The sequence below is a fragment of the Phyllostomus hastatus genome, unplaced genomic scaffold (genome assembly GCF_019186645.2).
Source record: "Phyllostomus hastatus isolate PE091 unplaced genomic scaffold, TTU_PhHast_1.1 phas_contig_86, whole genome shotgun sequence".
Classification (NCBI taxonomy): Eukaryota; Metazoa; Chordata; class Mammalia; order Chiroptera; family Phyllostomidae; genus Phyllostomus; species Phyllostomus hastatus.
In genome coordinates this window covers 89,609,369-89,681,457 of record NW_025333977.1, presented here as the reverse complement: position 1 = coordinate 89,681,457, position 72,089 = coordinate 89,609,369, and the positions used below count along the sequence as shown (strand labels likewise).

Genomic DNA, 72,089 nt, shown 5'->3' with positions numbered 1-72,089 from the left:
AATATAACTTCCTTTTCTGCTGTAAGGTACACTAACAGCTTTTACAGGGTTTTCATGATTAGTTTAGGCCTACCACCATCATCTTCCTTTTGGTAAACTCGGCATCAGTTGACTATAACCTTAATTACATCTGCAAATCCCTTTGCCAGGTAATGTGACATCACAGATGTAATGTCTCACATTCACTGTGTGAGGCGTTAGACTAGGGTATCTTGTAGAGCCATTTTAGAATTTTGCCTATCAGGATTTAAACAAGTCACCTGAAGAGTTCTGGTCAAGATGGCAGGATAGGTAAAAATGATATTTGCCTCCTCTCATAATCATATCAGAATTACAACTAAACTATACAACAACCATTATTCAAAAACACCCAAAATGGCGCTGAATGGAAGTCCTATAAATACAGAATTAAAGAAGAAAGCACACTGAGGCTGGTAGTAGGGCCAGAGATGTGGAACGGGCTGGTCCCACACCCACTTGTAGCAGCTAAAAATCAGGAGGGATATCTCAGCTGTGGAGGTCCCCCCTGAGGAGTGAGGGATCCCAGCTCCTCTGGTCCAGGGTTCTAGTACCAGGAATAGAAGTCCCCATAAAATGAGTAGAGATTGAGTCTGAAGAAGATGGAAGAAGATTCTGGAGTCCCAGGCAGTTCCTCTTAAAGGATCTCAATATGGACTTACTCAGACTCACTCCTGAACTCCAGGGCATTGGCAGCAGGTTGGAATGCACCAGAGACTTAAAAGCAGGAAATGAATTATTTGGCATCTGGGCAAGAGCTAGAAGGGTAGCTTTCTCCCAGACAAAAGTGCTGGCAGAGTGCATTATTCCTTCATTGAGACCTCCAGCCAACAGAACCAGAAGGTAGATGCCACGTCTGTGTCTCCATTACCTGGATCACACTATTAGTCCTACCCTGATGATTCCCTAAAGTCCCACCCCACCCAACTTTTGGACCCAACCAAAATGTTTCCATATGAATGGCTTGTGGCTCATGAGTTAGATCTCTAAATCCTCTCAAGAAACCAGCATCAGTTCTCGGCAAGTCCTGTACCTTTAACTAAGTGGCCCCAGGCCTGGCACTAGCAGCAGCTGGCCTTGGTTCATAGCTTGCCTTGCCTGGTCACTTCCAAACCCTGCACAAGTAGCAGCCATCTGCAGATCACTTTGTAGCTTATGCCAGGTGACCCTTGGCAGAACACAGGTGGTTGCTGACACTGGCCTGCACCTCCTGAGAGGCCTCAGAACACACCCAGTGGACAGCTTTAGACCACATTGAAGCACCACTACCCAACCAATTCCACAAGCAACACACTGAAAAGGAGAACTCAGCAGGCACCAGAGTCCTGCTGAAGTAAGTCCTGTTCTGTAGGGTGGGCCCCTGCACATCTGATACTCCATGTTGGAAGTAGCTTGGTGTTTGGTAGTCACAGCCAGTTCTTGCAGCTGATTGGCCTGGGTAGATCCTTCCCATTGATGTGTGAATAGTAATCATGGCTTAACTGCAAGAGGAGGGTGGACATAGTTCACACAGGGGGGCACACCTCAAGTACCCAGCTTGGGTGATCAGGGAAGCTGTGCCCCTGGACCCTACAGTACACCTACTACTCTAGGCCACTCTGCAAAGTGTGGGGGACACAGCAGCCCTACTGAATGCATAGAAACAAACATAGGTTGCCAAAGTTAGGAGACAAAGAAACATGAGCCAAGTGAAAGAACAAAACTCTGGAAAAAGAACTAAACAAGATGGAGACAAGCAATCTGCTAGATGCAGAGTTCAAAGCACTGAATACAGAGATGCTTAATGAACATGGTGAGAACTTCAACAGCATCAAAGAGAACCAATCAGGGACTTCCAGGCAAGATGGAGGCATACATAGATACAGTTGGCCTCCTTGAACAACCAAAAGAAGGATAAAAAAAAAATTTAAAAACAAAAAGTAACCAGAACTCCCAGAAAGTTGAAGCATATAGAAGTCTGACAACCAAGGACTTAAAAAAGAAACATCCATTCAGACCAGAAGGAGTAGAGACGGGTAACCGGGGTAGAGAGGACTCCCAGCAAGGCAGCAGCTGGAGGACTGCGTGGGCAATGTGGTGGTTTGTGGAGTGGGCAGTCCTACAACTTGTCAGGATAGGCAGGGTAGGACAATTGGGAACCTACTTACAATTAGCATTTTGGACTACAAATATGGCTACCGTTTGGACTACAAGTAATATGGCAACTGAACTCTGACCTGGAGGAGGTGGTGACATCAGACCAGGAGCCACCAATGCTATGTTGCTTCTTTGTTCACCAAGAACCAATCCTTGGCTCCTGTGTGAAGTCAAGCCATATAAAACTCCCACCCTTTCCCTCCTCTCGCGTGGTCTTTTCTTAGCTCTTTCTCCGGGTGGAGAAAACGTCGCCCTGGAGCACAAACTTCCAAAATAAAACTTATCTGCCTGTTTCTATGCCTAATTGGTTGTTTATTTCCTCGGCAGGGTCTAAGGAAACCTTACACATTTGTGTGCAGATAGATCAGGAGGAACAACTGGGGAGTGACAAAGACCACAAAACCCAGGGCTCCAGCATGGGTGAAATAAAGCCTCAAAAACCTCTGGTTGAAAAAATCTGTGGGGGTGGTGGCGGTGGGAGAAACTCTCAGCCTCACAGGAAAGTTCATTGGAGAGACCCACAGGGGCCGAGAATGTACACAAACCCACCCACCCGGGAATCAGCACCAGAAAGACCCAATTTGCTTGTGGGTGGAGAAGAAAGTGACTGAACACCAACTGAGAGCTGAGTAAGTGGCACTGTTCCCTCTAGGACCCCTCCCCTACATAGAGTGCCACAATGCAGTGACATGGATTACCCCACCCATAAGACAATGCCTCTTACTAAGAAACACGTGCCAAGACAAAAAATAATGGCCCAAATGAAAGAACAGATCAAAGTTTCAGGAAAAAAATATAACTAAGTGATAACAAGATAGTCACCCTGTCAGATGCACAGTTGAAAACACTGGTAATCAGGATGCTCATACAATTGGTTGAGTATGGTTGAGAAATAGAGGAAAAAGTGAAGGCTATGCAAAGTGAGATAAAGGAAAGTGTACAGGGAACCAAAAGTGAAAGAAAGGAAACAGGGACTCAAATCAATGGTTTGAAGCAGAAGGAAGAAATAAACATTCAATTGGAACAGAATAAAGAAACAAGAATTTAAAAAACAAAAACAAAAACAGAGAGTTTTAGAAACCTCTGGGACAACTTTAAATGTTCCAACATCTGAATCATAGGGGTGCCAAAAAAAGAAGAGGAAAAGCAAGAAGTTGATAACTTATTTGAAAACATAATGAAGGAGAACTTCCCTAATCTGGCAAAGGAAATAGGCTTCCATGAAGTCCAGGAACCTCTGAGAGTACTAAAGAAGTTGGACCTGAAGAGGAACACACCAAGGCACATCATCATTACATTACCCAAGATTAAAGATAAGGAGAGAATCTTAAAAGCAGCAAGAGAAGGAAACAGTTACCTACAAAGGAGTTCCCATCAGACTATCAGCTGATTTCTCAAAAGAAACCTTGCAGGTAAGAAGGGGCTGGAACGAAGTATTCAAACTTGTGGAAGTCAAGGACCTACATCCAAGATTACTCTATCCAGCAAAGCTATCATTTAGAATGGAAGGTCAGATAAATGCTTCTCAGATAAGGTAAAGCTAAAAGAGTTCATTATTACCAAGCCCTTATTATATGAAATGTTAAAGGGACTTATATAAGAAAAAGAAGATAATTGAAAATATCTACAATAAAATAACAAACTCACAACTATCAACAACCAGACCTAAAACAAAACAAAACAAAACAAAAAATGAACTAAGCAAACAACTAGAACAGGAATAGATTCACAGAAATAGAGATTACATGGAAGGTTATCAGTGAGGAGGGAGAGGGGAGAATAGGAGGAAAGGGGATAAGAAGCATAAACGGTAGGTACAAAATAGCCAGGGGGAGGTTAAGAATAGTATGGGAAATGGAGAAGCCAAAGAACTTCTATGTATGACCCATGAACATGAACTAAGGTGTGGGAATGATGGTGGGAGGGGGAATATAGGGCAGAGGGGAATAAAGGGGAGAAAAAAATGGGACAACTGTAATAGCATAATCAATAAAACATGTATTTTTAAGAGCCAGTCAGAATTGAGTGAAACACTAAGATGAAGATAATTTATAGGGTGGGTGAAGTTAAGAATCAAACCAGAAATTGGGAAAAGAAGAGGAGTTCTGGCCAAGATGAAAGTGTAGGTAGAAATCCTTTGCTTCCTCACCCAACCAAAAGGAGAAAAGCAACCAATCTAAAGTCAATAAACAACCAGAAGTGCCAGAAAGTCAAACAGCATGGAACACTGATGACCATGGAATGAAAGAAACAGTCAAAATGAACAGTCAGTTAAGGTAGTGAACAGAGAGAAACTGCAGTGAGGTGATGGACTGTGGGAGCAGGACTGGCTGTGGTGCTGTGGCAGGCTGTGCGGGAGGGGCTGACTTAAGGGGAAACAGACTCAGAGGTGGTTGTGGACAACGGCAGTTCCCACGGTAGAAGAAACTTCCAGACTCAACACAAGACTGCACTGAAAAGTGCGCTAGAGAGGAACAGACCAGCTGCATTGTTCCCTCTCTGGCCCCTCCCCCACAGGCAGCTCTGCAGTGCAGCAAGGAGTGTTGCCCTGCCCTGATGAATACCTAAGGCCCTATCCCCTTACAACTGATCAGGGGTCCCAAACAAAGAAATAGGGCTACAATGAAAGAACAGTGCCAAACCTCAGAAAGAGACCTAAGTGAGAAGGATATAGCCAACCTATCTGATAGAGAATTGAAAGCCCTGGTGATCAAAATGCTCACAGAACTAATTGAGCTTGGTCAAAAAATGAAAGATATCCAAAATGAAGTAAAGCAAAATATTCAGGGAACCAACAGTGACAGGAAGGAAACCAGGACTCAAAGCAATGATTTAGAACAAAAGGAAGAAATAAACAACCAATCAGATCTGAATGAAGAAACAAGAATCCAAAAAAATGAAGAGAGGCTGAGGAATCTATGGGACAATCTGAAATGTTCCAATATCGGAATTATAGGAGTGCCAGAAGGAGAAGAAGAAAAACAAGAAATTGAAAACTTATTTGAACAAATAATGAAGGAAAACTTCCCCAATCTGGCAAAGGAAATAGACTTCCAGGAAGTTTAGGAAGCCCAGAGAGTCCCAAAGAAGTTGGACCCAAAGAGGAACACACCAAGGCACATCATCATTAAGTTATCCAAGATTAAAGACAAAGAGACAATCTTTTTTTAAGTTTTTATTTATTTATTTTTAGAGAGGGAAGGGAGGGGGAGAGAGAGAGAGAGAGAGGGAGAGAGAGAGAGAGAGAAACACCAATGTGCGGTTGCTGGGGGTCATGGCCTGCAACCCAGGCATATACCCTGACTGGGAATCGAACCTGGGACACTTTCGTTCGCAGCCCACGCTCAATCCACTGAGCTATGCTAGCCAGGGCTCAAAGAGACAATCTTAAAAGCAGCAAGGGGGAAGGAAAGAGTTACATACAAAGGAGTTCCCATAAGGGTATCAACTGATTTCTCAAAAGAAATCTTATAGGCAAGAAGGGGCTGGAAAGTATTTGAACTCATGAAAGGCAAGGACCTACATCCAAGATTACTCTGTCCACTAAAGTTATCATTTAGAATGGAAGAGCAGATAAAGTGCTTCTCAGGTAAGGTCAAGTTAAAGGAGTTCATCATCACCAAGCCCTTATTATATGAAATGTTAAAGGGATTCATCTACAAAAAAGAAGATAAAAAATATGTACAGAAAAATGACAGCAAACTCACAGTTATTAACAACCACACCTAAAACAAAAACAAACTAAGCAAACAACTAGAACCAGGAACAGAAACACAGAAATGGAGATCACATGGAGTGTTTTATCAACAGAGGAGTGGGAGAGGGGGGGAAAGGTACAGAGAATATGCAGCATAAATGGTAGGTAAAAAATAGGCAGGGGAAGGTAAGAACAGTATGGGAAATGTAGAAGCCAAAGTACTTATATGTATGACTCATAGACATGAGCTAAAGGGGGTGGAATGTTGGTGGGAGGGGGTGTGCAGCATGGAGGGGAGTGAAGGGGGTAAAATGGGACAACTGTAATAGCACAATCAATAAAATATATTGAAAAATAAAAAAAAAGAAATCAGGTGATGATCTAATTTTTGCTCCATTGTGGGTAACTACCTGCTTTTCTCTTGCAGCTTTTAGGATTCTCTCTTTGTCTTTAACCTTTGCTATTTTAAGTATGATGTGTCTTGGTGTAGGCTTCTTTGGGTCTATCTTGTTGGGGACACTGTGTACTTCCTTGCATTGTATATCTTTTTCTTTGTCCAGGCTAGGGAAGTTTTCAGTCATTATTTCTTCAAATAGGTTCTCAGTGGTTATTCTTGCTCACTCTCTTCTCCTTCTGGCATTCCCATGATACAGATGTTAGGCCTAAGCCACTGGCTAAAAGATAATACCACCATACCACCATCACCATCCCCACTGTAGGCAGGCCGCACGATGGGCCATCAGTGACCTGTGGTTGCTGAGTGTCCGACATTCCATCTCCATTCTCACATTTCAAATTTAAATCAGTTATTTTACAAAGCATATTTCTATTTTGAAACAATCTCAAACTTACAGATAAGTTGTAAAAAAAACTTTTTCTGGTCATTAGAGAGTAAGTTATTTAGAATGATATCCCATCAGCAACAACTACTTTATTTTGCATTTCCTACAAACAAGTATAATGTTCTGAGTAACTGAAATACAACCATGAAAATCACAAAATTATCATTGATATATTTGTTTGCATCTAATCATTTTCCAGATAACATTCAAATTTCCATAGTCATCCCAAGCATATCTTCTATTGCAAGAAGATCTAATTCAAAATCATGAGTTCTACTGAATTGCCATTTTGCTCTTTTTTAATACCTCTACTGAGATATAATTTACATTCCATGCAATTCACTTAATGAAAGTATACAATTTAATGATTTTTAGTATATAAAGAAATGTGTGCAACAATCACTACAGCCAATTTTTGGACATTTTCATCACCTCAAAAAGAAACTCCATACCCATTAGCAATAATTTCCCATCTCCCTCCATGCCCTCACCTCTAAGCAACCACCAATTTACTTACTTTCCTTCTCTATAGATTTGCCTAATCTAGACATTTCATATATATGGAATCACAAAATATTTGGTCTTTTGTAACTGGCTTGTTTTACTTAGCATAATGTTTTCAGGTTCATCCATATATACCAAAAGTTTATATTGTTTTATGGCCAAATAATATTCCAGTTCATGGATATACTACATTTTGTTTATCCATTCATCAGTTGATTAATATTTGAGTTGCTTTGACCTTTTGGCTATATATTTATATAGTTAAATATATGTATTTATATGACAAACTCACTGCCAGACTCATATTCAACAGGCAAAAACTACAAGTGTTCTCCTTAAGATCAGGAAAAGGGCCCTGGCTAGTGTGGCTCAGTGGATTGAGCATGAGCTGCTAACCAAAGGGTTGCCAGTTTGATTCCCAGTCAGCACACATGCCTGGGTTGCGGGCCAGGTCCCCAGTGGGGGCCATGTGAGAGGTAACCACACATTTTCCTGGCTGGTATGGCTCAGTGGATTGAGTGCCGGCCTACAAACCAAAAAGTCACTGGTTCAATTCCCAGTCAGGGCACATCCCTGGGTTTCAGGCCAGGTCCCCAGTTCAGAGTGTGTGAGAGGTAACTAATTGATGTATCTCTCGCACATTGATGTTTCTCTCCCTCCCTTTCTCCCTCCCTTCCCCTCTCTCTAAAAATAAATAAATAAAATCTAAAAAAAAATCAGGAAAAAGAGAGGGATGTCTGCTTTCACCTTTCTTATTCAACATAGTATTGAAATTCTTAGCCATAGCAATCAGATAAGAAGGAGAAATAAAAAGTATCCAAATTGGAAAGGAAGAAGTAAAACTGTCTTTGTTTGCAGATGACATGATACTGTACATAGAGACCCCTAAAGATTCCACCAAGAAACTAATAGAACTGATCAATGAATTCAGTGAAGTAGCAGGATACAAAACTAATATCCAGAAATCAATTGCATTTTTATGTGCAATAATGAACTAACAGGAAGGGAAATTAAGAAAACAATCACATTCACAATTTCTTCAAAAGGAATAAAGTACCTAGGAATAAACCTAATCAAGGATGTAAAAGTTCTGTGCTAGGAAAATTATAAGACACTGAAGAAAGAAATTGAAGAAGAAACAAATAAATGGAGGCACACACTGTGTTCATGGATAGGAAGAACTGACATCATTAAAATGTCCATACTTCCCAAAGCAATCTATGGATGCAAAGCAATTCCTATTAAGATTCCAATGTCATATTTCACAGAATTAGAACAAATATTTCAAAAATTTATTTGGGACCACAGAAGACCCCACATAACAACAGCAATCTTGAGAGAGAAGAACTAAGTTAGAGGAATCCTGGTACTTAATATCAAACTATACTATAAGGCCATAGTTATCAAAACAGCCTGGTTCTAGCATAAAAACAGGCAAATACATCAATAGAACAGAATACAGAGCCCAGAAATAAACCCATATCTTTATAGTCAATTAGTACTTGACAGTGGAAGCAAGCACATACAATTGACTGAAGATAGGTTACTCAGTAAGTGGTGTTGGGAAAATTGGACAGATATGTGCAGGAAAATGAAACTAGACCACCTTCTTATGCCACATACAAAAATAAATTCAAAATGGATTAAAGACAAATATAAACCCCGAACCATAAAAATCCCAGAAGAAAATATAGACAGTAAAATCTCAGCCATTGCTAGTAGTGATATTTTATCTGCTCTATCTTCCCAGGCAAGGGAAACAAAAGAAAAAAGTAAACAAATGAGACTATATCAAACTAAAAAGTTTTTTAATGGTAAAAGAAAACATCAACAAAATGAAAACACAACCCACTGAATGGGAGAACATATTTGCTAATACATCTGATAAAGGGTTAATATTCAAAATTTAAAAGGAACTTATAAAACTAAACACCAAAAAACAAAACAAAACAATCCAATTAAGAAGTGGGCAAATGTCCTGAATAGACACTTCTCTAAGGAGGACATGCAGATGTCCAGTAGATATAGGAAAAGATACTCAACATCACTAATCATCAGAGAAATGCAAATTAAAATCACAGTAAGGTATCATCTTACACCTGTTTGAATAGCTGTCATTAATAAATCAAAAAACAAGTGTTGGTGAGGATGTGGAAAAAGGGGAGCGAACACTTTTGTACTGTTGGTGGGAATGTAGATTGGTGCAGCCACTGTGGAAAGCAGTATGGAGATAGCTCAAAACAATTAAAAATGGGTCTTCCTTTTGACCCAGTGATCCCACTTCTGGGAATATATTTGAAGGAATCCAAAACACTAATTCAAAGGAACATAAGCACCCCTGTGTTCATTGCAGTGTTATTTACGATCACCAAGGTTTGGAAACAGCCCAAGTGTCCATCAGTAGATGAATGGATAAAACAACTATGGGACATTTATACAATGAAATACTACTCAGCCATAAAAAAGAAGAAAATTTTACCCTTTGTGACAGTATGGATGGAACTGGAGAATATTATGCTTAGTGAAATAAGCCAGTTAGAGAAAGACAAATCCCATATAATTTAACTCCTATGTGGAATCTAATGAACAAACTGAACTAACAAGAAAATAGAGACAGGCTTATAGAGAGCAGGTTGATAGATATTGGGGGGTGGGGTGTTTAGGGAGTGGAGGGATTGAGCAAAAAGGAAAAATGACTCATGGACAAGGACAATGGTGTAGTGATTGCTGGGGGAAGGGGAATATAATGGGCTTAAATGCTAATGAAAAAATACAATAAAATTTTTTTAAAGAGCCCTGTCTTGTATGGCTCAGTGAACTGAGTGCCAGCCTATGAACCAAAGGGTCACTGTTGGATTCCCAGCCAAGGTACATGCCTGGGTTGCAGCCCAGATCCCCAGTAGGGGATGCTTGAGAGGTAACCACATATTGATGTTTCTCTCCCTCCCTTCCTCTCTCTAAAAATAAATAAACAAAGCCTTTATAAAAGTTAAGAAAAATAAAAAGGATAGTTCCTTTATTTATAGTTGCATTTATTAGCAAGGATCATTAATCAACAGCCAGTGAAAGGAATAAGACCACTTTTGGAATGTGACACTGAAATCCCGTCAGTTCAGTTCACCATATTTGCTTTGGTATGTCTTGTAATCAAGTGGCTTCAAAGACTGGTGTCATTGACACAGAGGTCTGAATACAGTAACATGAATATAATGATCGTGAGCCACCTGCACTTGAAAGACAAAAATAGGGGAGAAAAGGAGGTTCATTTGCCACATGATTTTAGAAGGGAGAAGAAATGCAGAACTGTCCTAGAAAATTTGAGATTTGTGGTTTCCCTACCTATACTAGAATCTACTTTATAAATGCCCACTGGTAGGACCCAACAGGGCCCAGGGGGTGGATAGTCTGGTCTCCCTTATAAAGTGAAGGGATCTTGCTGGGAGGTTATTGGTATGAAGATTGAAATGGTAGTTTGGGTAAGAATTTCTCCTTTTGATCTTGGCTGAGACAAAATGTTTTGCTTAGAATAATATTTAGTGTGTTCCGATGCCCTTTCCTTCCTAATTTTAACAAATACCATATATCAAATGTTTCTTCTGTGTCAGACACTATGATGAGCATTTTATGTATATGATTCTATTTCCTTCTTATTTTTAAAAAAAAATTTTAAAATCATTGTTCAAGTACAGTTTTCTCCCTTTTACTCCCATTCCAGCCCACCCACCCAACTCTCCCCACTTCCCTCCCATTACCACCCTCCTCCTAGCTTTTGACGATGTGTCCTTTAAATTTGTTCCTGTAAACCCTTCCCATTCTCCCTTGAAATTCCCTCTTCTCTCCCCTCTGGTCACTGTCAGTCTGTCCCCTATTTCAGTGTCTTTGGTTATATTTTGCTTGTTTCTTTGTTTTGTTGTTTAGGTTCCTGTTAAAGGTGAGATCATATGGTATTTGTCTTTCACTGCCTGGCTTGTTTCGCTTAGCATAATGCTTTCCAGCTCCATCCAAGCTGTTGCAAAGGGTAGGAGCTCCCTCTTTCTTCCTGCTGCATAGAATTCCATTGTGTAAATGTACCATAGTTTTTTGATCCATTCATTTACTGATGGGCATCTAGGTTGCTTCCAGCACCTAGCTATTGTAAATTGTGCTGCTATGAACATCGGGTGCAAAGGTTCTTTTGTATTGGTGTTTTAGTGTTCTTAGGATATAGTCCCAGCAGTGGAATTGCTGGGTCAAAAGGCAGATCCATTTTTAGTTTTCTGAGGACGTTCCATACTGCTCTCCATAGTGGTTGTACCAGTCTGCAGTCCCACCAACAGTGCACTAGGGTCCCCTTTTCTCCACAACCTCTTCAACACTTGTTTGTTGCTTTGTTTATGATGGCCATTCTGACTGGTGTGAAGTGGTATCTCATTGTGATTTTAATTTGCATCTCTCTGATAACTAGCGATATTGAACATCATTTCATGTGTTTTTGGATCCTCTGTATGTCCTCCTTGGAGAAGTGTCTGTTCAAGTCCTTTGCCCATTTTTTAATTGGGTTGCTTGTGTTCTTAGAGTGCAGTCATGTAAGTTCTTTATATATTTTGAAGATTAAACCCTTGTCTGAAGTATCATTGGCAAATATGTTTTCCCATACAGTTGGTTTTCTTTTCATTTTGATACTGTTTTCTTTAGCTGTGCAGAAGCTTTTAATTTTGATGAGGTCCCATTTGTTTATTCTTTCCTTTATGTCCCTTGCTCTAGGGGACTCTATTTACTTCTTATTATGGGCCTGAAAAATGTGGAACAATGATGACTTTATAGATGCTGAAGCAGATTCAGAGACATTAAGGACAATAATTTTCCATAAATCTCTCAGGTAATAAGGAACAGAGCCAAAACTCAAATTCAGACCTCAACACTTATGTTCTTTTCACTCTATGATGCAACCTATCAAAAGCATTCTTTCCATGCTTGGAACAGGGCACCACCCTTTGCATACATTATTAGAGCTAGTAGTTAAGCATCAGACTCTCTGGTTTCTGCTTTTATAGTTGTCTGATCTCTGTTACTGATGGGATAAAGGGACATTGTGAATCTTCCCTGTTTATGCCTGAGCCATGACCTTTATTGTAAGAATTAAATATAGTCATGCCCTCTCCTAGGGAGAACTGGCCTTTCTCCCTGGGAGTTTAGTACTTTTAATATTTAACTCTTTCTCAGGGAGAACTAGCCCTTCTCCCAGAGAAACCTGTTGGCTAGCCAAATGATGCAAGGCCCTAGGTTTGTAGCCACTTTTGTCTAAAACATATTTAAACATAGCCCCCAAAGTGGGACTTTGGAATCTCACCCAAGAGGAGGACGCTTCGCTTGGACCTTTTCCCAGTTGGATCTTGATGTTGTCTCCAGGTTTCCCCAGTATATATGTTTTGGTGCTGGTGAATTCCTGTCTTGTGATGTATGATCTTGATTCTTGCTTTTGCTTTGCTCTTACTTAATAAAGTGCTTAGTCATTCATATTTGACTTGGGTTTTTTATTATCTGCGAATCTGAACTTCCAAATTAAGCGACCATGATCTTGGACACGCCCCTTAACAGCAAGTTACTTCACTTTCCCAGGGGTCAGTTGTCTCACCAGTAACACAAGAAAAAGAATCATACTTATCCAACAGATTTGTGGAGGATTAAATAAGATAATACACACCCAACTCTTAGAACAGTGCCTGGTATATTCTGCGCACTCAGGAAATTTTGGCCTCCTTTGTTCCACACAACACCATGTAAAGTAGGTTATTGTCTGCCTTGTGTGGATGAAGCAATGATGGCTCAGAGGAGATGAGGAGCTGCAGTCACACAGGTTTGGACTAGTAGAACAAGTCAAACAAAGGTTCAAAGCCAGGACCAAAGTTTACAATCCTCCCATTTTACCACCTGCCTGTTGATAGGCCCTTGAGAAGGAGCAGAGAGGGTCACGTTACCAGCCACACCTTCCATCTAGAGTGACTCAGAGCAAAGGGACTAACAGCTAGGCTGATAGGAAGTATGAGGGAACTGGAGTCAGTGGCTATAGTCCAGTAGGAGACATTTGTAACAGAAGGAAGGAGAAGGGAGGGAAAGCAGGTAGGGGAGAAAAGGGTAGGGGAGAAAAGGAAAGGGAAGAGGAGTGGCTGTGGTTAAGACTGGGCAGGTGATCTTTAGGGAAGACATTCTCAAGATAGTTTTCTGATGCATTTTTAAAGAAACTTATGAGCTAATCAATATGTGAAAGTTACACACTTAGATTAATTGTAAATTATTAAAATAATGACCCTAATTTTGATGGAATGCTTGTTACTGAACAAAATCATGTTTTATTTGGAAGGAGTTCTTTTCCAGCTGTGAAGAGAGCAGGCTGCTTTCTGAGCACGAGGAGGCTCTCACGTCCCAGGGCCCCACACCCTGCACACACCCCAGGACCGGGCATATTTCACAGCTCCACTTGGTAGAACTGGGTCCATCCACTTGCATAACTCGGTATTGTGATTTTCTCATGCTGAGCTGGTTAGCACCACTTATTTTATCTTCTTTGTTAAAAACTGTTTAGAAAATTTTTATATCTTAAATAATTTTTTCTTAAAAAGAAGTAAGCCTGATAGTGCCCCTTTCAAGTAATTTAGTAAAGAGTATGTAAATGCTTTTGAATATCTGTTAATATTTTTTTTTAAATTATCATCCTCTCAGTACAAAAGGACAAAACTGACTCCCAAATATCTAGAGTTGACTTGTTGAATTTGTTCTCTCTCAATAAGTACATAAGTTTTTTCTTTAGTTGGAACTGGGTAACAATACATCTTTTCATTTTTGATATAGATATAAAATTAATTTTTAAAGTATTTTAAATGTTCCACTGTTTTAAACCAAGTATTTTGAACATTTTGCATCTCCTGGTACAAATAAACTAACTACTCAAATTCTGTGGCACACCAAAAAATATACTTTTGCCAGTCTGGCAAAAAAAAAAAATAGGTATAATTTTGATTCATTCAAACTGGACAGCTATTGTTGTGCTGGCTGTTGCATTTTTTAAAAATATATTTTATTGATTATGCTATTACAGTTGTCCCATTTCTCCCTTCACTGCCCTCCACCCTGCCCACCCCCTCCCACCCACATTCCCCCCCTTTAGTTCATGTCCATGTGTCATAAGTTCTTTAGCTTCTACATTTCCCACACTATTCCTGCCCTCCCCCTGTGGATTTTCTACCTATTGTCTATGCTACTTATTCTCTATATCTTTTCCTCCTCTTTCCTCCTCCCACTTCACTGTTGCTAACCCTCCATGTGATCTGCATTTCTGTGGTTCTGCTCCTGTTCTATTTGTTTGCTTAGTTTGCTTTTGTTTTAGGTATGGTTGTTAATAATGTGAGTTCGATGTCTTTTTTTACTGTTCATATTTTTTATATTATTTTTCTTAGATAAGTCCCTTTAACATTTCATATAATAAGGGCTTGGTGATGATGAACTTTAACTTGACCTTATCTGAGAAGCACTCTATCTGCCCTTCTATGTGGGGGATACCGGCCAGCAGTATCCATCTCGGCTGCAGATGTTCGTCGAAACATGCTAAAAACATGCACAGGGACAACCAGGTCCTGTGGGGGAATAGGAACAGAAGGGCCACTCCTCACATGGGGAGCGCCTTGGCCACCCACTCTCCTGGAGGGCGCCATGGCCACTCCTCTCATGAGGAGTGTCTCTTCTGTTCCTATTCCCCCACAGGACCTGGTTGTCTCTGTGCATGTTTTTAGCATGTTTCGACAAACATCCGCAGCCGAGATGGATACTGCTGGCTGGTATCCCCCACAGCTGGTGCCCCTCGTTGGGCGCCAGCTGACACGTGCTCACCTGCGTGCAGTGAGCAAGGAATGCTGCGGATGATTCATCGAAGCACGAGAAAAAACATACACAGAAACAACCAGGTCCTGTGGGGGAATTGGGACAGAATGGCCACTCTTCACGTGGGGAGCGCCCCGTGTCCATACCCAAGCAGATTTTTATTGAGAAAACAGACTTAGTTTGTGGATTCACAGTCTGTCAGAAAAGATTAAAAGATGTAAACAACTTACAAAGGTGGGGACAGGACTCCTGCTGAGAATTTGGGCAAGGTTTGTGGTCTTTAACATATGAAAGGGCTACAGGTTCCAAAAGTTTCCTGCCTGTGCTTTTAAATTCCAAGATAATAACATCCTCCAGTAAACAGATCTCACAGGATTTTGCATATTCTATGTCCCAGGCCTGATTACCCTGAGGGTCCACCGTTTCTGGCCTGGGCTGTTTTGCCCTTGCAGGCCTGAGTTAACAGAGAAGACAAAGGCAGCCAGGAGACTTGGGTTTCTCACATTGAAGAGCAAAGACTCAGGCTTTGACAAAGCCAAAGGGGGCAGGGGTTGATGTTGATCATCCCTTCATTTCCACAGCCCTGCGAGTGTTGTCCTTGACATTCCTTCGTGAATGCATCTGTCTTAGATTCATTCTCCATCCAAGAGAATTGTTACCCGTCATTGACTGCCATTCAAGCCAGGGAAATAGGTTTTGTCTCCTTAGTGGCTCCTGGTCTGGAGGTCTTTCACTCAGTCTAAGTCACAGGGAGTTACAGCTTTCTGAAACCAGGCAGGGTGGCCCACAACACTTCCATTCTAAATGAAAGCTTTGCTGGATAGACCAATCTTGGATGTAAGTCCTTGCCTTTCATGACTTGGAATACTTCTTTCCTTGCCTGCAAGGTCTCTTTTGAGAAATCAGCTGACATTGTGATGGGAACTCCTTTGTAGGTAACTGTCCCCTCATCTCTTGCCACTTCTAGAATTCTCTCCTTCATTTTTATCTTGGGTAATGTAATTATGATGTATCTTGGTGGGTTCCTTCTTGGGTCCAACTTCTTTGGGACTCTCTGAGTTTCCTGGACTACCTGGAAGTCTATTTCCCTTGCCATATTAGGGAAGTTCTCCTTTATTATTTGTTCAAATAACTTTTCCACTTGTTGCTCTTCCTCTTCCCCTTCTGGTACCCTATAATTCGAATGTTGGAACGTTTAAAGATGTCCTGGAGGTCTCTAAGCCTCTCCTCATTTTTTTGAATTCTTGTTTCTTCATTCTTTTCTGTTTGGTTGTTCCTTTCCTCCTCGTCCCTTCCATTGGTTTGAAACCCAGTTTTCTTTCCATCACTATTGGTTCCCTGTGCATCTTCCTTCATTTCTCTTATTGTAGTCTGCATTTGTTCATCTAATTTACAACCAAAGTCCACCAATTCTGTAAGCATCCTGATCACCAGTGCTTTGAACTGTGCATCTGATAGGTTGGCTATTTCTCGGTTGCTTAAAAATATTGGCTCTGAAGCTTTTAATTCTGTTTGAGCCATCTTTTTTATTTTTATTTTTTTTCCTTTGGTCTGGTTGCGCCTGTTACGTATGAAGGGAGGAGCCGTAGGTGTTCACCAGGGCGGGGCACCTCAGTCACTGGGTTGTGACGTTGTATGTGGGGGCGGGGTCCGAGAGGGAACAATGGCGCCTGCCCCGCTCTCTCTAGGACTTCAGTCACCTTTGCCACTTCCCACAAGCAAACTGGGCCCTTCTGGTGCTGGCTCCCGGGCGGGTGGGTTTGTATACTTTCTCGGACTCTGTGGGTTTCTCCAAAGAGCCTCGTGTAAGGCTGAGAGAATCTCCAGGCCTCAAGTCCCACAGGTGTTTTCAGCCGGTGCCTTTAGGCTTTGTTTCCTGGCGCTGGGTCCCTGCATTGCGAGGTCTGTGTTGCTGCCCGTTTTTGCTTAGTTTGTCTGCGAGTGAGGGTGTGGCTGCCGACAGCCAGCTGCCTTGCATGCCTCCCTGGATCTGCTCGTTGCCTCCCACGCCCAGGGTCTGCCACCGGTTCGACAGCTGCCCCTGCACTTCTGGGGTCCACTAACTGCTGTCTGTGCCCTGTGAGCCTGCGTCTGCCAGCCACCGCTTTTTCCTGCCAGTACCCCTCGACCCCTCTGTGTAGGCCTCCGATTCCACCCCTCCTTACTGGACTGGATGTATGGTATTCAGACTTTCATTTAGTTCATTTCTCTCTGTTCTGGTGTTTTTTTGTTTGTAAATTCTTATTGTCCTTAGTTTTGGTTGCGCGAGGAGGTACAGTGCAACCACCTATGCCTCCATCTTGGCTGGAACTTTTTTTTAATTTGACAATCTAAGGGAAAAGTGGTCAGTGCCCCTCCCTGATTAGTCAGGTACTGCATGTTTTAAAAATTCTTGTAGCACACCAGTTGAAAATTACTGCTTTAAACTATACTTTAAGTGCCACAAGTTGAATCTATTTGAGTTGCAAAAATGTTTAAATTATATTAATCAAAATGAAAATGGGCAAAAGAGGTTTAAATTATTTTCCCAGTCAATGATTGAAGTTATTCCTTACATCCACTCATTTAGACTCATAGAAGCACAATGCTTCGAGGTGAGATAAGCTTCCAGAGAACTTCTGGGCCAGCCCAGGCCTTCAGGCTCCCAGTTCACATGCGAAGTAGCCATAGCCACAGGCTAAACATGATCTGAACTTCTGTGAAATCGTTTTCTATAAAATTTCTGGAAATTAAGTTAAGAATCAATATAAGAAGGCTTTCTAAGTTAACAAGAGAAAGGTGACATAAATACACTGACACCTACTAAATTTGAGTTTACTACTTGGGAGGTATGCTAGGTGGGCATCTTGATTGAGGACAAGGTAAAGGAAGAAATTGTATGGTAGAGGTGACAGGGAGCATCACATAAAGTGAGAAATACAGCCTCTTAGTGCCAAAGTGGATGCTGAAGTCTAACCTTAATGTAGTAATTTATTCCAGCAACCACTTGAGTTTTGTATTCTACAGCTTCAAATTCATTTGTTTTTTCTTTAAGCTGTGGTTTAACCTTAAGAAAAGAATAAACACATTATCAAAAATATTTTGGATTCCATTTATGTGACTTACACATGCAGGACCTCATGTTCTTAAATGATGATAATGAGATCTAAGCCATTTTCATATTTCAAAGAAAGAAAACACCTATCTTTAATAAGATTACATGGGCTAACTCAAAGGTTTTGTTGCTTTAGACTGAATTTACATAAACTCCACATGGAGATGTGGTAATTTGGTTATAATGGTAATGTTTTAACTGGCAAAACTCTAAGGCTTATGTTGAGGCAGGATAGTAAGAAGCTAGGAGAATTTCTGGGCAAGTGGAATGGGGAAACTGAGACAAGAAAATTAAGGCCAAACAGAGCAATTTCTAGCCAGTTGGTGAACTGCAAGAACTTATCTCCCCTAACCAAGGACTCTTGAGAGTGAATGCTTTGTACAACTCCTCCCTAACCAGAGAATATGTAAGTCTGGGAGATAAGAGAGACCTAATTAATGTCATTGGTACCAGCTAAACCCAAGGACAGATGAAGCCAGGTGAACAAATAAATGTTATTGAAAGCCAGACAGATTCATGCCCTGGCTGGTGTGGTTCAGTGGACTGAGTGTCAACCTGTGAACCAAAAGGTCCCTCATTTGATTCCCAGTCAGGGCACAAGACTGGGTTGCGGGCTAGGTCCCCAGTGAGGTTACATGAAAGGCAACCACACATTGATGTTTTTCTCCCTCTGTTTCTCCCTCCCCCTCTAAAAATAAATAAATAAAATAAAATAAAATAAAAGAAAAAAAGCAGGCAGACTCAAGAGAAAGGTAAAACAGTATAACAGACCCAAGGATATTCCCAACCCTGTCCCCCACCATGTACACTCATTTTGACACATCAGCATATTTAAAATGCACCCAGAAAGATAATGAATATTCTGCTAAAACCCTCCCCTAACGCTCTCACCCTCAGCAGGAAGATAAAAGGAAAAGCCCTCAGGACAAAGGTGCAGTATTGTCTTGCTCTAGAGCACCCCCATGTTCCTTCCTGGGTATAAATCTTTACATCCTCCTAAATTTAACAGTTTCCAGAAGAGTTGCAGCTGAGGGACCAGTGGGCAGTGGCAGCTTGACCTGGGCTTACACCCTGATCCAGTCTCCAGGGCCCTTCTTTTCTGTGACTTCCCGGTGAGCTAGAAGCAGTCCCACCTTGGCTCATTTCTTTCCTATAAGTTTGGTAGGGAGCCAAAGCAGAGCACTGCCTATGTTCTCTCCTGTTACTTTTTCTACCCAAGGTCCTCCCTTTGTTTCACTGTCGTAGTCTCAGTAAACAAAATCCTGGAGTCATGTGATGAAATCTTTTCTACACGAAGTCCGGAGCCCACACACTACAGGCTGGCCAGGGGCAGACCCGCTCAAAGCTGGCTCCTGTCCGGTAACAATATATGTCTTTGATTATTTTTTTTTAAAGGGGAAAGGCAGTAATTACTCCAATACAAATTAAAAAAAAAACAATTCCTGACTCAAAATTGCAAAAATAGTACCGAATATCTCAAGATCCTTAATTTAATCTCATCTGCAAGTCCCTTTGCTGTGTAAGGTGACATTTTCACAGAATCCAGGAGTCTGGATAGCCATCATTAGTAGTAATTAAATTATTTAAATATCTAGCTATTTTGAAATAACATTATACAGAAATACTGATCTGAGTTTGCCTATTTTGGCGTCTTATTACGATGAAGCTAGAAAACAGATTTGGATCCGTTAATGAATATATCTCATACTTTGAAGTATGTCTCTTGAAAACGTGTTTGCCAATGAAAGAACGTGTTTCTAGAAGTTATGCAATGTGTTCATAAAAGCATCAATCTAAAGAATGTTAATTACTTAGACTGTCACTAAAAATCAAGGCTTCTAAGAATTAAGAATTATAGCTAAATTGGAAAGAAATGGTATGGTTTGGTAACAGAAGGTACAAGGTGTGAAAACACTTGTGGAGGAGAACAACTGTGAGTTGAAGAGGGTTTGTGTAGGTAGCACAGGGTCTGTGCAAGTGGAAGAAGGTTTGTGAAGAGGGATCTTGAGAGGAAATTATAGGTAAGCTGAATAATAAACTAGATGAATGAATCTAAGTATCAAAAGTAAGCTAATACAGAATTTGTTTTGTTCTTTTTCATTTGTTAAGAGGAAAAAAGATTTTTCCTGTATCTGCCTAGTATGCAAAGATTTTATGTTTTTTTAAAAATAATAATTGTGTGTTATGTTGTGTTAATCAGGTATTTCATTGCTCAAAATCCCATATTCTTTTTTTTTAAAAGATTTTATTTATTTATTTATTTATTTGTTTGTTTGTTTGTTTAGAGAAGGAAGGGAGGGAGAAAGAGAGAGAGAAACATCAATGTGCAGTTGTTGGGGTCATGGCCTGCAACCCAGACATGTACCCTGACTGGGAATTGAACCTGCGACACATTGGTTCGCAGCCTGCGCTCAATCCACTGAGCTATGCCAGCCAGGGCTAAAATCCCATATTCTTTATTGTAAGAACTAAAGTTTTGCTAGCAATAAGGTATGTTGGATACTTTATTGTCACTTTAGGTAAATAAATAATTTAATATAGTTTCTTAATGATATATACACTTTTGGTCAAGTGCATTTGAAAACCTCCCCAGGCTTTAAATTTTAAGAGGCTTTTCTTGACCTAAAATTGGCATTGGGTCATTCCAGTGGGTCCCTAGAATGTGTTGGGGATTTGTTCTTCCTTTTTATTAAGAAGAAATTTTGAACTAATTAGTCCTATTTATTATGCTTAAAATACATAGTAAGCTTTGTCAAATAATAAGTATGTTGTATTTGTATACACATATTTTTATTATTAAAGTCGACGTTCTAGAGATTATACAAAAATCTCCTAGATTCTACAAGGTTCTGATATACTTTCATTTGTAATTTTAGTTATCTTAAAATATTGTTGCAAGAAAGCAAATTCCTTTGTCAATTGCATTATAATCAAATCTGTAACCACATTGTTCTAATGTTTTTTTTGTTTTGTTTTGTTTTGTTTTGTTTGCTTTTTGGTCATTTAGAGACAGCCATTGTTTTACTCTGATGCATTTGCAAAAATATATTATACCTTTGGAAAAGTTTATGAAAAGAACTCTGACATACTCTGCATTACAGGTTTCAGTCATATCTTTGAAGTGAATTAAGGTTTGCAGAATGCTAAGGAATAACTGCATCCATAGAAATACTGGCAAATAATCAGTGTAGGGTAAGTGGAGGCAGGCTGGCTCCATCACCCAGGTGTCTGGGTAGCTAAGGGAAGCAGTGTTCCCACAGCCTTGGAGGGGCCTGATGACCAGTGTTCCCATAGCCTTGAGACTGGGTCCGATAAACTGTTCCCATAATGTGAAGTGGGCTCACATGAGCAGAATTATGTTATGTAATGTTCTGGCATTTTTTTTTTGTTCCCCTCTAGTACTTAAACAGGTAGGGACTCCCTGCTGGGGATGATGATGATGAGAGACGCACAAGGGGACAGGTGCCATGATGGGTGCCATGCTGGGGAGCAAGGGCCATGACGTGCGACATGCAGGGAGACATGCAGCTTGTAGCGTGTGTGGATCGCCCACCCATGAAAAATGCATGTCAGACACCCCAACGGCTCCATGAATATTACTCCATCTGCTTGAATACCTGGGACCTGCCTGGCTTTGAAGGGTTGCAACACAATCAGTATAAATTAATTTTGGGACATAATAAACTGAAGATAATTGTGGCTTGTATAACTTTTTGATAAAATATATTGCTAATTTTTAATCTTTTGTTTTTCAGACATAAGAAAACTTTAAAAAATAATTTGGTAAATTATACTTTCAAAAGCAATATTGAGACATTTATATTTTTCTCCATACCTCACCCCTGTGGACTTTGGAAACTCTTCATGAGTTGAGTATTATCGCCATGGCAATATGCTTGTTTGCGTAAATCCAATAAAAATCTGATTTCTTTATAACAGGACACATAAAGACAGTTTCTAATTGTGGTTTTATTTACCAAGTCTTTGTCTGGAATGCCATAATCAGAAGAGACAAGCCTGGACTCTGGATGTCAACAGAAAGCCTGAGGAATAAAGATTGACCTTGAAGCCAATAAAAGCCCCTTGGAGAAAAGGCCTGGTGACTTGCTCATGCAGAATGTTCATGGCAGTCTTTCCAGGTCGATTTCCTGAAAGATGTTGAGGAAGAGACCTCAAGACATTTTGGGGTCCTCGAGAACCTGAGGAGCTCCCCCAAATCTGTAGATATTGCAGGCAAGGCCTGATGACAATTGTGTGGCTTGGCTTTGTGCCCTGAATCTCAGTCTTAAAGTTCCTTGTGATATTCCAACAAAGCAGATTGGAAAGAGCCTATATGATCAAGTACTGTTCTTGATGTGTTTATGCAAATAACCAAGACAAATTAAAACTGGACTTAATGCAGTCTCTGATTAAAATGAGGGTAATTTGGGGGACAGAAACTGTCCCCCAGTGGAAATCACAATGCCCAGTTGCAGATACTGGACTCCAGTTAAACTTTTTTCACCTACAAACTGAATTGGATCATAAATTTATCTAGTTTTTTTTTTAAACTAATGTTTCATTTTTTTTCCATTCTTTGCTTTGGAATTATTGAAAACTACTGATGCAGTACCAACCTACAGAATTTACCTGATCACCTGGTGAAATCACCAGGTGATTTCAGAGATCAGAGACATTTAAACTACAGAAAAGAAGATACATCAGGTTGTCACTGCTTAAGTTCAGCAAAAACCTTGTATTTGGAAGTCTTTTTATCTGGCACTCTTGGAGAGTCAGAAACTGGTTTATGACTTACTGTATTCATTAACTTTTGTGTTATTTCTGTTTTCATAGAGTCTCTACAAGAGTTTCTACTCTTGTTTACCTGGTTGCTTGTTAACACTGTGTAGGTCTCACTTTACAAGCCCATTTGCATTGTCACCTGCTGAAATGAGACTCAGTGGCTTGGCTGAATGGAGTTGTTAGCAGGACCATAAGAGAGTGCAGCCAGGAGGCTCTCCATAAGGGATTTATAATGGGGTCCAGAACTCAGGGTGTCCAGGAAATACTAAAAACATGGGATGTCATCACCCCCACAAATCTGAATTGGGGATGGGACACATGGAGCAGGGCCATTGAAAGTTGTTTTCAACAGCAACAGCTTTGCAGATAACCTCTAGAATGGTCATTTAACATATCTATAACCTTTAACTGGTTTCATAGATATGTTAAACAGCTGTGGCTGTGCTTTGAGCCAGGGAGATGGAAGTGACTTCTACCCATCAGGATATAACTGGGAAGCAACTCCCTCTGATTACAGTACCTGTGTGAGAGCTTGGAGAAGATTGGTTCCACACCACAGGGCCACACCTGCCCGGACTTACTATGGCAGCCAAGAAAGGCTGGAAAAATACGGGCATGCTGGCAAGTGTAGCCAATTGTGGGTGGAGTCAGAAATGGGGCTGCAGAGGAAGAATGGCACTGGGATTTAAATCCAGGCACAGCAGCTGTGACAAGAATCATTATGCAACTTTGGGTCTCCCTTTGCCATGGAGCTTAGGAAGCTGGAAAGCAAGATGTAGCAGTGATGCAGACCTCTCTCTTAGCAGTTCAGAAGAATGCAGAAGAGACTGTGGGAAGGAAAGGGGTGAAAGGACTCCTGCTGGTGGGCCATGAGAAGGTGCCATGTGGTTTTGGAATAAGAACTGGAGATCTTGGTGACACAGCTGGTGATGCTGGGAACCAAGGAAGGCCCACCAGCTGAGCAGGGATTACCGGGAAGAGCTGGGGGCTACCTGAGCCACAGACTTCTATTTCTTTTCCTGAGATACAGTACCCCAGACAAGGCAAAGGGGGGAAGGAAGGATCGTGTGTATTTGTGGGTGTTTTTAGGGGCTTTGGGATTTTTATGAAGACATTAAGTCCTAACTCTTAAGTCTGTATAACTTTTGAATAAATAATTCCTTTCCTTTTTACCACTCTCTGACAAGTAGAGCTATAATTCCCTGGTGGTGAGCAAGGCAAACCTAGTACAGGGGACCCCAGGAGAAGGAGGTGTCCATTTGGTAACATGGTGCAACCCCTTCTCCCATGGCCAATCAGGGAAAATCATGGGAAACCTCATGCGCAGTAGCTTTAAAGTAATACAACTACATGTGCATGAGTAGTAAAAGCCTGCCAAAACTAGCCAGGAAGGATCGGCCCTTTAAGAATAGAGTCCCTCCAGCCCATGAGGTCAGTCTCTGCTTGGAGTTGGCCTGCTCCCCTGTTCTCTGCTTTAAACTCTGGGTGTTCAGTTCAATTCTTTGTCCTGATCACCAAGAACTTGGTTACCTGTGCCCACCTGTGACAGGACTAGGTGTTTGAATTGGATACAACAGTTTCACATCAAGATGATGACGCTTCAGGGATTCCAGCCTACACATACTTGGAAAGGATCAGCTCACACTCTCTCCATTCTAGTCTCGGGTCCCATTCCCTTGTCTCCCTTAGATCAGGCAGGGAGAGACTTCCATACGTTATGTAAGCAGGGACTATGTCCCTTGTCAACAGGAAGTAATTATTGATAAGAAAATAAACTCCCTCATAACTCCTAAAAGATTTTAGGAATGGAAGTCTTTGAGTGGGGAAATGAGACAGGCAGCTGGACCAAGAAGCTAGGAAAATTCCTGGGCAAGTGGGATGCAGAAGCTGAGACAGGAAAATAAACAAGGCCAAACAATTCCAGCAATTTATAGCCAGCTAGTGAATTACAAGACCTTATATCTCCTACCAAGGACATTTGAGAATAAATGGTTTATATCTCTTTTCCCTAGCCAGAGAAAACAGAACCTCCCTGGCCATAAAGCATACCCCTCACAGGCCTTGGGGGAGAGAGGAAGAGGAATTCTAATGCAAATGAAAGATCACACTGGAACAAAGGAGCCAGCTGGGGAAGAAGCTGCAGACTTCTCTTTCAGCTACCCCTCCCAAGAAAAACAGCCTGTTTGTGCTCTCCCTAGGGATTTCCCCCTCCCAAATTCCCATACTTCCCTTATATAAACTTGCTTCTGTAAGCTCTAGGTAAAGGTGGATGTTAGGGTTTTAACCTGGTACCTTCTCAAACTGCTGGCCTCTAATGTGAATAAAAGTGCAATTACAATCCAATCCCTGTCTCCGCTTTTTGGCCGAGTGGTGACAGGCAGCCCAAGCTCTGGACTTGCCCTTCTGTCTCACATTTACTGCAGGGGTCTGTTGAAGGCAGCCCTTTTTGGAGACCATGGGAGACGTGTCCATCATGCCTTGCTGTCAGGAAATGGCTGTGCTTATCAATTATGCAATTCATGGAGAATTGCATAACTGGTCTTGTTTCTGTCTTTGCTTTGGCTTCAATGACCTTAAAAGCCAAATTGGCAGGCTTTGCCTCTGTCAACTAATCCTACTTTATTTTAGAGAAGCCAGCATTTAGTCTAATAACCTCACTGTAGCTTTATTTGTTTTTTAGTTCTTACTCTTATTTTTCCCTCCTCCAGTCCCAATATTCTCCATTACATATGGTGCAAGTTTATCTTGTGGCTGTGATTTAATAACCTAGGCGTGGTGATTTTGAAACTGGAAAAGCCAGGGTTCTGGCTGCCTGGCATCTACCAGACCCGATAAGCAGAGACAGGACTTGAATCTTTACGGGAGCTTTATTGAGATGGCCAGGAATCTGAGAAGACGGTGGGTTTGTACCCTGACTGTCTTACATTTCCTTTCTAGCCAGCCGTTTTTAAAAAGGGGCAAAAGTGTAGGTAAGGGATTTGGGACTCAGGAAAGAGGTTAATCAGATAAAAGCTGCATTCCAGCAATTTTCCAAACATCCAGTGACTGGTGATTTTCTTGTTCATTCTTGTCCTGGGTCCTGGGCGATTTTCTTTATCTGAGTCCTGGACTGCCAATCGTCTCTCCCTGGAACAAATGGTCAGATACAACCTTGATTGCTTATGGGCTCTCCTGGAGCACAAAGGTTAATCTCTTGTGGTCTCCTGGAGTCAGGGTGGGTTGTACCTGCAGTTCTTGAAACAATAGCTTTTCATATACATTAACTACTAGGCTTATTAACTATTACCTGAAGCTAAAGTTTTCCCACTCTCAGTTCCCCAATTAATTTAAATCCTTTTTAGAATATCTCAGGGTGTTACAGAACACACACACAGGGGTACGATATACTATTGCCAAAAGGACCCCCCACTAGGTTCGATAGTGCGCCACCTTAGGGAAGACATCTCTCAATGCCAGAGATTTGTGAAAAGGAAAGGAAATGTTTATTTAAAGCTATACAGACCTAAGGTAGTGACCTAATGTCTTCATTAAAATACCAAAGTCTCTTTGGATATCCACAGTGCTTCCTTCTCCCCCTGCCCTAATTTGGCTTACCGTATCTCAGGAAAAGAAGCAAACATCTGTGTTTCAGGCTGCCAGCACCATCAGCTGTGTCGCTGTCCAGGCAGGATCTCTAATTAATCCAAAGCCATGTGGCACCTTCTCATGGCCTACTGGCAAGAGTTCTTTCACCCTTACTCCAGGCAAAATCTCTCTTGCTTCCCAGGCCACGTGGCCAAAGGGAGCACTCTAAAGCTGCGTGGTTCTCTTCTACCAAAGCTGCAGGGGTCCCCACTCTGGCCTAAACTGCATGGTTCTTCTCGGCAAAGCTGTGGGGAGGTGGGGGTAGCTGCTCTGCCAAAGCTGAGTGGCGGTTCTCTGCAAAAGCCCCATGGTGATTCCCCACGCTGGCAAAGCTGCCTGGTTCCCTTTTCACCTAAGGTTTGGGGGTCTGCACTCTGGCAAAACCACGTGGATATCTCTCCAATGGCTGCTGTGTCTGGATTTAAATCCCCACACCAATCTTCCTCTGTACCCTCATTTCTGACTCCTCCTACGATCAGTTACACCTGTCAGCATTCCTGTATTATTCCAAGTTTACTGGGCTGCCATCGTGAGAATGGGCAGGTGTGGCCCCATGTCATGGAGCCAATCTTGTCCAAGCTCTCACGCAGGTGCTGTCACCTGGGGGACCTGCCCGCCCCCAGTTCCATCTTGGGGGGAAGTCCTTTCCATCCCTCTGGCTCAGAGCATGGCCACAGCTATTTAACATATCTATGTGACTAGTTAAAGGTTGTAGATATGTTAAATTGAAGCAGAAGACAGCATAGGAAGAACTCTGAGACTGCAATACTGTCACTGGCCAGCATTTAGCACCCTGGTTGCCAGGAAACACCTTTTACCAATTAGGTAGAATAAATAGTAAACTGAGGCAGGGAGGAGGAAGGAGACAAGTCTCACATGCTAACTCAACAGTCCTAAGCCTGTTCTGATAATATTGCCAGGTGTTTCAATATCACAAGAAACACTATATTAACAAGAAAGAAAGCCTTGAAACTGTGCTTTCATCCCAAGGCCTGAATGTTGGAGAGGGTCCCAGGGCCCAAAGAAAGAGCCCATAAATAACTTTGGTTAATTACCTACCTCTGGTCACTATCTATTTTAGGAGGGAGTCCCTGATGCTCACAGAAAGAGCCCATAAATAACTTTGGAAAGTGCCTCAATTTTTTAAAAAATATTTTATTTTTTAAATTTATTTTTAGAGAGGGAAGGGAGGGAGATAGAGAGAGAGAGAGAGAAATATCAATGTGCGGTTGCTGGGGGTTATGGCCTGCAACCCAGGAATGTACCCTGACTGGGAATCGAACCTGGGACACTTTGGATTCCAGACCGCACTCAATCCATTGAGCTACACCAGCCAGGGATTGGAAAGTGCCTCAATTTTAATTAACTGTCAGGTATTTGTTTTACAATAAGATGACCAAATGGGGTCTGGAGCAAAATAAGAATTTGGATAGTCACATTCCCCCAGGAAAGCTGGCACCATGTTTACCCATTAATCAATATGTAACTTTTTTTTCCCTCCTATCCCACCAACTATATAAGTCCTGAGAACAAAGGACTCTCTCCCTCTCCCTCCTGGGAGCTCAGGATGTTCTCTCTCTCTCTCTGGGGGGTGCTTGGCTCTCGGCCACAGGGCCTCTGGCCACCCCGGTCTCCAGCCTCTTTTGCTTTTTTCACCCTGCTTTGCCCTGAAACTTTCCCTTTCACCCCCTACTCTACCCGGTCCTATTCTCTTCCATGGAAGTGAGCCACTAGTAAACTGATTACATACTACTAGATTTGCTGATATGTAATTCTTTACATGTATCAGCAAGAAGAACCAGGTCTCTCCCATCAACAAAATGACCATGCCAGAGGTTAGCTGCAAAGCTCTTGCTGTACAAAACAGCTCTGCATGTTCCTGTTCCATGTGTCCCTTCCCCCAACTCACACCTGTGGGAGGAAGGGGTGAGGACATCCTAGTATTTCCTGGACACCTTGAGTTCTGGACCCCATTCCAAATCCCTATTTGGGGCCCCCCTCTTGGCTGCACCCTGTTACAAGGGTAGAAAAAGATAATAATTTCTAGGTGGAAAATTGAAGGTCATGACTAGGGTTGTGTGGATTATATTTAAACCCAGATAGGTAAGCAATGATAACCAGGGCCAAATACAGGTTCTGTTTGCAATTTCAGAACCTGCTTCAGTTGTTCCACAGGTTTATCAATTCTGACCTGCTTCCTGACTCACCTTCAGTTGGTGCCCACGACAGAGATTGACAAGGCTTTGGCTGCTCACAGCTGGCAGGAGTTCCCTGCTTTGGTAAGCTGTTTGTCTCTCTAGAACCCACATGGAACTTGGCACTTCCTGGGTGGTGGAAGGAGATTTGCCTTGGGACAGAAACCACACAGTACAATATACAGATGGTGTAGAATTGTATATTTGAAACCTGTATAATTTTATAGACCAAAGTCACCGTAATAAACTCAATAAACTTAAGAGAAAAAAAGATACTTCTGTGAAACAGGTATTATAGAGTGAGGCTCAGTAATTTAGAAAGCAATAGCTGAAGTAAGTTAAACTGATTTGTTCAGATGGCTAAGGTTTTTTCTCCCTTTGATAAGCTTTGTCTCCCAGAAACTTGCATTTTAATAGATGGGCCAGATAGTTCTTAAAGAAACCAGGTATTTGCTTTTCAAAGGTATGGGGAGGGGGAAGCCAGCTCCTCCAAGAAGGATTTGGTTTCATAGAGCCAATTACTTATAAGCCTTTTGAGATGAATAGGGGAGGTTTGGGGAAGGTAAAAGGATTTGATGGGCTCTGAATTGCTTCTGGAACCACACCTCTGGGCTTGTACAGACTTCATTTGTGAAGCTAGGACAGTCAAATTTAATACCTCGACAACTGGGTTGCCACCCAAAAGTTGGCAAAGGACTGACAAATCCATCCACCCTATTTTTGAAATATCTCTTTCCGTGGCTTTCTAAGATGAAAGCTATTTGCAAATGCATCAGAGTAAAATAATGTCTGTCTCTAGATGAGAAGAACTTAAAATCAAGTTTTGGTTATGGATCTCATGATAATACAATTGATAAAGAACATTTGGCCCTGGCTGGTGTGGCTCAGTGGATTGAGCACCAGCCTGAGAATGAAAGGGTCACTGGTTCGATTGCCAGTCAGGGCACATGCCTGGGTTGCAGGCCAGGTCCCCAGTAGGGGGTCTGCAAGAGGCAATCACACAGTGATGTTTCTCTCCCTCTCTTTCTCCCTCCCTTCCCTTCTCTCTGAAAATAAATAAAAGTTTTTTTAAAAAAGAACAATTACTCAGGCCTGACTAATTTTTATAAGATTTCCAATTGATATCAATTTGTAAGGAACTTCTGCTCTAAAGCAATAACATTGATTTTGAGAAAGAAAAGGTAATTACTATTTAATACAATAAACAGTTGAAGAGATTAATTTATTTTAAAAATGTTTTTTTATTGGTAGTTGCATTTATTCACAGGAATCATTAATCAGTAGCCAGTGAAGGAAGCAGACCACTTTTGTAACACGCCACTAAAAGCCGGTCAGTTCATCATCCTTGCTTTTGTCAGTCTGATAACCAGTAAGAGTCAAAGACTGCTGTTGTTGAGGAAGTGGCTTGAATATTTTCATGTGAATGTAGGTATTATGACCTACTCGCACCTGAAAGATAAAAGAAAGAAAATGGAGATTCATTTGCATGGATCTATGACAAGTGAGAATCCATAGACCTTTACATGCCATAAAAAAAGGAATGTTTTGCGATTGCATGGATGTGTTACAGGGTGCAGCCAAGAGGGGGGACCCCAAATGGGCATTTGAAATGGGGTCCAGAACCCAAGGTGTTTAGGAGATTTTAAGATGTTTCCACCCCTTCCCCCATAGGTATGAGTTGGGGGAAGGGGCACACAGAGCAAGAACATGCAGGGCAGCTTTGCAGCTAATCCATGGCATGGTCATTTAACATACCTATAGCCTTTGGCTGGTCACTTAGATATGCTAAATAGCTATGGCCATGCTCTAGGCCAGGGGGATGGAAAGGGACCTCCCCCCACAAGATATGACTGGGGGGGGCAGGTCTCCCGAGTTACAGCACCTGCGTGGGAGCTTGGAGAAGACTGGCTCCATTACATGGGGTCACACCTGCCCAGATCCATGATGGTGACCAGAAAAGCTGGAAAAGACAGCAGATTGAGGGCAAGTGTGGCCAAGTGTAGGAGGAGTCGGAAATGGGGCTGCAGAGGAAGATTGGCGCGGGGATTTAAACCCAGACATGGCAGCCATTGTGGAGAAGAAGCACACGGTTTTGGCTGAGTGGGGACTCCCGTGGCCCTGGGGGAGAGGACCATGTGCCTTTGCCAGAGTAGGGACCCCTGAAGCTTTAGAAGGGGGAACCACCACCTGGTTTTAGCAGAGATCCCAGCGATACAGCTGAGGGTGCCATGAACCCAGGGAGGTCTCCCAGTTGAGACGGAGTACTGGATGGGAATAATCAGAGGACTGCCTGAGCCATGGACATCTATTTTCTTTCCTGAGATATGGTACTCTGGACTGGGCAAAGAGGGAAGGAAGGACTGTGTGTGTTTGTGGGTGTTTTAAGAGATTTTAGGATTTTTTGATGAAGACATTAGGTTACTAGTTTAAGTTTGTATAGCATTAAATAAACATTTCCTTTCCTTTTCACAAATCTCTGACATTGAGAGACGTCTTTCCTCTGGCGGCAGATATAACGGACCTGGGGGCTTCTTTCAGTAATAGTATATCATCCCAGGCCCCCCTTGTTTGTTCTGCAACAGATGGACCTGGAGATTATTATGTTAAGTGAAATAAGCAAGTCAGTGATAGACAAAGGGCATATGACCTCACTTATATGTGGAATCTAATGAACAAAATAAACTGATGAACAAAATAGAAACAGAGTCACAAATACATGGAACAGACTGACAGCTGTCAGGAGAGGCAGGAAGGAGGGACTGGATGAAAGAAGGTGAAAGGTTTAGTCAAAGAATGTATATGCATGACATATAGACACCTAACAGTGTGGTGTGGGGGGTGAGGGCAGGAGGAAGTGAAAAATGGGAATAAGGGGATATCAGTAATAGTATAAACAATAAAAATAAAGAAAAACCAAAAAATTATGCATAAAACCATAAAAGACCTCATTACAATAAGCTTTTCTGGAACAATATACCTAGACCAGCATTCTTGGACACTTGGTTTTCAAAAATTTATCACCTTATTGTATGAGAGAAATGGCAGGTTAAATGTATGGAAAGTTACATAGGTCCTAAGCATATTTTATTTTATATTTTAATACAATTTGGGCACAAATGAGGTAGGTGCATTTCATTTTCAAAGAGGTACAGAGGCACAGTGACACTTTTTTTTGACTCTCAAACTGGGACAATTTATTTGCAACATGATTTAAGAAGGGAGAAGAAAAGCAGAATTGTCCTAGAAAATTTGAGATTTGTGGTTCTCATGTGTATATTATAACCTGTTTTATAAATGCCCACTGATAGGACTGAGCAGGGCCCAGGGATGGACAGTCTGGTCTCCCTTTTAAGGTAAACTGATCTTGCTGGGGGGTTATTGGTATGAAGATTGAAATGGCAGTTTGAGTAGGAATTTCTATTTTTGATCTTGGTTGAGACGATACAGTTGTGCTTAGAATAATATTTAGTGTATTCTGATGACCCTTCCTAACATAATTTTATTTTAGTTTAGTTTTTTAAAAGATTTATTTATTTATTTATTTTTAGAGAGGGGAATGGAAGGAGAAAGAGAGGGAAACATCAATGTGTGGTTGCCTCTCACGCACCCCCAACTGGGAACTCTGCCTGCAATCCAAGCATGTACTGTGACTGGAAATCGAACCAGTGGCCCTTTGGTTCACAGGCTGGCACTCAGTCCACTGAACCACACCAGCCAGGGCTGCTAACCTAATTTAAAAAAAATGCCATTTATCAAATGTTTCTTCTGTGTCAAACACTATGATGAGCATTTTATATACTTGATTCTATTTATTTCTTATTATGGGCCTGAAAAATGTGGAACAATGATGATTTTATAGATGCTGAAGCAGATTCAGAGAGATTAAGGACAATAATTTTCTATAAATCTCTCAGCTAATCAGGAACAGAGCTAAAACTCAAATTCAGATTTCAACACTTATGTCCTTTTCACTCTATGGCACAGGTGGCAAACACAAGGCCCACGGGCCAAATCCAGTCCTCCACCTTGTTGTCTCTGGCCCGGCACCCTGTTTCTACCCAGCAGCAGTGCTGAGCTTTCACTCAACTGTTCAGGAGTAATTACATCTATAGTCCTAAAACTACATTTGGCCCTTTGAAAGCAACCACAAGGCTAATGTGGCCCCTGTTGAAAATGAGTTTGATGCCCATGCTCTATTGTGTAACCTATTAAAACTATTCATTCTGTGCTTGGAACAGGGCACCAGCCTTTGCATACATTATTAGAGCCAGTAGTTAAGCATCAGACTCCCGGGCTTCTCCTTTTATAATTGTCTGATCTCTGTTACTTCACCTTCCTGGGGAGTCAGTTGTCTGATCAGTAACAGAAGAAAAAGAATCATACTTATCCAATAGATTTGTGGAGAGGATTAAATGAGATAATACACACCCAGCTCTTAGAACAGTGCCTGGTACATTCTCTGAGCTCAGGAAATTTTGGCCTCCTTTGTTCCACACAACACCATGCAGAGTAGGTTATTGTCTGCTTTGTGTAGATAAAGCAATGGTGGCTCAGAGGAGATGAGGAGCTGCAATCACACAGGTTTTGACTAGTAGAACAAGTCAAACAAAGGTTCAAAGCCAGGACCAAAGTTTACAATCCTTCCATTTTACCACCTGCCTGTTGATAGGCCCTTGAGAAGGAGCAGAGAGGGTCACGTTACCAGCCACACCTTCCATCTAGAGTGACTCAGAGCAAAGGGACTAACAGCTAGGCTGATAGGAAGTCTGAGGGAACTGGAGTCAGTGGCTATAGTCCAGTAGGAGACATTTGTAACAGAAGGAAGGAGAAGGGAGGGAAAGCAGGTAGGGGAGAAAAGGGTAGGGGAGAAAAGGAAAGGGAAGAGGAGTGGCTGTGGTTAAGACTGGGCAGGTGATCTTTAGGGAAGACATTCTCAAGATAGTTTTCTGATGCATTTTTAAAGAAACTTATGAGCTAATCAATATGTGAAAGTTACACACTTAGATTAATTGTAAATTATTAAAATAATGACCCTAATTTTGATGGAATGCTTGTTACTAAACAAAATCATGTTTTATTTGGAAGGAGTTCTTTTCCAGCTGTGAAGAGAGCAGGCTGCTTTCTGAGCACGAGGAGGCTCTCACACCCCAGGGCCCCACACCCTGCACACACCCCAGGGCCGGGCATATTTCACAGCTCCACTTGGTAGAACTGGGTCCATCCACTTCCATAACTCAGTATTGTGATTTTCTCATGCTGAGCTGGTTAGCACCACTTATTTTATTTTCTTTGTTAAAAACTGTTTAGAAAAAATTTATATCTTATAATTAATTTTTTCTTAAAAAGAAATAAGCCAGACTGTGCCTCAGTTAAATTATTTAGTAAACATCAAGTAAATGCATTTGAATGTCTGGTGTTATATTTACTAAATCAGAATTATCCTCTCAATACAAAAGGGCAAAACTGACTCCCAAATATGCAGAGTGGATTTGTCTGTCGAACTGGTTTCCTCTCAGTAAGTACACAAGCTTTTTTCTTCAGTTGGAACTGGAACAATACATTGTTTAATTTTTTGACATAGATATAAAATTAATTTAAAAAATTTTAATGTTTCATTGCTTTATAATATACCTTCAGTGCCACAAGTTGAATCTATTTGAGTTGCAAAAAGTTTTTAATCATATTAATCAAAACAAAAATGGGCAAAAGAGGTTTAAATTACTTTCCCAGTCAACGATTGAAGTTATTCCTTACATCCACTCATTTAGACTCATAGAAGCACAATGCTTCGAGGTGAGATAAGCTTCAAGAGAGCTTCTGCGCCAGCCCAGGCCTTCAGGCTCCCAGTTCACATGCGAAGTAGCCATAGCCACAGGCTAAACATGATCTGAACTTTTATGAAATCTTTTTCTGTACAATTTCTGAAAATTAAGCTAAGAATCAATAGAAGAAGTCTTTCTAAATTAACACAAGAAAGGTTATAGGGAACCATTCCACATAGCATGGGGAATGTAGCCTAGCCCCTATTTGGAAAAGCCAGTGGGAGCGAAGTCTGGCACACCAGACCCACACCCACCGACAGGTTCTCCCATGGGGAATCAGGCCTGCATTGTACCTAGGCTGCTTGTTTCGAGACTTGCTTTTGCTAAAACTCCTTCACCCTGGACTGAAGCAGCAAATGCTTACTGCATATCTCTAAAGTAACTTCCTAAAATCTGTGCTAAGCCTCCCAAGTATGGAGTGTAACCAGTTCAACCACTTTTCTGTAACCACTTGATCTGTAACATTCTTCTCTTTGAAGTAATTAGCAACATTCTTTCTTTCATTATCTGAAAAAGGTAATCACCTACAGCGAACCTGTGCATAGTAAATGAGGACCATCCTCAGTGTAATGTACTCAGCAAGCAATAAAAGCCTGTCCAGGCAGGGTCTGGGGTCCTCTCTCACTCAGACAGTGGCCATGCTGTCCCTTTATCTCCTCAGGACTTCTGTAGTCCAGGTGAATTTGTCTCTTGAAGCCACAACACACAGACTTTGAGGGCCGGGGTCCACATCAAAAGGTGACATAAATACACTGACATAAATACACTGACATAAATTTGAGAGTTTACTACTTGGGAAGTATGCTAGGTGGGCATCTTGATTTAGGACAAGGTAAAGGAAGAAATTATATAGTAGAGATGACAGGGAGCATCACATAAAGTGAGAAATACAGCCTCTTAGTGCCAAAGTGGATGTTGAAGTCTAACCTTAATGTAGTAATTTATTCCAGCAACCACTTGAGTTTTGTATTCTACAGCTTCAAATTCTTCGTAAGTCTCATTTGTTTTTTCTTCAAGCTGTGGTTTAACCTTAAGAAAAGAAAAGAATAAACACATTATCAAAAATGTTTTGGATTCCATTTACATGAATTACACATGCAGGACCTCATGTTCTTAAATTATGATAATGAGGTCTATGAGCTGTTTCATTTTTTTTTGGTTGCCTCTTGCATGCCCCCAACTGGTGATGTGGACCCCAACCCCAGCATGTGCCCTGACTGGGAATCAAACCAGGAACCCTTTGGTTTGCATGCTGGTTGGTGCTCAATCCACTGAGCCACACCAACCAGGGTGTAGTTTCATATTTCAAACAAAGGAAAACCAATTTTTTTCAAATGCTTTTATTTCCTTTGATGCATAATTTAGTAGAAATCTATTTTAATAAAAAAAATATTAAGTCTGAGTCAAATATGACTTGATCACATTAGTTTCAGTATAGTATAGATTTTATTAGGTAAAATTTTATTTAGTATTTTGGTGTCTGCAGTCTTTCCTAAATGGCAGTACTGTTTTGTTTGTTTGCTTGTTTTCCATCACCATTTATTCCACCTGTAGCCTCTTGCATGTGATTTCACTCATAAGTGGAATCTAATTAACAAACTTAACTATCAAGTAAAACAGAGACAGACTCAGAGAGAGCAGGCTGACGTGTGGAGGGGAGGGGCGGTGGGTGAGGACTTGGGGGATGGCAGGAATGGGGGGAAGGGTTTTCAGGAACTACTACAAGGGACACATGGACAAAACCAAGGGGTAGGGTGGAAGCAAGGAAAGGAGGTGGGTTTGGCTGGGGTGGAGGGAGTGGTGGGGGGAAAATGCAGACAACTATAATTGAAAAACAATAAAATAATTTTTTAAAAAGAGAGAGCTTACGAACATGGAAAAAGGCGATAATTGTGGGGAGGAATGTATGGGTGGAAAAGACCAATCTTTAATAAGATCACATGGGCTAACTAAAAGGTCAAATTTTGTTGCTTTAGGCTAAGTTTACATTAACTCAATTTGGTAATATGGTAATGTGGCAATATGGTAATTTTTTTTTAAATTGCCACCTGAGGATATATTTTTTGATTTTAGAGCGAGAGGAAGAAAGGGAGATAGAGAGAAACAGAAAGAGACAGACATTGATGTGAGCGAGAAACATCTATCAGTTGCCTCCTGAACACACCCTGACAGGGGATCTATCCTATAACCTAGGTATGTGCCCTAACGGGGAATCAAACCCCCAACCTTTTTGGTGTACAGCACAACGCTCCAACCAACTGAGCCCTCTGACCAGGACTGGCTATACAGTAATGTTGTGAGTGGCAAAGCTTTGATAGTTATACATGTCTTTGACTAATATAAAAAAGGGGCAGGGGGAGGAAGAATAATTACTCTTCCATTAAGAAATTTGTTTTGAACTAATTCCTGACTTCAAATTGCAAAAATAGTACTGTATATTTCAAGATCCTTCATTTAATCACATCTGCAAGAGCCTTTGCTGAGTAAGGCAACATTTTTACAAAATCCAGGAGTTTGGATGGCCATTATTCTGTCAAACACAGATGCCAGACTAAGCTTAGATGCCAGAATTCCTGAACCAAGGATGAGAAGGGAGCAAGAGAGTCTCAAACCCAATATGTGAACTTTGAACCCAAGTTTTCAGTGTAGGTCCTGCATTCCGGTTCTCAGCTGGGCCTCATGTGCTAGCGACCACCATGGTCTCTCTCAGTGGGTTGCTGTTAAGAGTCGAGCTCGAGCCTTTGCTCTGGGGGAGGACAGATAGTAGCTTGTCTTGCAGGGTGGAGCACAGTGAGAGGGAAGGGTCTGGGGACAGTCTGACTGCTCCTCAGATGGATCACCATCAGTCCTCTGGCTTTAGCCGCATGCCTCAGTCTCCTCTCCATCAGTTTCTGGAGTTGCTCGTGCTTGAGGTAGTTTGGAGCTCTGCAGTGAGAACCTGCTTGTGTCTGGCTCAGACATTCCCCTATGTGGCTCAGGCTGTGTCTGGATGGCTCAGTCCCTTTCCATTGTTCATTTCCTTTCCATCTTCCACAGTTTTGTCTCTATCTCTAAGATGGTCTTTGCCTATCTCCTGTTGTCCTTACAGCTGTGTGTCTGTGCCCCTTTCCCCGGATCCCTTCTATTATTTAGAGGGAGGAGGAAAATAAATGTGTGTGCTTGATACACCTTGTTTATTAGGAAGTTGCCTCCCAGCCCTTCACTGGAGCATCTACAGTCCAAGACAGACCTCCAGTCCTTCCCATCAGTGTGCAAATGTTTTCAATCCTTTCCTATTGGTGCCTCTCTTTGGGTGCTGCAAGTGTTTTCAAGAATGAAGCCATTTGCAAGGTGGGCATTCTCAGACCACTTTGAGGAGCAAACACTTCCTGGACTAACTAACACCTGTTTCTTCCTGTCAACTTCCAAAGGATGGGAAGAATTTGGTTGCTTTCTTGAGATGGAAAAATGAAGCTCCAAATGGAGGGAGGAAGAAGACGAACAGTGAGAAAAAACCAGAAATGAGAAGAGGGAGGGTGTAGGAGAGAGAAGGCAGAGTGGGTAATGGTGGAGGAGAGGATGAGTGAGGGAAGGGGTTACTGTCCTGCTGCTGCCTCCGTCCTAACCGGTTTCAGCCAACACTGGGTACCAGTCAAGTCAGAAAGGGCTGGAAAGGGTTCATCTGTACACAAAACCCAAAATTATCTATTTTAACCTCTCACAAATGAGGAACCTGGCCTGTGAGGAAAACATGACTGCTTAAGGCTAATAAATTGCTGATTATAGTTATTCAAAGTTTTGAATTCCTTGCCTGATGACTTACATATCTGAGTTCTCTGTTGCAGTTGTCTATACTCTTCTGGTTTCCAGTCTTTTGGTCATGTTTTTACCGCATATCACAAGTATTTATTTCTATGTGTCCTATCTAGAGCTGTAACTTTCCATTGTATCTATGCAGTCTGTGGGTACAGAGTCTTCCATGAGACAGCAGTCCTGGTTTGTTTCTGTAAGTGCACCGGCACCTGCCGGAGTGTGTGCCCTGATTTCAGGTTCACCGTGGAGTCTTCCCTGGGAACTGGAGGGATTTGGTTGCAGGACCCCCTGCAGATACCAAAATCTGCAGATGCTCAAGTCCCTTCTGTGAAATGGAATAGTACGTATTTGCATATAGCCTGCAGTGTACTTTATTAGTATGTCTTCAGCATAGGGCTTGGCACATGGCAAATTCAAGTTTTCATTTTTGGAACTTTCTGGGATTGCTTTCTCCAAACATTTTGATACATATTTGGTTGAATTTGGAGATATGACACCAGTGGATATGGAGAACCTACTTATTTATTAGCTGTAGCCTTGTTCCCCCTTTTCATAAAACAGATTTGCATTGTGGGAAGCTATGAACCGAGGTGATCAGATTTAAGCTGAGGAGCAGGAAAAGGGGCAGAGCAGGAAGGAGCTGGTCAGTGAAAACTCAAGGTTCAGAAAGCAGCTTGGTGCTCAGGGGTTCCCCAGGATGGATGTTCAGAGGGTGAAGGCCAGCTAGGAGTGGTGTTCAGTAGCCTGGTGGAAAACAGCCAGACCTTGGGCTGAACACAGTTGGGGTTCAGTTCCTCAGCCTGCCATGCATGGTGGTGGCTGAGGCACTAGAGGAAACAGTGTAGGGGAATTGCTTGGGCCCCAGCAGGGGCAGGATGCCACCTGCAAAGAGCACCTGGTGACATACATGTACCCCAGGGTTGTTCAAGCATTTCTTGCTGCTGCAGAGCATGAATCTTGGCAAATTGTTAGTTCTCTGGGATCTGAGGATTCCAGCCACGCTGCACACAACGCCCAGGAGCTTTTCTTGTATCTAATATTTCTGCAGAATCATTTAGACTATGCATCATTTAGGAAAGAATAGATGGGAAGGTAATGGTGACAACATGGATAGGACATATTTTGGGAAGTTTTACAGTGTAGTGAGGAAGGAGAGTTTGGGCAGCAGCATGAAAATACAGGAGGGCTGGTGAGAGGTGCCTTGTGGGCATTTGCTGTCTGACCATGTTTTGAAGGAAAGGGGAAGCATGGGGCAAAGCACCTGGTACACAGGAAGTGATGGCACCTGGCATAAGAGAGAAGGGCTGACTTAAGAAAAGAGGAGAAGGTCTTAGCTGGTAGGGTGAAATAAGATCAGAGGGGGCTACATAAATCGGGGCACTCTTACACAGGATGACCGCAACCTTCTAAGAGTGGAACTGAGACGCTGGCTGGAGGGACCGTGGTGCTGGGAGGGATTGAGGAACTGAGGAGACATAAGGTCCAGCTCCATCTCTGTGGGGTTTCTAGAAAAGGACCAATAAGCTATGACCAAAAGGATGTTCTGGCAGCCCCATGGTTCTATTGCAGTTATTCACTGTCATGAATCCTAGATTTGTATTGGGTGAGTTTTCTGTGGTATTTTATGTTCATTGATCAATTTTTTATGAAGCTGAAACAGAAGCTGAGGAGGAAGTGGTAGCAGCGGGAGTGACCTCTAAGTGAGGATCTGGATGCCAGAAGCTCACCAGGTCATGGAAACCAGGGATGGAGGAGAGTATGAAACCACCCATTGTGGGTCCAGGCTGCTTGAGTGATCTAGTAGGCCTATGTATGTGATGGCGATGGTAGGGTGAGTGCCTGAAGGAATCTGGGGTGGTTGAATGGCAGGTTCTCTGGGGCTGGGGCAATGGGAGAGGTGACTGAGGAGGAGGTTATAGTCAGAGAGTAGAACACAAATTTGTGGGTGAGTGCCATGACATGCTAAGCGCTCAGGTGTGTCCATAATGGTATGCAGACGGTGTGTTTGTGTGGTGTCCTGGCAGACAAAAACCATAATCTGTGTGCATGCCAGTAATTGTACGCAGTAATGTGGTTTGACTTGTATGTGTGGGTTTTATGTGTATGTACCTGTGCATGTGTAATTATAGCTCTTACTTCTAAAAATAATTATTGAAATATTTCTTTCCTACTCATAAACATTGTCAGAAATCTCATGCAATATATTTTTTTTCTTTTTTACTTACAATATAAAATAATGGAAAGCAGTAATTGTTCAGAAGCTATTGCTAGTCAAGTCATTCATTTAATCCTTAATTACATATATACAAGGTGGGGCAAAAGTAGGTTTACAGTTGTAAGTATCTGAAACATAGAGCTTATGCTTGTGGTATTATTTGTGTATTAATCATTGTATTTTTCATGTGAATCAATGTATTTTTACATTGTAGTTTCCTGTGAAACTACATTTGGCCCACTCTGTATTATTCGTTTTTATGGGTGGAGCATGTATGACTCTTTATTTTCTTGTATATATCTTTTATCTCCAACTTACTCTGTAAATTTCCGAAGGCAGGGACTATCTTTGTCTATAGTAACAGACAAAAGCCCTTCTCTGTCTATAGTAATTCACACAGTACTGTGCACATCATCAATGTCTTCTGAATGAAGAGACTGGGCTCGTTTTTTGTGACAACTTTTCTCCCCAAAGAGGAAGAAGGGTATAGCCAAGCCACTCAGCTGATATCCAGAGACTCTCAGATGAGGAGGGTTCTTTCCTGTGTAGTCTGGTCCCAAGCACCATTAGCATAGTACATGATTCTGCATTTACCATCCAGTCTCTGTTATCTTCAAAATGTGGACACTCTTTTCTTCTCTTCCCAGAAGTGTTCATTTTCTGAACCCTAAACCCTTTGTTTGATCTTATCTGACCTCATCCAACACCCGTCTTTCATTTTGATGTCAAATTCCTCGAGTGTGCAGTTATCATTTTTGGAGATGCTTTCCCTTCTCTATGGAATGACCTTTCCTTTCCTCTCCCTCCTTCCTAATGGGGTTCTTCCTTCCATTGGCATTCCACCAGGAAGCTCTCTAACAGCATCAGGGAAAGCCAATAAAGTTCAGCTCCTTCAAGAACACCTGTATTTTAATGGGCAATTTCCCTAAGTGGATTGGAAAGTCCTTGAGGGCAGGCCCATGTCTTACTGTCCACATGGAACTTCTGAGATGTTTAAAACAGTGCTAGACACCTAAGACATATTCAAGAATTCATTGGCATCCATTACTCATGTTGATTTAAATCTGAGGCCTGCTGCTTGCACAGAGAAGGCAAATTTGATACACTGTATCTCACCACTGTTTTTCCCTCACCCCACATGTTTCTCCAGATTCCTGCCACTGTACAGTAGAAAAGGGAGGTGGTCAAAAATCTGGAGATAGGCTAGCTTCTTGATTAGGTGTTTATGAACATCTTTAAATCTCAGTTTCTTCACCTGAAAAATGGACATCATGCTTTTCTCCCTGCCTCAGGGGTTGGAAGGATCAAAATGAGAGACTGAAAAGGAGGGCAAAGCTTTTACAGCTGCAAAGTGCCTTTCTGGGGTGAGGAAGCTGCTAGAAATACCTATATCTTGTTCTCCCTCTCTGACAGGATTGGGATCTGAGATGGGAGGCAAGAAACACATGGCTCACAGATAAATATTATTAACAATGCAAGGTCTTTGGATAGCTCCTTGTTTAAAAAACAAACAAGTTCTTGCTAACTAAGATAGGCTTTTAAAAATCATTAAAATTAAGCCCTGGCTGGTGTAGCTCAGTGGATTGAGCATGGGCTGAGAACCAAAGGGTCACCAGTTTGATTCCCAGTCAAGGCACATGCCTGGGTTGTGGGCCAGTTCCCCAGTGGGGGCCATGTGAGAGGCAACAACACATTGATGTTTCTCTACCTCTCCTTCTCCATCCCTTCCCCTCTCTCTAAAAATAAATAAATAAAATCTTTAAATTAAAAAAAATATTAAAATTGAGACTTCCGGCAAGATGGAGGCATAGGTGGACACATCGTACCTCCATGCACAACCAAAATTAGAACAACAACAATTTAGAGGCAGAATAACACCCAGAACTGATAGAAAATTTATCTGAAAGAAAGTCGGACAGCGAAGAAGTTGAAGTAGACCCTTTCATCCAGACCGGTAGGAGGGGCGGAGACAAGCAGCCGGGCCTGGGGTCACTGCACGGGGAACAGGGAGAGTTGGGCGCATAAGGCATCTGGGGCGCACAAGATCGCAGCGGGTGGACCCTGAGAACGCAAGCGGCAGCTGGCGGACCCAGTGGGGTGGCGATTGTGGAGCAGGGCAGAGTGCACAACCCAGGATCCCAGAGAAGGGACTGAGGTCCCACGGAGAACGGAGCTACTGCCATTGTTCCCTCTCGCCCCCTCCCCCGCCCTCACCCCCACATACAACGTCACAATCTAGCGACTGGGGTGCCCAACCCCAGTGAACACCTAAAGCTCTGTCCCTCACCGTAACAGGCGCGACCAGACCAAAAAAAGAGAGAGAGAGAGAAAGAGAGAGACATGTCTCAAACAGAAGAACAGATCAATGCCCCAGGACTCATCCTTTTGAGCGACTAAGAGATAGCCAATCTATCAGATGCACAGTTCAAAACACTGGTGATCAGGAAGCTCACAGAATTGGTTGATTTTGGGCACAAATTAGATGAAAAAATGCAGGTTACCATAAAAGAAATGAAGGAAAATGCACGGAGAACCAATAGTGATGGGAAGGAAACTGGGACCCAAAACAAGAGAGTGGACCAGAAGGAACAAAAAAACAACCAAACAGGAAAGAACGGAGAAATAAGAATTCAAAAAAATGAGGAGAAGCTTAGGAACCTCCAGGACATCTTTAAACGTTCCAACATCTGAATTATAGGGGCACCAGAAGGGAAAGAGGTAGAGCAACAGATTGAGCACATATATGAACATATAATAAAGGAGAACTTCCCTAATATGGCAAGGGAGATAGACTTCCAGGTAGTCCAGGAAACTCAGAGAGTCCCAAAGAAGTTGGACCCAAGAAAGAACCCACCAAGACACATCATAATTACATTACCCAAGATAAAAATGAAGGAGAGAATCCTAGAAGCAGCAAGAGATAAGGAGACAGTAACCTACAAAGGAGTTCCCATCAGACTGTCAGCTGATTTCTCAAAAGAGACCATACAGGCAAGAAGGGGCTGGAAAGAAGTATTCCAAGTCATGAAAGACAAGAACCTATATCCCAGATTACTCTATCCAGCAAAGCTTTCATTTAGAATGGAAGGGCAAATAAAGTGCTTTTCAGATAAGGTCAAGTTAAAGGAGTTCATCATCACCAAGCCCTTATTTTATGAAATGTTAAAGGGACTTATCTAAGAAAAGAAGACAAAGAAAAAAATGTATAGTAAAAGGACAGCAAACTCACAATTATTAACAACCACACCTAAAGCAAAACCAAAAGAAACTAAGCAAACAACTAGAACAGGAACAGAACCACAGAAATAGAGATCACATGGAGGGTTAGCAACAGGGGAGTGGGAGGAGGAGAGAGGGGGAAAAGGTACAGAGAGTGAGTAGCATAGATTGTACGTTGAAAATAGATAGGGGGAGGGTAAGAATAGTATGGGAAATGTAGAAGGTAAAGAACTTATAAGTATGACACATGGACATGACTAAGGGGGGGATATGGGTGGGAGAGGGTGTACAGGGTGGAGGGGATTGAAGGGGGGAAAATGGGACAACTGTAATAGCATAATCAATAAAATATATTTAAAAATCATTACAATTAAAATTTCCCACCCCCTGTATATTTAAATCTCTTATCCTTCATCCTTCTTACAGCTCTGGTCCTTGGAGAGTCTCCAGGGGATTTTCCATGGTTAGAGAAGCTTTCAGGCAAAAATTTGAAGTAAACAATTGTGATGCCTCACCTAGGCATACTTTCTTAGTCTTAACAGCTCTGAGGTTGGCAGGGCAAGAGGTGTTATCTTCATTTCACAAATGAAAAGGAATATTTTGGCAGCACTGTGTTTTTAGAAAGCTCATCTCTCACAGGTCTCTTAGGACATCATGTGTCTCTGATCCTGTAAGCAAGTGAAGTCATGGACAGCAGCAAGGGCATCACCTGAGAGCTGGTTAGGAATGCAGACTATCAGCCTCACCCCAGACCCACTGAGCCAGAATCTGCATTTTAATAAGTCCCCAGGTGACTCATGTGCACATTCAAGTTTGAGAACACTGACCCTATACAGGGATTCAATAAAAGCATTAATTATCTTCTTCAGGAAAATAAAACAAGACAAAAACAACTCCAAGGTATTTATTCTTTAAAATAACTCCTTTTTTTTAATTTGGATCACATTAAATTTATTTATTTATTTATTTATTGAAAGTAAATCTTTTTTTTTATTTTATTTTAATCATTGTTCAAGTACAGTTTTCTCCATTTAGTTCCATTCCAGCCCACCCACCCAACCCTCCCTACTTCCCTCCCATTACCCCCCACCCCTAGTTTTTGTCCATGTGTCCTTTAAATTTGTAAAAGAACTCTTTGAAGAGAAATATTTATCACCAAAACGTGGATGGTAGAATTCCAGGCATCTGATCTCTTAGAGAGATTGTGAGGGTCCTACATAGAGAATTCCATCTTTTCCACTTACACAAGAAGCTGATGTTGCTTGCCAAATAGTGTTACAGAATGAAGTTTCAAAGAAAAAGCAAGAAGGAATGCTACAACAAAATAGAAAACAAGGCCTGAACTGCGGGGCTCATTTGGTTGAGCATCTTCTAGCAAACTGAAAGGTCACTGGTTCGATCCCTGCTCAGGGCACATGCCTGGGTTGGAGCGCTTGTGAGAGGCACTTTCTTGATGCTTCTCACACACATCACTGTTTCTCTCCCTCTCCTAATCCCTCCTGTCCCCTGTCTCTAAAAATAAATAAAATTTTTAAAAATAAAATAGAAAATGTTACAAAGCTAAAATAGTAATTTATATTTTTCTTTTCATAAAATATGCACTATAATAAATTTTATTATATGGGTGCTAGCTAACCAAACAACTTTCTAATAAACATTTAATGTCCTGTTTTCACTATAATCAATTTTGGAATCACCATGAACTATTCCACATCTATTCTCTACTAGTTTAATCATCTTCTAAATACTAAATGACAAAAACATTGTCTATTTGGTTAAATTTGTAGGAAATTTGTAAGTGGATTGCCTCTACCATGTTCTTCTTAAGTCAACTCATTCAAAAAAAAATTTCCGTGCAATGCATTTGAAGTCTAGTTTGTCAAATTGTTAACAACCTCAGACTTTAATTACATGTTGGCTCCACATGGTGAGATTAGAAAAGCTTCATCAGAAACTGAGTTACCAATCCTAGAATCATACATAGTAAAAGCTTTAGAGGTGATCCAATAAAAATTCTTTTACAAATGGGGACACTGGGGCTCTCAGAAGGGATATGACTTGCTCAAGCTCATTCTCACAGTTGGGATTATTAGAGGTTTCATCTTTTAAAAGAAGAAAATTCTTTCAGTTGTAAGAAAGACTGAACAAAACTACACATTTCCCAGTATCCTGGTTTTCATGTTCACTCACATTTTTAACAGAGGGCCAACCAGTTCCTAAAATTTTAGGTTAAACCATTCCATGGGTGCATCAACTCACCTCGTCAGCAATCTCCTGGATTTCTGGAGTGGCAGGTTTGGCTTTAGTTAAACCTCCAGGCATCATTTTGGCTAATTGCTTCTTTGCTGGGCAGGATACTGGAACTGAAGTGTCGGGTAAGTGTGGCGACTCCTGTCTTTAAAGAGGGTTGTTCAGAGCTCCGCCTATAGAATGTTTTATTCTCCTTAAGAGCACAAGGAAAACGAGTATGTGTTGAGACAAGTCTTCCTGCTTCACCAACAGAATAGCTAACAGAAATTGGGAGGAGCCTGTGGTTGAGGCTGAACAAATGGGTTTGCACAAGGAGTAATGATGTAGCAAGAACCACACTTCCCTGTACTCTCTGACAATGGTTCACATCCTTTGAAACATGTGATTTGCAAAATTTGAGGACACAGCCAGAGTTTCCCAATGTTTCAAAACCTCTTACATGATATTTTATTTTAAAAAATATTTTATTTATTTATTTTAGAGAGGGGGAAGAGAAGGAGAAAGAGAGGGAGAGAAACATCAATGTGTGGTTGCCTCTTGCATGGCCCCCACTGGGGACCTGGCTCACAACCCAGGCGTGTGCCCTGACTAGGAATTGAACTGGTGACCCTGGTTTGTGGGCTGGTGTTAAATCCACTGAGCTACAACAACCAGGGTCCAAATTTTATTTTTTAAAGGAATATTTATTAATAGTGTCAAGACTGATTGTATAGAATTTACTTCACTTTATAAAGAAAGTGAAAGGATTTATCTGGAGAACCAGGGTTGAATAGTTGTATTTTACATTTATTTACATTTGTAGAACTGTATAAAACACAGAAAAACACAAAGAATAAAACTACAAACACCTATATACCTATTATCCAGAATTAAAACTTTGAACATTTTGTGATATTTTGTCATGCTTTCTATATGTTTTTATACTTGTTTTTGAGAAATAACATATTACTCCCCCTACCTGGAGGCAATATTCTACATATTGATGAAGATTTTGGTTATTTCTGGTTTTTACCCTTATAAACAGTATTGCATTTCTCCCTTTTGTACATGCATGAGGGCTTCTGCAGATAACTTGTATTCTAGTAAAATTGTTTTGTATGAATATTTATTTGTGTTATTCAACTTTTGGAATGTGTAACATGTACACATGATAAAAATGTTCAAAAGGAATAAAGAAGTTTTCCATATAAGGAATTCTTCACTTACTTTAGTCCTCAGCCACCCTTCTACTCTCCAGAGACAACTACTGTCACCAGCTTCTTGTAGCCTTCAGAGATATTTTTTGCACATACAAATATGTAAATACTTAGCTACACACCTACATATATACACATGCATATACACTTTTCTTTTATAAATGGTTCAAATGGTACCCTACTACATAAACTATTATACACTTTGTGTTATCCCTCTCCGTCTATTTTGGAGATTGTTCTCCATTTCCACATAGAAAGGTGCTTCATTCATTGTAATGTTTGGCAGGTGCTTAATAAATTCTTGGAGGTAAGTACGTGTGTTGCTGAATAATCTAAGAAGCGCTATGCATATTGCTGTCCATGGAATGCTTTTGCTCACATACAGAGAACAGCAAGTGTGGATGACATGGTGCTCACTCAAGAGGTCACTAGTTGTTTTAAGACTTTGGCTCATCTCTGGCCCCAGGTAATCCTTGACTTCTTCCTGTGAGCTTCCCAAGTCAGGCCCTTTTGTATCTAGGCCTCCAACTTTTTTCAAGGCCATAGCCCATTTCTCTGCTCACCAACTAGTCAAGGGGATCCTCTGAATCTCTCCAGTGGTCACATGTAGGGTAAACAGCATATCTTTTGTTCCCTTTCTAGAGGCCGTGCCCTATTATTGTCAGGTATTCTCTCTTGATTTGCAGTGATTTCTTTGAGAAGCAAAAACTGCCCCAAAACAAATATTGCTTTTATGTTCACATTCCTACTCTGACATCCTGATTCCCCTCAAAATAGCCAGGGTGCTTCTGGCTGACAGAGATAGTCTTATACAAAGCAAAACAGAATTATCTCTGTTAATTATTTAATTACTTAAAGCACACAATTAATTAAATGCACATTTACTTTTAAGCACCTGTTTGATTGCTCTGTTGCACAGGTGGCAAACACAAGGCCCATGGACCAATCCAGCCCTCCACCTTGTTTTATTTGGCCCAGCACCTTGTTTCTACCAGGCGGCAGTGCTGAGCTCCTTGACTCTAGTTAAGGAATCATCAACCTTTACAATTCATAGGCAAACCTTCAGTCCACTGAACCACATCAGCCAGGGAAATTTTTTTCAAATATGGACTAATACAGAATATTTTTGTATGACATAACTCATTATCTCTCTCTGAAAAGAAATTAGCTTTCCCGATAAAATACTAAAGCAATTTCCTAATGAAATGTAATGAAATTAAGACTTGTTCTGGGACCATAATTATTTTCTCATAAAATAACTAGTTACTTTATTAAAAAGCCCAATTAACTTGAACTTCTTGCATTTCTTACAGTGGCTATGGATGTAATAAATTATTAGTGCTCCAATAAAATGTTTAAAATTATAAAAGTATAAAATTGTATGTCCAACTCAACTGAATTGCAATAACTGCTATCTTAAAATGGTTTGTTCCTGTAAACTTCTTTTTTATAAATCATAAGGATTTGATTATTCCTTTTACACTGTTTGGGTATAAGATTTATTTTTAATTTATGTTTTTGCTTACTGTTTATATTCAATATTATTCTGTATTAGTTTCAGGTGTACAGCAAAGTGGTTAGAAAATCATGTACTTCACAGGGTTGGGTCCCCCCACTGCTCCAAGTATCCATCTGGCCCCATGCATAGTTGTCATGATGTTGTTGTTATTCTTATTATTTGTTTTTCCCTTTTCTTTCTTTATCACCATACCACTGACTATATTCCCTGTGCTGCAACCTACATTTATGTGACTATTCTGTAACTATCAATTTTCATCCTGCTTAATCCCTTCCCTTTTTTCTCTCAGCCCTCCAACGCCCACCCCTCTGACAGCTTTCAGACTGTTCTCTGTATCATGAATCTGTTTCCATGGGTAAAAGTTTGAAATGCCTGTTTGACAAGCTTTCTGTATCAACTTCTGTTTCTCTGTAGTTTTTGATACTAGAAAAAGAATTCGTAAGGTTACGCAGACCCCGTCTCATGGGGTCTGCCACATTGTGGATGAGATACGAGACATTCACATGGACTACTGAGTCCCGTGGAGAAAAGGAACAGCATGGCTTTTCTCTCAAGAGGAGCAAAAGCCGCAGCCCTCGCTGTAACAGGCCTTTATTGAGTGTCCCAGCACATTACATGATGGTCCTCATTTACTATGCACAGGCTCACTTTAGGTGGTTACCTTTTACAGAAAACAAAGGAGATGCCACTGCAGATCACATCACAGAAGAAGGATGTTTGCAAATGTAAAGGGAAAAGTAGTTGAACTGGTTACACTTGTCCTTGGAAGGTTTAGCACGGATTTTAGGAAGTTACTTTGCAGTAAATGTTTGTTGCCTCGATACAGGGTGAGGGAATTTTAGCAAAAGCAAGTCTCATAGCAGTCTAGGTACAGTGCAGGCCTGATTCCCCATGGGAGAACCTATCCATGGGTGAGGGTCCTGTGCATCGGACCTTGCTTTCCACTGGGAGCTGGGCCCATGCCATTCAGAATGGTGTCCTACAGTAAGTGAAGTAAGATCCCAAGCACAGTTTTTCCTGAGACTGTCAGGGGATAGATGAGGTGGTGGGGGGGGGGGAGATGAGAATAATGACATATTAAAAATAAAAATCCATTGTATAACAATGTGAATGTACTTAACATTGGTGAACTGTACACATAAAAGTGGTTAAAATGATACATTATATGCATCTGTATATATGCTTATTATGGAAAAAAAGTAGTGCTTGTTTTGGCAGCACATGTACTAAAATTGGAACAACCTGGAGAAGATTAGCATGGTCCCTGTGCAAGGATGACATGTAAATTCATGAAGCGTTCCCTATTTTTAAATACATAAATACATAAATGTAAAAATCATGGAGGCCCACAGTGGGGAGAGACAGGAAGCAAGGCTGGCAAGCCTTGTAGTCAGGAGGGTGCTGGTGTGATTTACATGTGAGGTCCTCAAGATCTAGGAGAGAACCAACTGGCTTTGGCTATGAATATTTCCATGTTTGGTCATAGCTATAGTGTAGACATCAGCCTGCATTGTAGTTGAGTCCTCCTCCCTGAGTCTCCTGCCTTCCAGCCAGGGGCACTGCCACTCACCAAGATGTACAAGTCAGAAGCCACAAAATCATGGTTTATTTTCTTGTCTCCATCCTTTTATCAGAAAATTCTGCACAAAAACATTCTTGCCCAATAAGTACTATGTGCTGTTTGTTCTCCACACAACAGACTGATCTTTTATAAACAAAATTTAGATAATGTTACTCCCCTAGATAAATTCCTTTAATATTTTTTCCACTGAATTAAGAAAAAAAAATCCAGACCCCTTACCATGGACCACTATAGGGAACCAGTCTGCGTGGCAATGGTGAATGTAGCTCAGCCCTGGTTCAGAAAACTGACAGGTGCAAGGTGGCACACAGGGGCCAGGCCCACACATTGACTTTCCCATGGGGAACCAGGCCAGCATTATACCTAGGCTGCTTTCAGGCTTGCTTTTGCTAAAACTCCCTCACCCTGAGTCAAGACTGCAATGCTTAATGCATATCTTTGAAGCAACTCCCTAAAGTCTGTGCTAAGCCATCCCAAGGATGATATGTAACCAGATCAACCACTTCTATCATTCCCTTGCATTTGCAACATTTTTTTCTTTGTTATCTGTAAGAAGTAATCACTTAAAATAAACCTGAGCATAATGAATGAGAACCTTCTTTGATGTAATGCTACTAGAAAGCAATAAAAGTCTGTCCAGGCAAGGGTCAAGTTGTTCTCTCCCTCAGAGAGTGGCCGTGTTATCCCTTTTCTCCACAGGACTTCTGCAGTCCGTGTGAATTTGTTCGTTGCATCTGCAATACTGTGGACACTGCTGGCCGTAGTCCGCATCAGACCACTAGGTCTTGTATAATTCAGTCTTTGCCTAACTCTGTAACCTCATCTCATATACTTTCCCCCTTATTGCTTTCTGAATGTCTTGGCCTCATTGGGTTCCCAGAACATGCCAATCTTTTCCCCATCTCAGCCTCTGGGTACTTGATGTTCTTGAGCTAGGAATATTTTTTCCCCAGGTTCTTCACTTGAGTCCTTTCTATTACATCTTAGCAGAAATGTCATGTTCTTCTACCTTCCACTAGTCATCTTCTCTGTTAATAACACTATTCATATCCGTGGTTACTTTGGTTAGTTTTATACTCTGTTGCCTGGAATAACTGCTATATTTTCAGAGCTCAGAGCCTAGAACAATGTTTGGAAGATAGCAGGCATTCAATAAATATTCTGCTCAAGGTCACTTGTAATCAATGACTGAGCTGGACCAGAGTCCAGGTCAACTGATTTCTGTTCTGTAACCTTGGGATGTGAACTGAGAGAAAGTTCTGGTTTTGTGTGTGCACTGTGAAGGCAGAAGGGCAATTGTCTTCCTGCTGTGATTTTTGGGCATAGATTGGACTCAAACTACTGCTTTGTCAATCAACCATGATTACAGGTTGGGTACCACCTGAGGCAGATCTGAGCTGCTGCTATCCCCAACAAATTTGTATGAGCTCAGTGGAAGATCCAATGTACACACATGAGCCAAGGTGAGTACATTGGGTCATCAGCATCAGTAAGTATGTTGATTATCATCCCACAGATAGGCTTCTGCTGAGGAATTCCAAAGTGAGAGATGATCAGAACTCTGCTGGCTTTAAATTACTTAGGGGACTGCTTCACTTATTCAAAAACAGGTTGTTTTCAATGGGTAAAAAGGTTTGTTTTAAGCTAGTTGTAGGGAACTTGGCACTTCTCTCTGAAATGCCACCTACATGGTGACCTCTAGGCTGGCCCATCAAATCTATTTAACTTGTCATTGAGTAAATGGATTGCTTTTCATACTGTATTCCAGATGGACCTTGTAGTTCAGAGAAGATGAACTCATGAAAAATAACCTACAATTATAGCACGTATTTCTTTACAGATAACTAGTTGCTCTATACTATTTATTGGAAAAAAATAAAACCCTTTCTTTCACCATTTAATTTAATCAATGCCATTGTTCAAAATAAATTGACAATAGAAGTGCATTTATACATTTATTATTATTAAGTACCTTTTCTCTTTGATATTCTGAAAAGCTAAGAGAAATGTGAAAAGGCAGCCAATTTCAGGTGTCTTGCCAAAGAAGTCTAGATCTAGAGTATATTGCCTGTGGAAAGAAATGGTATGTGGTTAAGTTTACCTTGTCTCTAAGAACCATATTCTTATTGTGCATATAGTTCTGTTGGTAAGGTTTTAAATACCAGGCTTGTAACCAGTTTATGTGGCTTTAGGGAGTGCCCCATCCAAAACTGAGAGGCTCTCAGATTTGCATCCTTTCCCCCCAATCCCTTCAGGTGTTGCTGTACTCACTTACTTTCCCTATCTCATCTATTAAAATCTACTCTTAGGAAAGAATCTGCAAATCTGTCACCAAAAGGAGTAAATGACTAACAAAAACCTTCTCTGGATATTAGCATTTTGTCTGGAGTAAGTAAGTGGTTTGAGATAAAGAAACACAACACTGGTGACTTTGAAGCAGCATGGCAGCATAAGTAAATGCAGTACTCATCTCCTCCCACAACCGCATCAAGAGTACAACTAAACTACAGAACAACCATTGTTCAGAACCACCTGAAGTCTGGCTGAATGGAAGTCCTACAACTAGGGAATTAAAAGAGAAGCAACACCAAGACTGGTAGGAGGAGTAGAGATGCAGAATGTGCTCATCCCAAATCCATGTGTGGCAGATAAAATTGGTAGAGATATTTCTGCTGCAGAGATTCCCCCTGAGGAATGAGGGGTCCAATCCCCACACCAAGCGCCCAGCCCAGGGTTCAAGTGCCAGGAACAGAAGACCCCATAACTTCTGGGTGAAGAAGATGGAGTGTTCCTGGAGTCTCAGGCAGTTCTTCTTACAAGGCCTAAGCATGAACTTACTTGAACTCACTCCCTCTGATTTCTAGCACTAGGGCAGCAGGGTAAAGAGCACCTAAGACATATGGGAAAACATTGAACTGTCCAGCATTGGGATGACCGCTGGGGGTGCTGCTTTCTCCTAGGCATTGTCTCCTAGACATTGTCAGAGCCCCTTGTTTCTTTCCTAAGCTCTACCTCCACAAAGCCAGCAGGTGGGCCCCATATCTGAGACTCCACCAACTTGGCTCGCACTATTTGCCTTGTGCTGATGATTCCCTGAGGACCCACCTCACCTAACTTCTCCCGTCTCTACCTTATTCTTTCTGGTGGATTTTCTATACAAATGGCTTGTCTTGGCTCATGCTTCAGATTTTCCTAAAATTTCTCAAACTAACAGCATCTGGCTCTCAGCATGCCCTGTACCTCTTGCTAGGTGTCCTCAGTCCTGGCACTAGTGGCTACTGGCCTTGGTTTGTAGCTTGGCCATGCCTGGGCATCTCCAAGCTCAGAACAAGTAACAGCCATCTCCAGATGGCTTTGTAGCTTGTGCTGGGTGGTTCTAGGCAGAACACAAGTGCCTGCTGATCTTGGCTTACACCTCCCAGGAGTCCTCAGAGTCAGTGTACCTAGTAGACAGCTCCATAGGGGAACTCAAGAGTTAAAGATTTTAGCCTTAATTGATAGGCTTAAGTGATTAATATGTGTACAAAGCTGTTATTCCAGGAACTGGAGTGTAAGACTACATGACTCCAGGAAGTCAACAAGCAATTCAACCTTTGTGCCCCAGGGGGTCTGCAAATGTTGAAGGTGGTATCTAAGCCATGGTGTTCTAGGGAGGTAATCCCATGGTTCAGATAAGAAACTGTTGATCAACAGATAAAGAAGGACCAGAAAAATCACCATCAAACTGCAACTCTGATCCAATTAACTTTTCGAAACCCCTTACCTACCCTTTCTTCTTATAAAAAGGTCAACTTAAAATGAGAAGTTAAGATGGTTTTTGAGGGTACATAAACTGCCATCTTCTCATATCATGGCTATCTGAATAAAGTGCTCATAAAGATTCAATTCTTGTTTCTACTTATTGGTTCTGGTTGTGACAGGCAGCATGAAAACTATTGTTTCCACTTTCAGCATCAATACCCAACTACCTCCACAAGCAACACACTCAAGGGGTGGACTCAGTGGACACCAGAACCCCACTAAAGTAAGTCCTGCTTTGAGGGGTAGGCCCCTACACAGCTGGTCCCCCACCATGGTCAGAAGTCAGTGGTCAGTGGTTGGGCATCCTTGGAAGAGACTGGCTCAGGGATAAATGCCTTCTATTGATGTGCCAACAGTAATCCAGGTTCAACCACAAGAGAAAAGGTGTACACAGCCCTCATGGGGGAAACACCTTAAGTGCCAGACTTGGGTGATTGGGGTGGTCATCCTCCTGGACACTAAAGAACACCTACAAAATTAAGCCATTCTACCAAGCCTGGGAGTTGTAACAGTTCTATCTAATACATGAAAACAAACACTGGGAGGCTGCCAAGATGAAGAGACAAAAAGTACATGTCCCATATGAAAGCACAGGGGGAAAAAAACACCAGAAAAACAACTAAATAAAATGGAGACAAGCAATCTACTAAATGCAAATTTCAAAACACTGGTTATAAAGATAGTCAAAGACCTTAGTGAAAACCTCAGTAGCATAAAAAAGGGCCAGTCAGTAATGAAGGATACACTAACTGAAATGAAGAATAATTTATAGGGAGTCAACAAAAGAGTAGATGAAGCCAAGAATCACATCAGTAATTTGGAATATAAGGAAGCAAAAAATACCCAATCAAGACAGCAAAAATAAAAAAGAATCCAAAAAATGAGGGTAGTGTAAGGAGCCTCTGGGACAACTTCAAGCATATCAACATTTGCATCATGGAGATGCTGAAAGGATAAGAGAGAGAAAGACATTGATAGCCTATTTAAAAAATGACAGAAAACTTCCTTAATTTTTTTTAAAGATTTTATTCATCCATTTTCAGGGAGGGAAGAGGGGCAGGGAGGGAGAGAAAGAGAGAGAGAGAGAGAGAGAGAGAGGGAGACATCAATGTGCAGTTGCTGGGGGTTATGGCCTGCAACCCAGGAATGTACCCTGGCTGGGAATCGAACCTGGGACACTGAAAACTTCCTTAATTTGATGAAGGAAATAGACCTACAAGTCCAGGAAGTGCAGAGAGGCCCAAACAAGATGAATCCAAAAAAGCCCACACCAAGACACATCATAATTAAAATGCGAAAGGTTAAACAGAAAGAGAGAATCTTTAAAGCAGCAAGAGAAAAGCAGTTAGAGACCTACAAGAGAGCTCCCATAAGACTGTCAGTTGCTTTCTCAACAGAAACTCTGGAGGCTGGAAGGGGTTGACAAGAAATATTGCAAGTGATGAAAAGCAAAGTCCTATAACCTGGCAAGGTTACTGCAAAGTCCTGGCAAGAATACTCTACCCAGCAAAGCTAACATATAGAATTGAAGAGCAGTTAAAGAGCTTTCCAGACAAGAAAAAGCTAAAGCAGTTCATCACCACCAAGCCAGTATTATATGAAAGGTTAAAGGGTCTTCTTTAAGAAGAACAAAAAGATGAAAATATGAATAATAAAATGATAATGAATTAATATTTATCAATATGTGAATCAATAAAATAAATGAACAAGCGGGAAAGAAACAGATTCATAGATACAGAGAACATTTTGACAGTGGCCAAATGGGAGGGGGTTGAGGGATGAGAGAAAAGGCAAAGGGATTAAAATGTACAAATTGGGAGTTACAGAATAGTCATGGTGATGTAAAGTACAGTATAAAGAATATAGTCAATAATATTGTAATAACTATATATGGTGTCAGATGAGTACAAGGTTTATTGGGTTGGTCACTTATTAAGTTGCATAATGTCTAATCACTGGAGTATCCACTTGAATCTAATGTAATTATGTCAGTTATAATAGAAAAATTAAAATGATTTAAAAATGGCAAAAAAAAGAAATACAATGGTGACATATTATGTATGAGATGAGTGAATACATTTTGGGAAATAGAGTGTTTATAGTATCTATTAACCATATCAGTTAGGTGATCACCTCCCATTTTTTAAAAAAATAAAGCTGGTATTTCCTTGGTTCAAAAATTTGTTCTGATTTTCTTAAACCACATGTGTCTTTTCTATTTTCATCCTTCTCCAGGGACCCACCTCTATCCATTCCAACAGTTCGATGTTGACAGAAGTTGCTCACAAGTGAGGTGGTAGTTTTATAATATGGGAAAAACAATGTTGGATTCAATAATTCTAGAGAACAGTTGAAAACTTAACAAAAAGGTATCTGATTTTCTCCAAGTATTTATATTTTCTTAAATTTTCTCTTAGAGTCTGTTTAAATATACAATTTAGTGATGGTAAGTGTCTGCATTAAATCTCTTTTTTAAATTTTAATTACTTTACTATTGTTCAATTACAGTTGTCTGCATTCCCCCCACACCACCATTCCCCTCCACCCCAGCCAAACCCACCTTCCTCTCTTGCTTTCACTCTTCCCCTTGGTTTTGCCCATGTGTCCTTTATAGTTGCTCCTGAAAACCCTTCTCCCCACTGTCCCCTCCCCTCTCCCCTCTGGCTATTGTTATATTGTTCTTAATTGCAATGTTTCTCGTTCTATTTTGTTTGCTTTTTTCTTTTGTTGATTATGTTCCAGTAAAAGGTGAGATCATATGGTATTTGTCCCTCACAACCAGGCTTATTTCACTTAGCATAATGCTTTCCAGCTCCATCCATGCTGTTGCAAAGTGTATGAGCTCCCTTTTTCTCTCTGCTGCGTAGTGTGTAAATGTACCATAGTTTTTTTGACCCATTCATTTACTAATGGGCACTTAGGTTACTTTCAGCACTTGGCTATTGTAATTTTATCAGCTTTATTAAGGTATAACTGACAAATAAAATTGAAAGATATTTTAAGTGTATATTGTATTGATTATATATATAGATACATTTTGGGAAACAGTGTTTATAGTATCTATTAATCATATCAGTTAGGTGATCACCTCCCATTTTTTTTAAATAAAGAAAGCTGATATTTCCTTGGTTCAAAAATTTGTTCTGATTTTCTTAAACCACATGTGTCTTTTCTATTTCCTATATATCTATATCTATCTATCTATCTATCTATCTATCTATCTATCTATCTATCAATATTTCATATCTATATGTTGTAAAAGGATCCACCATTAAGTTAATTAATATATTCATCACCTCACATATTTATCTTTTTGGGAGTGGTGGTGAAAACACTTTGGTTTTACTCTTAGAAAATTTCAATTATACAGTACACACTTATTGACTATAGTTACTGTATTGTGCTGTGTATAACACTCTTCCATATGCAATGTGCACCCATGGTTTTGTGTGCATTATAAATGGGATTATCATGCCCATTATGATACCCATGATATATAATTATTATACCCATGTATTATGCCCATCCTTATTTTTCCCTCAAAAATTTGGGCAAAAAATGTGCATTATACATGGCAAAATAAGGTACTATGTTTTTCGTTAGATCCCTAGACCTATTTATCATATAACTGAAAGTTTATATCCATATACCGGCCTCTCCCTATTCACCCCACCCCAAGTCTCTGGCAGCCACCATTTGGCTCTCTGTTTCTATGAGTTTCATTTTTTAAAAAAGATTCCACATATAAATGATTCCATGCAGTATTTGTGTTATTTAGTATAGTGGTTATGTTAATGGTTAATATTATGTTATTTAGGCCCTGGCTGGCGTAGCTCAGTGGACTGAGCTCAGGCTGTGAACCAAAGCATCGCAGGTTCGATTCCCAGTCAGGGCACATGCCTGGGTTGCAGGCCCCGGCCCCCAGCAACCACACATTGATGTTTCTCTCTCTCTCTTTCTCCCTCCCTTCCCTCTCTAAAAATAAATAAACAAAATATTTAAAAAATCATTTAAAAATATGTTATTTAGTATTCAGTTTCATCCATGTTGTCACAAGTGGCAGAATTTCCTTTTTTAAGACTGAATAATATTCCATTGTGTATGTGTATGTATATATATGTACATATAATATAATGTGTGTATATATATTGCCATATATATCTATATACATCACCTTTTCTTTTTCTATTCATCTATTAATGAACACTTAGGTTGTTTCTATACCTTGGCTGTTGTGAACAATGCTGCAACGAACATGACAGTACTGATGTGTCTTCCAGATAGTGATTTTGTTTCCTTTGGGTATTTACCCAGAAATGGGATTGCTGAATCATATAGTAGTTCAACTTTTAATTTCTTGAGGAACCTCCATACTGTTTTCCATAGTAGCTGTTGCAGTTTACATTCCTACCAACAGTGTACAAGGGTTCCCTTTTCTCCACCTACTCACCGGTATTTGTTATCTCTTGTCTTTTTTTTCAGCTTTACTGAAATGTTGTTGACATACAGTGTTGTGTAAGTTGAAGGTGTACAAAGTGATGATTTTATTTTTGTACACTTTGCAAAATAATTACTACAATACAGTTAGTTAACACGAGCTTACATAGTTACCATTTTATGTGTGTGTGGTGAGAACTTCTATAATTTACTCTTGACAGCTTTCAAATATACAATATGGTATTATTAACTATAATCACCATGCTGACCATTATAGCCCCAGAACTTAGTCATCTTATACTTGGAAGTTTGTGCCCTTTTGTCATCTCTACCCATTTCCCCCAATCCCTGCCCCTGGTAATAACCAATTTACTTTTAGTTTCTGTGAGTTTTTTGTTTTGGTTTGTTTTGTTTTTTAAGATTCTACATGTAAGTGAGACCATAGAGTACTTGTTTTTCTCTGACTTATTTCACTTCACATAGTGCCCCCAGGGTCTATCCATGTTGTTGCAGATGGCAGGATTTCTTTCTGTTACATGGTTGACTAACATTTATACATACGTATATTAACCCATTCATCTGTAAATGGACATCATTTAGGTTGTTTCCATGTCTTGGCTGTTGTAAATAATGCTGCAATGAACATGGGGGTGCAGACATATTTTTGAGATAGTGATTTCATTTTCTTTGGAAAAATACCCAAAAATGTAATTGCTACACCCTTTGGAAATTCTAATTTTAATTTTTTTGAGCAAGGTCTATACTGTTTTCTTCAGTGGCTGCATGAGTATTTCCTTTTCTCTACATCCTTGCCAACACTTGTTTGTTGATCTATTGATAATAGCCATTCTGACATGTGTGAGATCTCATTGTGGTTTTGATTTGGATTTACCTGATGATTAGTGATGTTGAGGGCCTTTTCATTTACTAAGGTTTTGGGTCTTATGGTCAAGTCTAATCTATGTAAATTGAATTGATTTTTATGTAAGGTGTAAGATAGGTGTCCAGTTTCATTGTTTATGTGGATATCCAGTTTTCCCAACACTGTTTATTAAAAAGGCTTTTCTTTTCTCCATTGTATATTCTTGGCTCCTTTGTCAAGGATTAATTGATTATATATACATGGGTTTATTTTTACACTTTTGATTCTGTTTCATGGATCTATATGTATGGTTTTGTACCAGTACCATGCTGTTTGGTTACTATAACTTTGTAATATAATTTGAAATTAGAAAGTACGATACCTCCAGCTTTGTTCTTGTTTTCCTTTGTGATCCATTTGAATTTTAAAATTGTTTTATTAAATTTATGTGAAAAATACCATTGGAAGTTTTTGTAGGGATTACATTAAATATATAGCTTGCTTTGGTTAGTATGGGTATTTTAGCAATATTATTTATTTCAATCCATGAACATGGAATGAATTTTCATTTTTAAAAATCCTCACCCAAGGATATTTGTATTGACTTGAGAGACAGAGAGAGACAGAATCATCAATTGGTTGCCTCCCACACACACCACAACAACTGGTGATCAAACCCAAAACCTAGATGTGTGCTCTGACTGATGATTGAACCCACAACTTTTTGGTGTCCAGGACAACACTCCAACCAGCTGAGCCACCTGATAACTCAAGTAAATGGAAATATAGTCCCTCAAGGGCTACATTTCCATTTATTTGAGTTATCAGTTTCAATGACTTATTATTTTCAGCATACAGATTTTTTACTTCCTTGGTTAAATTCATTCCTCAGTATTTCATTCTTCTTGATGCATTTATTAATGGGATTGTTTTCTTAATTTCTCTTTCTGATAGTTTATTGTTATTGGGGCAAAACACCAATGCTTTTTGTGTACTGATTTTGTATTCTGCAACTTTACTAAATTTGTTTATGAGTTCTAACAGTGTTTTTGGTGGAGTTTAAAGGGTTTCCTATATATAATATCTTGTCATTTGCAAACAGAGACAAGTTTATTTCTTTATTTTGGATTTGAATGCCTTTTATTTCTTGCCTAAATGCTCTGGCTAAAACTTTCAGTTGCTAGTTATTGAGCTGATAGTTGTTTTTTAAAAAGTAGAATGTACATATGAATTTACATATAAATGTACACATGAATTAATCAATCTTGTAGCCAACCTCATCCTTATTATTTGGCTCATGGCATTCTAGTCACTTGGAATTTCCTAGACATCCCTAACTTCTCTGGCCATGGAAAATTCTGAAATTGCTAGAAAGACTTTTTCATTGCTAAAGGTAACAGAAATTCTAGCCAAGACAAGAAAAAAATAATTCTGGCCACAGAAGGGCCTGGCTTTCCATTGGAAGGGGTTGCCAGTAAGGGGCAGAGAGTGAGGCCCCAAAGAGATGCCTAAAAGGTGAGTTCTGAGCGTGCATGAATTGCAGTGGGTTAGGGATGGAGATGCAGGGACAGCCTGGGGAGGGTTGTAATGTGGCTGTCTAACCCATATCTGCATCTATGGTTCTTGAACTGGCTAACTTCAATGAGGCTTACACAGATGTGCTGAGACTGAGGGTGGGACTAAAGTAGCTAAAACCAAGAAGTGTGAGTGCTGCATCTGCCCCAGGACACACCTCTAGGTGCCAAGACACAAAGGATGAGGGTCCAAGCATAGTTTGGAGAGTTATAGAAACAATGATGCTGTTAAGCATCCTTCAAGAATAAATCTTTCAGCATGCTGCAGTGTTTTCCACTTCAATAGTGAGTGTAACAGCCATCATGTTCTGCTCATTCTCCACAGTTCAGAGGGCCTAGTGATCTCAACAACCACAATGGCTCTTGTATAGGCTTGAACCAATGCAAAAATGCTTGCAGGACCTCAGGGATCATTCAAACATTTGTTCAGTATCTTGGTGCCTGAGATGAGTTGTGCTTTTACTCTCCAAAGGGACAGGGAAGAGAAATTGCAGCTGTTTACCTATCCTGGATACTTACCAAGTGACCTGGCGATACTGGAGCAGGCTCAGTCAATTTTTATGAGTAATAATAAATGCCAGGGTGGAGCAATGTTGTGCAATCAATGTTACTGTGCCTCTCCCTAAAGAGAAATTCTGGCCTTGCCAGAAACACACACTGGGGTCATAGGCATCTCCCAGCATGACTTTGTCATGCTTATGTTCTGGGAAAAATGAACTTATGCATACACATAAGGCCATACTAGCAAAGGTTTCTCTTTATTCCCAATGCTCTTGCTCATATGATGCCCCTTGAAAGGGATGTTATGCTTCCTCTTCTCCATCAACTTATATTCACTAGTGCTTACAAAACCCACACCACTCAGAGCCTTCAGTGGTTCCCCTTAGCTCCTGGCTTGCACTATGTATTCTTATTATGTCAGTTATAAAACTTATATTCTATTTATCTTCTCCATGATCTGATTCTAATCTCTTCCATGGCAGAAATAATAGTCTTGGCTTCTACCCAGTGTATCTCCTAGATTATCAAACACAGCATCTGCCCAGCAAATTCTTAGGTCTCACCACTGTCTTAATGGGAGAAGAGACAATTTCCAGCATAGTCTTATGGAGTCCTTGGAGTTCATTGGCTGAGCATGTATTGGTCAAGTTCTCCATTGTGCATCATAGAACTGGGACTAGATTTAACCACCAGTTCAAATGATCCTAAGTGTCCAAAATAAAGAAAAATCCAAGTCAATCACTCTGCCAGCAGTTTGTAGCACTGTCTGTTGTATTTCTGCCTACTTGTGTCTCTCTGATGGGGACACCTAGTTCCGGATGTGCAAAAATGATAAGGGTAACCTTCTTTTCTTTATGCAGATAAGCTGTGCTTATATTTTCCAGATAAGCAGGCAAATACTTTCTGTATACAAAAAGTAGCTGGGTTCTAGAGAGACAAACAACTTACCAAAGCAGGGCATTCCTGCCAGCTGTGAGCAGCTAGAGCCTTGTCAATCTCTGTCGTGGGCACCAACTGAAGGTGAGTCAGGAAGCAGGTCAGAATTGATAAACCTGTGGAACAACTGAAGCAGGTTCTGAAATTGCAAACAGAACCTGTATTTGGCCCTGGTTATCATTGTTTACCTATCTGGGTTTAAATATAATCCACACAACCCTAGTCATGACCTTCAATTTTCCATCTAGAATTGATTCTCTTTTTCTACCCTGAGATATTTTAAAAAGGATTTAAGTCACCACACCTAGGTTATTAAAACACAGTCACAAGATAAACCTGTACCACATGTAATGGAGAAGATTGGGACTGGAGGAAGGAAGTAAAATTCAAGTGAGAAGAAAATAAATAAAACCGAGATGAGGTTGTTAGACTAAATGCTGGCTTCTCTAAGGTAGGGTTAGTTGACAGGGGCAAGCCTGCCAGCCTGGCTTTTAAGGTCCTTGGAGCCAAAGCAAAGACAGAAACAAGGTCAGTTTTACAATTCGTGGATGAGAGAAAATAACAACAAACTAGATTTTTATGATAAGCACAGCTATTTCCTGATAGCAAAGCATGAGGAACATGTCTCCCAGGGTCCTAGAAGGAGGATATAGTAAAGTAATGTGCACTGTCCTCAACTCATCCCTACAGTAAATGCAAATTCCATGAGCCTTAGAAATTGTTTCTTTTATATGAGCTGAAAGGCAGTTCAGAATAAACAACCTTGTGTAGCAAAATGATCAGTGTGAAAATGCCTTAAGCTAGCTTAATTCAAAGATAAAATCTAAAGTATCTTTTAAAATGGATTTATTGCTTCCCCTTTATGCAGTCTTTCATAAATATTATTTCTCACATGTGGGTATCCAGGAGTTCAAGGTTATACCCTCTCATCACCAGCTGGAGTTCTGATTCTCTGCACTGGTAACCAAGGGCTGGTCCAGATGTTTTTACAGTTTGACTAGTAACTCATCTAATCTGTTTCTATAAACACATTGTTTGACAGTCTGTATGCCTGGTCTGAACTTAAGCTTAAGGCCCAGAGGTTTGATCCAAGCCAGTACAGTCACAAGGGTGCCAGGCTGTACAATTCCAGGGACACTATTCACATTGCATTCTAAAACGGAGCTCTAGTTTGTGGGATGTGTTTACTAAGGATTCTTATTTTTCAGTAAAAATGTATGCAAATGGCAAGAAGTCTCTTAATGGGATGGACTTAAATTCATCTGTGTACTCAAAGAAAGGCTTGCTGGAGCTAGGATAGCATGGTGGTTAATATGATGGGCTTTGGAGTCAGAGATGGCTGGGTTCAAGAATCTGTTTAGTTCTGTAACCCTAGTCAGGAACGTTGCCTTTCTGAGCATCAGTCCCTTGTCTGTAAAATGTAGGTAGTAGTAAGTACTTCACGAGACTGTGAGAATGAGGATTAAATACAAAATATGGAGAGTGTCCGGCACAAAATATGGAGAGTGTCCGGCTCAGTGTCTGGCACATGTAGAGTTCGTGTGCCATAAGAGGAAGCTAGTTGTAGTTGTATTTCTAGATATCCTAGCAACCATCCTCACATTTAGTGTCATCAGCTGCATCTTGAAGGATCTAGAAAAGTAAAGAGAAATGAAGAAAGTAAAATGGAGAAAATAAAAGGATAGAAGAATACATTCAGATTTTTGGATTAATTTTTAATATTTGAAATAAGTAAGATAAAAAGTCTCATCCTTATACCCACACCAGGCTAGGTATCTAAGTACCTTTTCCTTTTTTCCTTTTTTTTGATATAAAGTGTGGTCCTTAGTGGAGTTGTTGGATGAGTAAGGCTGGATGGTCTCTTGGCCTCAGGGTTCCCTTCTGAATGAATACTTTATCTTCTGGTTCCCCTCCTTCTGGGTTCCATGGCTTGGCCATCCCATGCCCCAGGTCAGAAAGACTATTTCCTCACTCTCAGCCCCCTCCTGTAGCATCACCAGCCCTTGTCAGTTCCACTGGTCTCTATCCCCTCCTGTTCATCTGGTCTGCACCACCCGCATTCAGGCCACGACTACATCTCCCCTGAATCACAACATTTAGACCTCCCTTCAAACACTCTCCTCTTCATCCATTCTTTACACAACAGTCAAACATTTCTTCTAAAAAGTAAATATGATCACAATATATTCTTTTTAAAAAATATTTTATATATTTATATAAAACTTATATTTATTTATATAAAATATATAATATTTTATATATTATATATTTAAAAATATTTTATATTTTTAAAATATTTTATTTATGTATAGACAGGGGAAGGGAAGGACATAAATTTGGGGAAGGATATATAAATTTTATATATTTATAAAAATTTTATAAATTTTATATATTTATATATTTTATATATTTATATATTTATATAAAATTTATATTTATTTATATACATATATAATATTTATATATTATATATTTAAAAATATTTTATATTTTTAAAATATTTTATTTATGTATAGACAGGGGAAGGGAAGGACAAAAAACAGAGGGAGAGAAACATCAATGTGTGGTTGCCTCTCATGCACCCCCTCCTGGGACCCTACCACAACCTAGGCATGTGCCCTAACTGGGAATCAAATTGGCGACCCCTTGGTTCGCTGGCTGGCAACAATACAATATATAGATGATATATATATAGAATTGTACACCTGAAATCTATATATTAACCAATATCACCCCAATAAATTCAATTGAAAAGGAAAGACTGTTAACCAAGTTATGGATCTTAGCACAAATCATAGAAATCTTCCCCTTCTATTACTCTGGTTACACAGCCAGCCAAAAGCCGAACAGAAGACAACAGAGGATAGTAAACCACTTTAGAATTCCAAATGGAGGTAAAAATAACTGATTCAGATATAAGAAAACTGAAGTGTTTATAGGTGAAACTAGACCCAGATTTAGCAATGACAGAAGAGTTCTTATCTTTCATAATTCTCCTCTAGTCACGTCTCAGTCAAGTGTCATTCCACCTTTAGAGTACCACTACTCAGAGGCCTCATTGGTTTGCAAGCCTGTGTGAGAAGCTGGGGCTGTCAGATGGCCAGAGCAGAGCCTGGAGACAGGGGGTGGAGTCAGGGTAGGTAGTCAGGCTATATTTTTACCCAGCAGGTTTTTTTTTTTAATTTTTATTATTTTTTTTTTTAAGAGAGGGAAAGGAGGGAGAAAGAGAGAGCGAGAGAAACATCAATGTGTGGTTGCTGGGGGTGATGGCCTGCAACCCAGGCATGTAACCTGATGTAACCTGACTGGGAATCGAACCTGCGACACTTTGGTTCGCAGCCCACGCTCAATCCACTGAGCTACGCCAGCCAGGGCTTACCCAGCAGGTTCTTGATGACTCACTTAACCTGTGAACCAAGACTTGCATAACATATTCAGGTAACTTATTGTTTTTGCAGTCAACTGTGGAGCGACAGTACAATTATAGCCCAATCTCTTCATTGATTTGCCAAATACTTCTACTGAGTACTTTAATATCTGAGAATTAGAAGAAAAAATAAGCCCATTTTCTGTAGGATAGCTAAGAAATTTAATTAGTACAAAAGATTTTTTAAAAAGTTATTTATTTATTTTAGAGAGATAGGAAGAGGGGGAGAAAAACATCGATTTGTGAGAGGAACATCAGTTGACTTCCCCCACATGCCCCCAGCTGGGGATCCAGCCCACGCCTCTGGCATGTGCCCTGACTGGGAATTGAACCAACAACCCTTTGGTTCGCAGGCTGGCACTGAATCCACTGAGCCTCACCAGCCAGGGCTAAAAGATTTCTTTGTTGAGCAAGGAGGGCCTGATCAGGGCTGAGATGATCTCAGGGTATATTTCTTTCCTTTCTTATTTTCATTGTTGAAGATCCCTGCTCTTGTTTATTTTTAAAAATCTTTATATTCAGGTATAGCATATATGTGGTGCATAAATCATAAGCTCAATAAATACTTTTACTTTTTAAAGTGACATTATTTCTCTGATTATGAAAGCAACTGTGTGCATTGTAGAAAAATTTGACAATATGGAAAGAAAATAAAAGTCCCAATCATTTCACCACAAAGATCCCTTTGAACATTCTGGTGAGGAACTTTCCAGTTTTTTTTTGCCTTAACCTCTATTCAATTGTGCACTGCATAAAATTGTGATTGTACAGTTCATACTTCCTCTATTATTTTTATTGTGAATATTTTCCTATATTACCACACATTTTTCAACTTGACATTTAACAGTTTAACGCTGGCAGCTCAGCGACCGATGGAGGGCGCGCTGACAGCGGCTCGGATCCGGGTGGAGCCGGAGCTCAGCGCTGGAGAAGTTGCAGCTGCTTGTTCTTGTCATAAGGGAGGGATGTTGCTTGTTGGAAAGCAGAAGTCTGCAACTTTCTGGCTTCTGGCAGGTTAAATTCCATAGTAGCGACAAGGTACACAAGGTGTCTGAAATTAGAGTGAAACTTGAAAATACTGTCCTGGAGAAGGGGGAAGGAAGTGATGAACGAACAGAGATCTGTGGGGCCTAGAGCAAAGGAGGGTGGTAGCAAAACCTTGAAGAGGAAGTAGTTTCAAGGTGCTTCCAGGCGGACAGGATGCTAGGCAGTCCTGTGCCTGAGTGTGGGGCGGGAGCAGAAAGGCACGCTCCACTGGAATGATGGACGGCTCAGCTCCACTGCAAACTGGGTACACTCTGCATTTGGAAACAGACTACGACCCTGTTTCCCTATCTTTGGCACCATCTAAGGTTCTGGAACATGGGCACAACCCAAAGGGAAGTGAGGAGAATCCCCCAAAGAGTTAAGGGCATTTTCTTGAGATAAAATAGAAACAAAAATATAGAAAATCAAGTTATTTTCTATAACTTGAGGCCCACTCTAATTTTTATATTTTCTGTAAAAACTGATAAAAATTAAAAAAACATTAATAAGAGTACTAATGGAAACTGTCATTTCCAGCAACATTGTTTTAAATCCAGGGACATATTTTTATGGGGCAGAATTGTGGGACATAATTCATGCAAATTCTGATAATATTGCAATATCATGGAGTTTAAAAAATATACATGATATTCCTTCACACTATTCCAAAGGAAAGGAGCTGTGATTTGGACACTAACAATATTAACTCAAAATATTTAGAAAGGTTAGAATTTGCTTTAGAACCTCAAAAGCATGCTTTAGTTTTTTAATATTAATTCTCAGTACAGGTGAATGATATCACATGCTTTATAATTCAGTAAAGTCAAACAGTGGCTTATAGGGTCTCTAATGCTCTGGCGTTATTTAAGCCTCAAACTTGGAGTATTTATATCATGATCTACTCTCTCTGACTATCCTGCAAGAATAGCATTTCTCAGAACTGGATTTGTGATAAGAATTGGATGGAGAGCATTGCAGGTTATATTATCCAGTAAGTTCCCAGTGGGCAACTTCTCTTTGGAGTTTTTTAACCTGGTTTGATTGATCAGCTAACTCCCAGAAGACTTTAATTATTCAAACATAAGTTACCTAATGCTTTCCAGGGAGGAGATGAGATAGACGTTGAGACAGACTGACAGACAGACAGACAGACAGACAGACAGACAGGATAGGGAGGCAGAGAGGCTGACAATATAATGGATAACTGCCTTTCTAGGGAGGTCTGAATGAAAGTCCTAGCTTCTTTTTGGTACTTATGTGACCTGGGGTAAGTGGTTAAACCTGGAGGCCCCGGTTCCTCATACACCACAAGGGAGCTAATAGGGTCCAGTAACTTTGCACCATGGACAGGCTCACGTGAGCGGTGATGTGACCAAATGTTGCAAGGGTGATGGCTCACCATGGGCGTCCACCGTTCATGTCTTCAGCATCTTCCTCTATTCTGATGAAACTCCTTAACCCAGAAAGACTTATTTACAGAGACGGACCATTTTATAATCCCTGTCCTCACAGGAGAGGTTTTAAGGCTGCTTGTTGCCAAGTATTGATCTAAAAGCAGCTAACTTCTTTCTCTCCTTATCCACAATTTAAAGACATTTCACACAGATTGCCCATAATTATAGATTGCCTACATTTTGTTTCTGTAGCTATTGTAACCATCAGGCTGATCAGGGGAGAAGAACTAATGCAGGGCTCCTAGTTCCCCCTTATGCTGTGGAGTCTGAGCATACGGAAGAAAGAAAGCACGTCGGAGAGGAAGTCAAGTCCAGTCTTACCTGGAAGTCTCTGTCCTATGAAGTACTGGTAGTCTAAGTTAGCCATCCTCACTTACAGCAGAGGTTGTGGGAAATTGATGTTCTTCTCCAGCAGAAAGAGGAAGTAAGGTTTTGGGGGGGGGGCTTCTAATTGGGAATTTTCAAGTAAAAGTTGCTGTAAGACAGTGATTCTCAAACACATGAGGACAAGCCTGGGAATCTCTTCATGGTGAGGAGAGAAGGACATGTAAAGTTTGAAAACCCACCTGTGTAAAGGTCTTTGGAGACCAAAGATAACTACTTTTGAAATAATATGAACTACATATGATGTGACATCTTTCTAATTTTTGTCTAATGGGAATATGAGTAAATAAAGCTTGAGAAACTGCTTAAGCTATAAAAGAAGGTTTCAGAAGGTGTAAAAGAAGTGTAATCCCACTGTTAGCTAAATAGAGAATCAATAGTTTAATCAACAGACACAGAGCTTTGAGGGAGCTTAAAGTCCACACAGCCCCAGGGATCGGCCAAGTATACCCAGTGAGTCAAATCCAGCCTAGCTGCCTGTTTTTTCCATGGCCAGCTAGCTAAGCACGGTTCTTACATTTTGAAATAATTGGAGGGAAAAAATCAAGAGAAGAATATTTCATGACAGGTAAAAACTGTAACATTCAAATTTCAATGTCCATGATGTTTCATCAGAACACAGCCACACTTACTTGTTCAAGTATTCTTATTATCTATTGCTGCAAGGACTGAGTTGAGTAGTTGTGACAATGTGTGGCCCGCATAGCTTAACATATTTATTATCCGACACTTCTCAGGAAATTTGCTGACTCCTGATCTAGTTCAGGGATCAGGCAAAGCAACTGAAGCCCTGACAGGGTAACTGGCTTGCTCTAGCTCACATGGCTGAACAGTAGTAGGTTCTTAGAATTATTCCTGATACGTCTTTTTACTATGTCTCTTCTTAGTTATCATTACCAGTCAGCAGTGCTCTTTTCCCTTCAAACCTTTTCTAGCTTCAAAGATCTTTCCTAATGGAATGTACTAGAGTGTGCTAGAGTGTATCCACAACTATTTTTTAACAAAGACGAAATGTTTTGCTTTGTTTCTAATGCCCTTTTAAAGGGTTTTGCTGACCTTTCCAACTAAAGCATCTTGTGACCTGCCTGAAATGTCTTTATAAAGTAGTTTTCAAATTCATTAGTGGGCTATTTGTTACCTATCATGAACTTTACGGGCAGCCCCGATGAGTGTGGCTCAGTTGGTTGGGCATCATCTAGCAAAGTGAAAGGTTGCCTGTTGGATTCTGGGTCAGGGTGCATGCCTGGACTGCAGGTTTGGTCCCTGGTTGGGGAGCATACGAGAGGCAACCCATGGATGTTTCTCTCCGCCTCTTTCTCTCTCCCTTCCCAGGCAATTAATATCTATTGCTACCATATGGCCAATGACACCTTGGTTATATTTGCCTAACTGAGCTATCAGAGAATTATTATAGTGTCACAGGGTCTCATTGGTTGGAGCAGACCTTACGTTTCAACAACTTAACAGTGAATCATTGGTTATAGAGATTGTAATGTTGTCTCATCAATTGTTAGAAATAAATTTTTTTTAGAGATATACATACTTAGTCATTTTCAAATACAGATATAAAATGCAAAATCACAAATACAATTTGGTGCTATCCACAAGTCTTCATTTGTCATTAATCATTGATAAAACTAATCTTCTTGTAAGACTATATCACAGCATTCTAACTCATTCTGTTGTTTTTAATTAAATACTCTTCGGGGATGTTTTAAAACAACCTAATCTTTTAAAAAAGATTTTATTTATTTATTTTTAGAGAGGGGAAGGGAGAGAGAAAGAGAGAGGGAGAAACATCAATGTGTGGTTGCCTCTCACGTGGCCCCCAGTGGGGACCTGGTCTGCAACCCAGGCATGTGCCCTGAGTGGGAATCAAACTGGCCACCCTTTGGTTTGCAGCCCACACTCAAGCCACTGAGCTACACCAGCTATGGCAAAACAACCTAATTTTAAAAGTCTTTGCAGCCTTGCTGGTGTTTATCTTTTAATAAAAGAAGTTGGTGGCCTTGGTAATTGATCATAACCCAGCAGTACAAGAACCTTTCATTTTCACAGCCTTTTCTTCTGTTACACACCGGTCAGTGAGGTGTTCATATCTTTTGCCTCTTTTTATATTGGGTTTTTGGTTTTTGTTTTCTGTGATGTCTAAAAATAACTTATTTACTAAATTATTGCCCATTATCTGCGATATATTTTGCAAATATTTTCCCCTCAGTTAATGATTTACTTCACTTTATTTTTGGTGTTCTTTTTTTGTGATATGACCTTTTTTATTTTATGTATTCAATTTTATTAGTATTTCCATTTACTATATTTGGATTTAGTAAAAAGCCTTTCCTCACATTCAGGTTTTAAAGACATTCACTACTTGGCAAGATGGAGGCATAGGTGGACACACCGTACCTGCACACACAACCAAGATTAGAACAAAAACAATTTAGAAGCAGAATAACACCCAGAACTGACAGAGAATTTATATGAATGGAAGTAGGACAGCCAAGAAGTTGAAGTAGACCCGTTCATCCAGACCAGTAGGAGTGGCGGAGAGGAGCAGCCGGGCATGGGTCGCGGTGCGTGAACAGGGAGAACTGGGCACAAAAAGCAACCGGGGGCGCATAAGGCATCTGGGGCATGCAAGATCGCAGCGGGTGGACCCTGAGTATGCAAGTGGCAGCTGGCAGACCCAGTGAGGCAGCGATTGTGGACCAGGGCAGAGCGCACAACCCAGGATCCCAGAGAAGGGACTGAGGTCCCAAGAGAACAGAGCTACTGCCATTGTTCCTCCCCGCCCCCACCCCCACCCCCACATACAACGTCGCATCTAGCGACTGGGGTGCCCAGCCCAGGTGAACACCTAAGGCTCAGCCCCTCACCATAACAGGTGTGACCAGATCCCCCCCCCAAAAAGAGAGAGAGAGAGAGAGAGAGAGACGTGTCTCAAACAGAAGAACAGATCAATGCCCCAGGACTCATCCTTTTGAGCGACTAAGAGATAGCCAATCTATCAGATGCACAGTTCAAAACACTGGTGATCAGGAAGCTCACAGAATTGGTTGATTTTGGGCACAAATTAGATGAGAAAAAGCAGGTTACTATAAAAGAGATGAAGGAAGATGCATGGAGAACCAATAGTGATGGGAAGGAAACTGGGACCCAAAACAAGAGAGTGAACCAGAAGGAAGAAATAAACAACCAAACAGGAAAGAATGGAGAAATAAGAATTCAAAAAAATGAGGAGAAGCTTAGGAACCTCCAGGACATCTTTAAATGTTCCAACATCTGAATTATAGGGGTACCAGAAGGGGAAGGGGAAGAGGAAGAGCAACAGTTGGAAAAGTTATTT

At 40.7% G+C, this 72,089-nt stretch overlaps 1 protein-coding gene and 1 non-coding gene across 2 annotated transcripts; one reads left to right on the top strand and one right to left on the bottom strand.

Moving 5' to 3' along the window:
* Nucleotides 1–29,967: 29,967 nt before the first annotated feature.
* CSTA (cystatin A) lies at nt 29,968–46,224 on the bottom strand. Its single transcript, XM_045851686.1, has 3 exons — nt 46,054–46,224; nt 35,496–35,597; nt 29,968–30,195 (listed from the first exon to the last, which is right to left on the bottom strand). Exons 1-3 carry the CDS (start codon nt 46,117–46,119, stop codon nt 30,067–30,069), a joined length of 297 nt encoding a protein of 98 aa, XP_045707642.1. The 5' UTR covers nt 46,120–46,224; the 3' UTR covers nt 29,968–30,066.
* Nucleotides 46,225–49,961: 3,737 nt separating this feature from the next.
* Nucleotides 49,962–50,068, top strand: LOC123827688. Its single transcript, XR_006787328.1, has one exon. It is a non-coding gene; the product is annotated as a U6 spliceosomal RNA (small nuclear RNA).
* The last annotated feature ends 22,021 nt before the right edge of the window (nt 50,069–72,089 follow it).

Excerpts from the sequence above, each read along its gene's own strand:
- CSTA (XM_045851686.1), bottom strand. The coding sequence starts at position 46,119 with ATGATGCCTGGAGGTTTAACTAAAGCCAAACCTGCCACTCCAGAAATC. Across the intron at positions 35,598-46,053 it reads TCCAGGAGATTGCTGACGAG|GTTAAACCACAGCTTGAAGA; the intron begins GTGAGTTGATGC and ends TCTTTTCTTAAG. Across the intron at positions 30,196-35,495 it reads GAATAAATTACTACATTAAG|GTGCGAGTAGGTCATAATAC; the intron begins GTTAGACTTCAA and ends TTTATCTTTCAG.